The sequence below is a fragment of the Trachypithecus francoisi genome, unplaced genomic scaffold (assembly GCF_009764315.1).
Source record: "Trachypithecus francoisi isolate TF-2019V2 unplaced genomic scaffold, Tfra_2.0 Lachesis_group5, whole genome shotgun sequence".
In the NCBI taxonomy this organism is placed as follows: domain Eukaryota; kingdom Metazoa; phylum Chordata; class Mammalia; order Primates; family Cercopithecidae; genus Trachypithecus; species Trachypithecus francoisi.
Window position 1 is genome coordinate 106,556,556 of NW_022681470.1, and position 72,089 is coordinate 106,628,644.

Genomic DNA, 72,089 nt, shown 5'->3' on the forward strand with positions numbered 1-72,089 from the left:
GAGGAACTGGAGATCTCAAGGAGAAACAGCAAAAGCCAGCAGCAGGCCGCAGGAGTAGGCAGGGATGGCCCAGAGATGAAAGGGGCACCACTGGCCCTCTCTGCACCCTGGCCTACTTTAGCTCCTTTACCAGCTTTTTACTGTAGCCTGAGTTGGTCAGTTTTTCTCCCAGCCTCTTTCAGGGAGTGTAGTAGAAAGAAGTCTTGCTTAGAAGTCAAAAAGCCTGACACTGGCCACGTGTATTTGGCTGAGGCTTTTTCCTTCCTGAGCCCTTGTTCCTTAATCCATAAATAAGGTGGCTGGATTGATCACTTCTGTGATTCTGTGGCCATGTCATCTCACTAAGCATTATGAAACATATCCTCTTCTGAAGTTCTTCTTCACTCTGATTAGAAGGAAGAGGAAAAAAAATCTTTAAATGGAAGCTATCACTTCCTCCAGCAACTGGGACAATATTTCTGTGTTTCACTTGAAGAACGAGCAGATCCAGTGATTCCATCCTTGCTGGCAGATCTCTGCTGAGCCTGCTGGTGTTTTAAATAGCACATGCACTTTGTCCTGGCCTCCTGGAATGAAGCAAGGGAGAGGCCAGGGGTTTGTGCTAGCTGACTGTTGCTGTTGATGAGGCACTCAATGGCTGCAGGCTTCTAGATCTTCAGAAATAACAACAATTACTGTACACGCCACAATCTCTCCTCCAAGTCAGCAAATGCATCAGCTGCTGGTTATTTTGATACCCTGGTTGCAAAGCTCTTTCGAGAAAATCTAGTACAGAAAAACATTCTTATCCTCTGCTTGTCTGCACCATTCCTCTGGCCGCTGCCCTCTCAGCTGTTTTTCATTCCTGTGAATGTAGCTGGTCCAGGCCTAGAAGTCCTTCTCTCAATGACCCAAAAGAAGGACATTTCTGCTGGAACCTTCTTGAAAGTGGAAGAGGCAGGGGAAGAGGCACCTGGCTGTGGTCTCTGTGCCAAAGGCAGGCTGATCTGGAACCTGCTGGAAACCAATCCAGTGTTGGTGGGTTGTCTGACAGTCACAAATGACTCTGACTGTTGTTGGATTCAACAAGTATCAACTGAGCACCTACTACAGGCCAGGTCCTATGCTAGGACCTAGGGAAACTGTGATAAACATGGCCAGGGACTAATAATCAAGCCCCCACTAGAACATAAGCTCTCTGAGAGCAGGTACCACTGCCAGCACACAGTGCCTGGCATATGGTAGGCTCTCAGTCAATAATCTTTGGAGTTTTTTTGTGTTTGTTGTTTACACGTTCTTACTTACTCAAGATCCTTGAAGTCCAGTGACAGAAACAGAGGTAGTTAGGGGCAGAAAGGAGCTCTTATTAAACCAACGTGTGCAATAAGAATATCATCAACAATTTAGGGGATGAGGATGGAGCATATAAGCAAACTTATACTCTGCTTACATCACTTAAAAATTTCCCCCTTACATACCACATGAAAAAGAACCACAAGTGCCCCAAATCCTTTTGTCCTTCTGAATGATGCCACAAGAACACATACAAAAGCTCTGCATTCAACAATCAAATTCTCTGTTATTCTAAAAGTTTAATTTCATACCCAAATTCTCAGGCAGCTATTATGTAAGGCTTGGGGCTAGTGCTTTCCAAGCAAGTTTATACATGACATGATTGATGGATGAATTCATCCTGTTGTCTGGAAATTCTTTTGTTTAATTGACGATGATAAATTTCCTAATGGATCACCCTGACTATGATACTACTTTTGTAGAAAGGGCCATTCACGGTGTTTCCTGGCCTCTTGCCCTCACTTCCAAAGTGTGTTCATATACCAGTCTGTATCTGAACAAGTTAGAAGTGGACAAGCTGGGAAACAACGAGGTCACACCAAAGCTAAGGCCGACTTCCAATTCTAGGGCTTTTTGCCTTCTTCGTCCTTCTCAGAGCATGTGCAAATGGAATGAACTTTCTTATGGGAGCAAACGTGAAAATAGAAAGAAGTAAGACTTTAAGACTAATCTGAGCCAAGGGAGTTGGAAATGCCTAGTCAGGGCTTCATCTTGCTCAAGTGCCATCCATTGGGAGTAAAGGACCACCCCAGGACTTAGGACAGGAATCATCTGCTTCACTAAATCCCAGCTCCCCAGAGGGTGCCCTTCTGCTGAGTTGCACTGGCTAGTGTCACCAGCAATAGAGAGATTCTGTGCCTCACCTTCCCTTCCTGTTACTCTCCCCACACCCACTTATCCTCTGTGGCATCCACACGGGGTAGCAGTCCAACCCACCCTTGCTAAAGAAAGAAGTGAAGACACAGACAAGCTCAACACAGGAGGGAGTGGGGCTGTAAATTTCCAAAGAGCTATGAATCCCCTGGAATGCTACAATTAATGATGCACATTTGGTGACAAATTTGACTTCAGGGGTATTTCTCCCTTGTTAATTTTATGCTGGGGTGGGAACAGCCCTGGCAGAGGGGCAGGGGAAAGTCAGGCAAGCTCCCCTGTCAGGCTGAATTCAGGGAACTCAAGAAATCTTGAAGGGTCGGGAAGAATTTGTGTGGGGCCTGGAGTGTGGAGAGAGGGCCTAGGCAGAAGGTTTGCTGGCTATGTCAGTCTAGGGGTCACAGGCCCGTTGCAAAACTGATGAAAGCTGCAGACCTTCAGCCCAGAAAAGAATATTAGCATTGCACACAGTCGCGCAAATCAGCCTACCTTTTCAGAGGGGCCAGGGACTCCAGGAAGTTCCTGGAACCCAGGGCCTTAAGTTAAGGTCCCTGATCTAGTCTAGCTCCTGACTCCTGAAGTCCTCTGCCCCTTGTCCCTACGCTGGACTCACCAGTGCCTGGGGGCCTTCTAACTGGTTCTGCAGCCGTCTTCCCTTGTCAGAGAAGCTTGGGCACCTGCCCCTCGCAGAGCTCCCCCTGGGTGCTCACCTATCCTGGGGTAAGGAAAGGAGCCACGAAGAAAAGCTCCCTTAGACGGAGCGGGGAGCAGCCAATGCCTGGGGCACCGAGGGCGACGCCGGGCAGACCAGGGAAGCACTGGCGAAGGGCAACGCGCGGGGGCAGGGCGGAGAGGTGAGGGAAGCTGCGAGCAACTCCGCTAAGCCCCAACCAGTCGGCCCAACGACCCCCGCCGGTGCCCCAGAAAATGCCCCTCCCGGCTTTGCGCACGCGGCCCCTCAGACCCCAGTGGGTTTCCCTTTGACCTCTGGAAGTTTAAAGTCCTTCTCTGGCTGGGTCTGGCCAGCCCTCCAGGAGCGATCCGCCTCTAGTCCCCAGGACCCCCTCCAGCCGGGCACCACCGCCCAGCCACAGCAGGTGCGGGGCTGGTGGTGGGGAGGGGAGGGATGGGGGCCAGGATTTGGAGCGTGTGACTCAGGAGTACGGGAGGAGGGGCTAAGAATTCAAGAAGCCTGTGTGAGAGCAGCTCGGCGCTCCGGCACAGCAGAGAGCGCTGGGAGCCGGAGGGGAGCGCAGCGGTGAGTCAGGCTGCCCTGAGCCGATCCCGAGAGGGGCGCAGCGCGGGCGCGGGCCGGGGTGGCTGGGCTTCGCGGGAGAGTATGCAAGGATACTGGTCTGGCGAGCTCTCTGGTTACCCCCGAGGCTCCCGCGGGCCCAAGAGCAGCCCTGAGAAATGTCCCGAGTGGGTGTGGGGGCGCGGGACCCTCGCGGGAGGACGAGTCGGACCGCGGGAACAGCGTTCGTTCTCGTCGTGGAGTTCCTAGTCCCGGGATGGCCGGCGGTCCAGGGAGCAGCCTTGGCGCCTGCAGAAGCCCACGGCCATGCCAGGGTCTAGCTCGAGGGCTAGAAGTGGATAACGCGCAAGTGAGGGAGAGCGAATGGGCACGGAGAGGGATGCGCCGGCAGCTGGCGCGCCGGGGCGGGAGGAGTGGCGGCCAGCACGGGGGGGGAGCGCAGAGCGCGCTGGCTGAGGTGAGCGCGGAGTCAGGAAAGTGCTGCGCTGCTCCCAGGTAGGGGGACGAGCGGAACCGGCGCGCTAGACCTAGGGCAGTTCCCTCCGCGCGTCTCGGAAGGGCTGGGAGTCGTGACTGAGGGCCCCGGGGGTTAACCCAGGAAGTCTGCGAGCCAATGCTGGGGTCCGTCCGGCGTACCGGGGCCCTCCACGGAGCCGCGTTAGACAACCTCAGGTCGAGGTCGCCAAGGTTCAGCCGTGCCACTTGGGTCACACGCTTCATCTCCAGCTGTCTGCTGCCAGGTGTGGGAGAAGCGGGCGTGGAAGGTTGGGGCGGGCAGCGCCTTGGGTTCAGGCAAGGAGGATCTAGGAGAGGAAGAGAGGACTCAGGGGTCAGGGACCTGCAACTCTGAGCCAGCAGAAACAAGCAGCTTAGCTCCCTCTAATTACAGACCTCCTTCTAAAAAAAAAAAAAAAAAAAAAAAAACTCCGAGATTCTTAAGGAAGGTGTTTCGTGCTTGAACTTTTTCTTCTGTTGTGATTTGAGAGATTAAAAAGAGCCTGCTTGCTAGGCTGGTTTTTCCAAGTTGTTCCAGGTTGGAAGTTGTAACAGTTCGAAGGATAATTTATGAGTGTTTCATGCATTAAAGTATATTACAGCAAAGCCTTTTGGGTGCTGTGGGTATTAAGGAAAACTTAGTGCACGTTCCCAGCTGGAAACCAAAATAGTGCTCTCCTGGGTGCCTCTGCCCCATCTGTCATCCAAGGCCAATGGAAATCCTGTAGAAAAGGCACTTGATTAATTGTCCTGGCTCCATCCTCTGGGCACACCCACTACCAGTGCCAGTCCCCTCCTCCCCAACCCATGCACAGCCAGCTGCACTCTGCAAATGCAGAAATGACAGTGGAGGCCCCATCGGTAACTTCTCTCCAGGGTCTTCAAACTCTTGAAGCTGTCAGTTAAGGCTACTGGAGGGGAATCTTTCCCCTTCTCTAGGCAGTGCAGAAGGGCAGCAGCCATTGGCCCCTGCCAGCCCTTCTAACCCTGTGTTTACAGTTTCCTCCTGAATGTCTGAAACTTTCTCCCTCTGCAGAGTCACAGAAGAAAGGCTATATCAAACCTGATGGGTCTCTTTTGTTGAATAAGTCATATGTCAACCTGAGCAACCCAAGTGTTAATTCATGATGGGCAATGTTCCCAGAGGGTCAGAGGAGACGGGCGGGTCTGGGGGCTGAGACTGGCCTAGCTGTAATTGACTCACATAGAAAGTGAACATTCCTCTTGTTGAAGGGGGATAGGGTTAATGCCACATGTTGCTAAACTCCTACCCCACTCTTTCCCCAACATCTTCATGCAGGTAAAGGGAAAAAAGAAGCACCAAAAATGGGAAGCCAAGATCAATGGGGCATGAGAACACTAATTTGACAGAAGTATAGGAGCACCTCAGAGGATTTTAGAACCAGCTGCTGGCACCACTGCATTTCCAACAGCAGCCCAGGCCCATCAGAGAAATGAACTGGGCCCACTCAGGGCAGTCATCCCAGTGTTGGTGGCTCTTTCCCTGCTTTTAACCCTTGCCAAGGAATGGGGTTCTTGCCTTCTCCTATTGCCCACCCCACAACTCCCCTGCCCCAAGGGCCAGTGGGAGCAAGGGATGAGGCTTCACATTCTCATTCTCTTTCAGGGAGAAATCTGTGCCTTGGACAAGAAGGGGGCCCTGGCTGCCGACATCAGCAGGGAGAGTAGGGTAGGGCAGGGCAGGGCTGGAGCCCGAGGGAAGTTTCTCATCATTACTGAGATTAAACTGATGAAAAAAATCACACAACTTTACTTTTTAAAGAGTACTGAGCACTCCTGCTGCTCATTCATAGAGTGCTTTACTGCAGCACCCTGCATCAGAGCAGCAGGGAAACTACACAGAGATTCAGCCACTGTTCTTCTCTACCGGGCATGGAGCAGGGCCAAGGCCCAGATCCCCAAGCAGATGTCAGTGCCAGACCCGGGACCAGAGACCCAGCCATTTACCTTTTCCCAGTAAGAACTTTCACGGACTTCATAGTCTGGAGCAAGCCTTAGAGACCTTTGCTGGCAGCACATTCTCTGCTCTCAGGAAGCAATGGAAGGTTTGCTGAGGTCTTGCGTAAAATCTCTGGATATCTGTGTGCAAACAACCCATGCTCCCAGAAAACACCTTTCTGTGACACAGAAAGAGTTCCTGTGTGTTTCTTTGACTAGCAACTCTGATCTCACAAACCATCAGCTCTCAGGCTTAGCCAGTTCCGAGAATCAATTCTGTGGTGGACCATTTTGAGCAAACAGTGCCCGCTGGCATTGGGTAAATAAATGAGGATGAAAGACCCTTCCCCAATCCATTCCCATGAGACCTCGCTTGATGACAGTGGGGAAACAGTTAAGATCCTAACTCCAAATAGCAGTCAGACCAGGATGATCCTGAGGCTGATATGTGAATGGAAAAACTGAGGCTTTGGGGTCCTCGGTCTTTTATTAGGGTGTGCAGAAGCATGGAAATGTCACTATTTGAGCCAAGGAGAATAAAACTTCAGCCACAAAGTTTAGCAAAGAGCAGAAGAATGAAAGCATGCAATGGAGAAGACTTTCTGGTGGTTGGTGGTGTTTTCATTGCTCCTCTCTGGGCTACTTTACATGCTTTTGAAGCCTCAGACTATGACACAGTAGGAATCAGATTAAAATGTTAGGATGATCCCTTGATTTTCTTCTCCTATATTTCGGGTAAACTTCCTGTTATAGTTTCCTCACTTGGGAGAAGGGAAGGGAAGTAGCTTTGTGACCTTGAGCAAGTCGCTAAACTTCTCAGGTCTCACTTTCCCAACTCACTAGGCAAGTATATTGGATTAATATTGTTTCTGAATGGAGCTGTCAGCATTTTGGGACAATTCTTGGTTAAATGTGACCAATCTGCACAGTGCAGATAGTTTAGTATCCCTGCCTCACCTCCTAAATGTCAGAAGTCGTAGTGACAACCCCAAATGCCCCTCATAGAGGGCTAAGTGTATTCAAAGATAATGTTGCTCCCGGTTGAGAAGTCTTTTGGAAATTACCAACAAGGGCCCTATTGTTGGGGTTTCTGTGGTTAATCATCAAATTGGGGCTTCAGAAGTCAATCCTTGGGCTTCATTCTCCAGGAGCCAACAAATCAGACTCTAGGCCACCATCAGCAGGATCCTCAGTGCTGTAGTTCCAGCAGGTGTTACCCTTTGCCTTTTGTGAGTGAAGTGGACTACAAATGACCCATGGAAAAGAAAACCAGAAAGAGTAAGGTGAAGGGACAGGTGCTATTAGAGCATGGCAGCTTCCTTCTCTGCCGCATGTTATTAAAAACACAGGCAGACTGCCTGCCTGTGGAGTCTGTAGCACTGGGAGGAAATCCTTCCCTCCTTTGCTAAGTGGATCACACTCTGGCACCAGGAGGTTCCTTCCCTGAAGCAGAAGCCCCCAGCACTGACCGCACTTAATACAACATGAGTGCATGTTGACATCAAATTAATACAACTGTGCCCAAGCTGCGAAAATAAATGAGAATTGATAATGTGACATTTCATTGAAAAAAAGGCTAGCAACACTACACTTGATGGATGGTGCTTGTAGCACTGGGTTTATTCTCAAGTAGAATAGCTCGTTATTCTCACCTCTGCCTCAAGGTCTCATTGGGGGACAGAAAATAGAACTATTAGTTTATTTATAGTACATAGAGTTAAAACGAATAAAGTCTTCAGAGGACAGGAGGGTATTATAGGAACACATGCTTTCTACTCATGCCCAACTCATTACAAGTAGGAGTGAAAATGAACTGCAGAGCTTGGTGCTGATTTCAAATGAGCAAAATAAAAGAAAGAAACAAAAAAAGAAAGAGAGAGAGAGAGGGAGGGAGGGAGGAAGGAAGGAAGGAAGGTAGGAAGGAAGGAAGTAAGTGAGGGAAGGAGGGAGGGAAAGAGAGAAAGAGAGAGTCTTAAGGAGCTCCCTCCCCAAATGAGGTTGATCTGATGATGAAATCTGTCAGGTGGAACTGGCAACAATGCTTTTGAATTGCCTAAGACTGTAGCCAACGCATTCACGTGCGGGAAGTCTTTTTTTTTTTTTTTTTAATTAGTAGTACTATTAGTCAGAGTCAGACAGTCAGGATTTCCCTGAAAATCCACCACTAGGCTAAGCAGATTGAGATGTTTTAGCACTTTTGGCACCGCCTGTGGTGGCTTCTGCAGGTGGAGAGCCCTGCAAATGAAAGAAGCTGGCTATGAAGTCAGTGGGAATGAACCGCCCAAGTGTCACACAGAAGCCCTTCCACATTGGATAGTTTCAATCCACTACTACAGAAATAGTTTCCCAATAACCACGAAGTATTTGCTATCAGTACAGATGGGCTGATTTTCCCATCTCTTTTGGCTGTTCCTTCAGTAGTCAGAGTTGGTGGTACAGGTGACTTCCCCTCCGTGTGCAGTTGCTAAGTGAGCCCAGAGAGGATGGTCTGAAGAGCTCAGCCCTTGCCCACGTTAGGGGGTGGAGCAGACTGTCCTGTCTTCAGTTCTTCATCAGTACAGATGGATTACAACCCTCATTAGTAATAGAGTGACTTGCATGTCTCACTTACTCAGTCTAGTGAAATGCCAACCCATTTTTGGATCTGAGCAGACCTGGCTGAGAGGTCAACAGATTGAGGTACTGCCTCATCACTATGGGTAGCTGTGTATTGAACCCCCATTGTGTATGGGTGATGCCAAGCGGGACAGGCTCCCTTTGGATTATGGAGAACACTTTCAGAAAAAGAAGTTCGACCAATGAACATGAGCTTCCTCCCCTCACCTTCTCCCTTGGAAGGACTGATCTGAGGGGACCCCCCACTGCATGGTTGTTTTTTTTTTAATTTCAGGTAGGATAACATCTTTTTTGTATTTTTTTATGTATCTGTGCATATAAAGCTTTTCTGCATTGGGAGGAGAAATCTTTTTGTTTGCATTGAAGACTTGTCTAAGAATTCACTCACTGATATTTTAACCTTCTGTAATTAACATTCTCATTTTGATAGAATTTTAACCAAACATTTCATCTTGCGTATTATCTTCACCTCATAATGGCTGGGTAAGAGAAGACTCAACGGAGGTTCTCCTGTAATTTTCTTCCAGAGGCAAACTTCTCCTCAGACTTTTATTTCAGAAATGTTATGCAATGCTCTCTAAATAAGGCATTTCTTGAGAATGACCATTTTTGCTGGCAGCTTTAAGAGTGTTTTGCTTCCTTACTCCACATAACAACTCCTCTGTGTCTTTAGGATTTTAAGTGTCTTAGGAATTCTTCAAGTTTACAAGAAAAGAAAGAGAAAGTGAATTTTGCTTTGGCAGTGGGGCATTTGTGCTCTCCCAGACCAAGAGCCAAGGGTTAAGCAGCTATTGCTGAATTACATAGAACCTGTGGTTAAACGGGAAGATAGTCCTCGCCCCACAGGGGAGGGGGCCCACCATATATCAGGGTACTGGATAGATTTCCTTCTCTCAATTAACGTTCTTATTAATATGTTATCTGGGACACTGGGCACTGTGGGGACTCAAAATAAATATAAATCATGATCCTGCCCCAAGGAGCTTGCTCAGGAGTCATAACTAAAAGGCTTAGTGGCTCATCAGAGAATATAAATGAGCTGAGGCCAGAGATCGCTGTGGCTGTGAAACACCAGAGAGGCTATGCCTCATTGTTAAGGGACAGGCCAACCATTGCTCTAAAGGATTGTAGGTCCAATATTGCCAGATCTCTTCAAGAACTTTTCAAGAAAAGCCAAAACTTTGAGATTGAAAAGCCAAAACTTTGAAATTTCTTCACTTTCCACACATCAGTACAGACCAAACAAAACCTGTCTGTAGGCTTTTTTATCTTCTTGTCTAAATTAACACACGGAGCAATTGCAAGCAGCATCAAAACTGGAAGTAGGATTAGTACTAATTCCGTGACTATATGACCTCCAAGAGGGAAGGGGTCTGGATGTCAAGAAGGCTTTTTCAGGGAGGCTTCTCGGAGGGGAGTGAGGGGTTGTCCCACAGGCAGGTAGGATTTTACAGGAGTCCTGGCACATAGTCAGATAGAACTGGATTTAGGTCCAAGGTCACTTCTCATTAGCTCTGTGAGCACATAACTTAACCCCTATAATCCTCAGTTTCTTCATCTGTAAAAGGGAATCATGATGCCAACTGATTTTTGAGGGCAATTGTAAAGGGGAAAGGAAAGAGTACTGGAAAGTTCTTACTGCTGAGTCCGGAATGTAGCCAATATCCAGTAAGCTGAGGCCCCCTTCCCGATGGGGACCCCCTCACTGAGCATTGCAGACAATTGCTTTTCAAGGATTTCGAATTGCTTTTTCTGCCCCAGGAAAAGCACGGGAGGTCTGGGTTATTTTTCTCCTCTCCTGCCCTCTTCTTGCTTCTCCCTGAGGCCTGTGGCTGCTTGCCCAGTTGCCCTTTGTCAGAATCCCAACCTTTAAAACCCTGACCTGGCCCACAGCAGAAAAACACAACCCTACTCAGTAAGGAGGAGAAGTGCTCCAGGAGGCTGTATAGACACGCACGGCAAATATTTAAGGAATTCTTAGGAATAAAAAAAAAATTCGTAAATCTGGATTTTTGCATGAGGCCATCACAAGAACATGTTTTCTCAATTAGCGTGCACATTGCTTGGAGTGAAGTCACCACATCCACAGCCCATCAGGGCTGACTCGAGCTGAGCCACCTGATCAGACTTCACTTTCCGTGACCTAAATGTGATTCAGCCAACCCTGCCACTGCCCCTAGCTGCTGAAACAAAATCATTCCTGAAATCCTAAACCAGGGTGGAGATGTACATGCTCCTCTGAAAAGCAATCTAATTTCAGATCCTGGTTGTATTCACCCCAAATTGAGAAGGACAGCACTACTTTGGAGGGTGGATGGATAGAGTCCCCACAACACCTTGCATGTTTCTTTTCTTTTACCATTTATTGTTAGATGGCGACTGTGTGTAGCCTTTCAGAACAGATGAGTTCTTTAGGTTCTGAAATCAGAGAAAATAGTTTCTTTTGCTAAAGCATACATCAATTGCCTAAAATATTAGCAGTCAGTGCCTGAGATCAGTGATTATATATTCTGGATGGTTTCCTGGATTGACTCTTTTCCAAGCAAATGGCTTTGTCAGATATTTGTAATTTCTGAAATATTTTATTAATGATGTCCTCTTGCCAGAGGGATGGTCAAGAGTATACAATTAGCTGCTTGCCTCAGGAGCGAGAGGCTGCCCGGCATCCACCAACATCAAGCAGGAGTTCAAGGACACTTCTAATCAACTGCCATAGAGCAGAGAAAAGAAAATGTTTTCACAAGTTGAAGGCCGGGTGTGTGGCCCATGCCCAGCACTTGGGGGTCTGAGGCAGGAAGATCACTTGAGGCCAGGAGTTTAAGGTCATCCTGAGCAACATAGTGAGACCCCATGTCTACAAAAATAAAAATAAAAAAATTAGCCAGGCGTGGTGACATACACTTGTAGTCCTAGCTACAAGATGGGTTCAGGTGGGAGGATCACTTGAGCCCAGAAGGTTGAGACTGCAGTGAGCCATGATTATACAAGTGCACTGTAGCCTGGGCAACATAAGTGAGACCCTGTGTCAAGAAAGAAAGAAAGAGAGAAAGAGAGAGAGAGAGAGAGGGATGGAGGGGAAGGGAGGGGAGGGGAGGGGGGAGGAAGGAAGGAAGGAAGGAAGGAGGAAAAAAGAAAGAAAGGTAAAGAAGGAAGGAAGAAGGAAAGAAAGAAAAGAAGGAGGGAGGGAGGGAAGGAAGGAAAGAAGGAAGGAAGGAAGAAGGAAGGAAGGAAGAAGGAAGGAAGGAAGGAAGGAAGGAAAGAAAGAAAACAAAATACAGGTTGAGACCCATCATCAGGTTACGCAATCAACTTAGTGTGCAACTCTCATTAGGGAAAAAAAATGAGAGAGAATAGAGTAACATTTTCAAAAATTAATATGCATTGCATATAGCAAGGGAAAATGTTTATGACACTTTTGTTTTAGTTATACTGTATGTATGTACATATACATATATATGCAAGCTGGCTCATAATAGAAAATGTGTTTTTTTACTATAAGTCATAGTCAAAAAAAGTGTGAAAGCCACTGGCATAGACAATAGCATTATTCCAAACAGTGGATGCTTCTGAAGCCAGGCAAGCTTGGGGTTAAGTCCCAAGTCTGTGATTTGCAGTTGTGTGATCTTGGGTAACTTTCTTTCTCTAAGCATCAGTGTCCTCATCTGTAAGGTGTCCTCAGCTGTACAGCTGTTGTGTACATTAAGTGACAAAGATGTATGAAGTACCAGGTTCTGTGACTGCCACCAAGGACACCCTCAGTAAGTCAGAACTGCTGTCATTATCTGCCTTCCCTTTGCCTGTTCTTCCTCTTTCTCTTCTTCCTCTCCTTCTCTTCCTCTTCCTCCTCCTCTTCTTTTCCCTTCCCATCTTCCTCTTTCTACTTCCTTCTCCTCTTCTTTTCCTTTTCTATCTCTTCCTCCTCCCTCTTTCTTATCTTCTTAGTAACTACTCAACCTCATCAGAACTATTGACAATGTTTTTATACCTAAGGTTTGCTTTTTCTCTAGCAAACACAGCAAAGAAGCAACAATCATCATATCTTGTCTTTGGCCCCACATTCTGCACTGTCTTTCTCCCATTTCATGCTTGCAAAGCCATCTTTCTGTGATTCTTTTCCCCAAGCATGACCATAATAGTAATTGTCCAAGGGGCACAGGACATCCCCCTCCCTGTCACTGGACACTGACAGGGAGTAGCATGGCCTTTCCTGGCCTTGCCACTGGAATAAACGCTTTGGTCCTAGTGTGGGTTCAGTGACTTTGGAAGGAGCTTCTGTTCCCACAAAATCATATCCTTCCCCTTCAGTATATTTTTATAAGAACAACAGGGCTAAGATGCCATTAAAATGTTGATATTGTCAAAATTCTAAAGAAGTTTCTGCCCAGAGCAGAGAGTCTAACATTTTCTCCTGAGCGAGGCTCCAGGCTGCCACAATGCGGAAAGTTTACATTTCTCCCCTGATATAAACAGTTTAAAGGCTCTTAATGTGAATGTTGGAGCTGACACGTTCAGGTAAACCCTGATCCTAACTCCAGCCTCAACCCAGTGAGCAATCTATCACTGACCTCGGACCTTTGGTTCCCAGTGGAGGGCACGTGAAAGAGTGACCCACACCAAGATTCTACTTAGGGCCACAAAGGTGACAGTCCCAATTTTCTTGAGAGCCTGGCTGATGTCGCCTCTGAGAACAGATCAGTGATGACAAGCTGCCTACCTCTTAGTTCTCACGTAGGCTTAGCCTGCCCCCATTCTGTATTCCCCCTTGTTCCCCCAGGGCTCATTCCAACTCTCTCCTAGTAAAATGCCCTCCCACTGGGCCCCATTTTCACCACTAGTACTCATAGAGGATTATTAGCGACATCTCCTCTCAAATGCTGAATTCCTGTCCAGACTAAAGATTTAATGCTCCTTTTTAGGCGGCTAAGATATCTCTAGTTGAGGTTTGCAAGATAGGGGGACAGAAGGCAAGAAAAGAGACCTGCTTCTAGAGATAATTTTCATCTCTTTAAGTGTATCCTCTTCTCTCCACCGCTCATTCCACTATTGCCTGTAAAATTAATGTCACCAAGCCAGTTGCACCTTTTAAATAACATTTATAGCAGAAGAGAGACATTTGTCACATCATGCCCTGCCCCCACCTCCCAGGCAGGTGGATGATACTGAACCAAGCACCAGGGAGCTGGAGTGGACTGCAAACAAGCCAGCAGAGAGATGTTTAAATTCATTGCTGTTGCACCTGTTTTTAAAGGAAAAAGCAAATGCTGACTTACTTTTATTGTGCTCAAAAGGCGGAGGCGGGGAGTGTATTTCCACCCTTTCTGAAACTTGAAATGACAAATGGAATCAATTGCCCCTGAAATGACACGCCACTAAGAATGTTTCTTACTCATGAAATGAATTACCTTTCTTTTCACCTGGGTTCAAGAGTGTTGTGTTTGTGTTTTCACAGGGAAAGTGTGAACACCAGACATGCTTTCATGTTCTATTTTGAAGAGGTCAGACTCCAAAGCCTGACTTCAGATTTCATGCCCATGTGTCAGCATCTCTGTGTCTTGGAAATGAAAGAAAATATTTTGGGGGTGGGGTTTTCAAGTGCTGTTGTTTTTGAACTTTTCCAAAAAAGAGCAGGAGATGTCAGAAAGCAGAGAGCTTAATAAAGCAACACAAATATGTTTCAAAGGTTTTTTTTAAAGCATCTTTATGATGAAGCCAAAAAATAATAATTTTAAGTTGACACAGTGCACAAAATGTTCATCTTCCAGTCATTTTGACTTCTTAAATGACTATGAACCTATTACAGAATTCTGACCGGCAATACTGGTGTCTAGAAAAATCTGTTTGTATCTTCTTTCTTTTGTGGTTTGGGAAAGTTATTATGTAAGAAATAAAAACAAATGGCTATGTCAGGGGTAGATTATTTCAATTCACTAATACCTAGATTTAAGAGATGAAGAATTTATTTCTGATTCAGAATCTTACTAGTGGTATAATTTGGGCAAATTACAAAACCTCTCTGAGCCTCTGTTTCTTAATCTGGAAAATGAGAATAATGCTACTTCCCCTGCATATCTGTTAGAGCTGTTGCATTGGATATGGTTGATGGATGGGGAAACAACTTGGTTGTAGACACAGAAGGTAAGATGGGAAAACCTGGACCAGGAGTGTGAAACTCCAGGTGCTAGTGCTGGCTCTGGTCTTAGTTGCATGAGGGATCTTGACAGTCACTTGCTCTGGTATTGAGCAGTTCTGGCTCCTGCTGGTCCATTCCAAATGCAGTAGCAAATGTAGATGCACTCACATAAACCTGGGCAGAGTTGAGGTATTCCTGCCATGGTCAGAATGGAGGCCTGTGCCAGGCATTGAGCAGAACCTTGTGAGGCAGAGGCCAAGAGCACCATAGAAAAAGCATGAATGTGGAAACAGGCTTTCCAGGGTTCCAGTCCCAGGAGTCGTGCTTAAAATGCATGTGATGGAAAGCAAGTTGCTATAGTGCTCTGATTTTCAGTTTGTTCAGCTGTAAAGTGGGATCAGTAGCACTTATTTCCTAAAGATTAACCAAGGTAGCTTTTGCTCAATCATTTGGTTGTCTAAAACTTGGATATAGTACCATTGCCGCCACCATTGAACACAAACGAGTGGCTGGGGAGCTCCCCAACTACTCAGTCTAAGGCAGAAGTAACAACAGTGCCAGGACGACTCGGGGATACACATGTCCCTGTCTCTTCTCCTAATGTCCCTTCTCCCTCATTAGTCCTCCTCCCTGGCCTCTTTGCTGGCTTGTCCTTATTCTCTGGACCTCTAAATATGGAGTGCCCTGGAGCTTAGCTTTCCTTTCTAGATCGCCCTCTTCCTGGATGATCTCATCCTCCCCAGGCATGAGCTACGGTCTACGACTTCCGGATGTTCATTTCAAGTCTGGACCTCTCCCCTGGGCCCCAGACTCTTATTGGCATGTCCACTTGGATGTCTAAAGGACATCTCAAATTTAGAATTGCTTTTTATCCCCAAACTACTTTTCTCCTAGTCGTCTTTGCTTTAGATAATGACATAATTATTCCCACAGAATAATCCAGAAGCCATCCTTGATTCTGCCTTCCCTCTCACCTTTTATATCCAATTCACCAGCAAGTTTGTTGGCTTCACCTTCAAAATGTAGTCAGAATCCAACCACTTCTTACAGTCCCACTGCTGCCTCCTTAATCTGGGCCAGGGTCGCCTCTCACCTAGACCTCTTACTGCATCTCCTGCCTCTGTTGTCGTTTTTCTTTTAGGCCAATAGCCGCCAGAGTGCCCTTTAAAAATGTAAATTGCAATGGTATTTCCCAGCTCTGAGCCTCCCATGGATTTCCATTATATGTAGAATAAAATTATCTTGCCATGGCTTTTGTTCAGTGGTTCTTAAATAGGGGTGATTTTTCTCCTAGGGGATATTTGGCAATATCTGTGACCACCTCATTTCTGGTGGTCATTAAGAGGATGGTGGAGGCTTGAGGGGTGTTACTGGCAGCCAATGGGTAGAGGCCAGGGGTGCAGCAAAACAACATGCACAGGACAAGCACCTGCAACAAAAAAAATCATCTGACTCAAAATGTTGATAGTTCTGGGGTGGAGGAAACCTGCCTTATGCGATCTGGACCCTGACCATCTCCAGCATCTTAATCACTCCTCCCCTTGTGGTTGTGTGGCGACCATACTGACCTTTTGCAATGTCTTCAACATGCCAACCTTGTTACTGTCTTGGGGCCTTTGTACTCACTGTTTGCTCTATTTGGGACACTCTTACCCCCAGATCTTCACATGGTTAGCTTCTGATCAACATTTAGGTCTGCTATCACCTCTTGATCATCCTAATCTAAAATATCTATCCTACCCCCACCAAGCCCTGCCATTCTATTCTCCCACCCTGCCTTACTTATTTTTTAATACTTAATTTTATGATTTGTTTTCTTATGCTACTATCTGTCTCCTCCACAAGAACATAAGAATGAGGGCAGGAACTTTGCTATGTTCATCAAGGGATCCATTCATCACATAGTAGGAGCTCTATAAGTCTTTGTCAAATGAGTAATTCAGCAAATAACTGACAAGGATAGCACAGGCACGGCCTATGACAGAAGGTTAGGAGAAGAGATCAGCAGGATCTAGTAATTCAGGGAATGCTTTCCGGAGGAGACCTGCCATGGGCTGCCCTGTGAGTTTCCGGAGTACACCATCCCTCCAGATGAGCTGGCCCTAAAATGGAGAAGGGCTTCCTCTCAAGCATATATGCACCCAGCATAGCCTTCTTGTCGGTTAGAGACAGCTGTGGATTTTAACCTGTGATAGGACAGAGACCAAGCTGTAGGGCTCAGGGGTCCAGGCTCTGATGGAAGAGAGGAACCAGGAAAGAAAGTGAGTATGAGAGAAGCAGGTCCAGGAAAGAGAAGCTGAAGCTCAGGTTGGCTCAGGTCAGGAATGGAACCCAGTATAGAGGGAAGGGAGGGGCCGGGGAAGGACAAGCAGACAGCTCCAGAGGAAAATCTCTGGGTTGGCTCATCCTGGGGTGGGGAGTCAATTGAGGAAGCTATGAAATGGAAAGCAGATAAGGGACAAAATCAAACCTTTCATGTAGCCTGGCAGAGACAGAGTCCTGTTTAGACATAGTGAGCCATATAGAGCTGGTACCACACGAGAAACATGACATTATGACAAACACAGTTAATTCCAGGACAGTCTTGATTCCAAATGCCCTGACCCATCATCAAACATTGATCTTGTTCTTCAGTTTTAGAAAGTCATGACAGTAACACCACATGTAACAGTGCTTAGCAATGCCAGGTGATGGGTGGGTGTTCACTTCCATCCAGGTAAGCCTCTTGTGCCATCTCAAAGTAATGATATTGATGTCCAGTTCTTAAGGGAGATGAAGTGAGCACAACAGGTCATAGATCATATTTCCAAGGTCCCAGGATTCCAGGTTATACAAATTCTGGGGTTTGCAGATCACAGTCTCCCACGGGAGAGGGATGCCTGGTGGCATGTACACAGCTCTGGCCATCCTGATATTGTCTCCAAGAGAAAGGGTATGGTCAGGGTCTGTGCCCTCAGAGCCACCTCAGGACACTTACTCATAACTCTGGTTCATTTTGCTGCCTGGATCCTTCTAAGGAGATGACTACATGTGATTAGCTGGCCAACACCTCATTTTATTAGTCTGTTAATGTAGTTTTAAAGTAACACACCTAAGATGCAGACAGCTTACTCCAACCTAACAAAAATGTCATTATGAAAATTTACAAGGTCTACAGAGTGATATAATGGTGATGAAATTCAGATGTGTCAAATTACCCTCATGTTTAATTTAGCCTGACTCAGTCCATAGAAATATGGATTTTCCCACAGACGTAGTCTCAGCTGCCTGGGCACTGTGTGCTTTGCAGGGCTGAGGCTATGATAAGGTTGCCTGTCCCACAGCCTCAGAAGTCATAAAACAGCCTGTGCTGACCATCCCCTCCTGCTTCCTCAGATTGCTGCTGACAGGCCACTTTGTCTTTTCATTCACAAAACCCATCTGCCAACTGGTCTTTGGGATCCCCTTCCATCGTTAGGTCCTCTTCTTGGTAGACACAGATTTGATACTCTCAAACTTCTGCTCCATTGAAACATGATTTCTGGATCTTCATTCCTACTAAGAAATATAGGGCTGATGAAGGCTTAGACCCATACTCATCCCAGGGGCAGATTCTAAGCAGCTGTCAAGTTCTCTCAGTTAGAACATTAATAAACCCCACTCAGCAACAATGGACCAAGCAAAAGCCTGACCCTGGTCCTTCCTTCCTGCTAACAATGTGACTTGCAATAGCTTGTATAAAATCCCTCTGATTCTCAGCTTCCTGAACTGTAAAACCAGAATAATCATAATACTCCCTTATAAAGTAGTGATTGTTAGAAGAGAACACATGTAACACTTAGCACTGTGCTTGGCACATAAAAGCTGTTCAACAAATGGCAGCTACTCTCATATTATTAAAATCTTGGAAAGTAAGATTTCAGACATTAGTCAATGACTCATTGAAATGTTTTGGAGCTTGAGGTCTATGTAAAGTGAGAGGGCAGGAGAGTGGAGTCTAAAACATGGGGAGGAAATCCCCATGCAAGGAATGCAGAAGGTAATTGCCATGGCATCATGGTGACTGACCACTCATTTGTGGGCTAAACCCCATTAAGCCAGCTGCAAAATGGGGGTAATAATAATGTTGCTATAATTATTAAATATAGCAATGCTTATAAAATGGTTAACATAGCTCCAGGCACACGAGCCTCAAAAAATTTAGAGCTGTTGTTATCACAACCAGTCTTCCCTTGCTAGCTCCTCTGTCACCTCTTTACGCTGGTCAAGCCACTATTTAGACAGGTCCAACCTGGGTTCCTAAGGCACTATTTCACAGTTTGGGGGGGGACAGTGCAGCCCCCACCCCAAAGGTCTCTTAGTGTCACAGGGCATTTATAGCCTCCAGAAATCACTCCCACAGATTTCTAGGGCCCACTCCTTGTAGCCTCCAGGTGGCTTTGTCACACGTAAAGGCAATGTCATGCTATGCACGGAAAGGGAATAGCCCCTTTCCTTTCTTACCATGGGCCTGGAGTTGGTCCCACCTGGCTGTCACCCTTCATTCCTGGGATAGTCATGAAAGCAAGGGATCTGTACCCCCGAAAGGAATTTATTCAGCACCAGCAAAGGGCAAGGCGCCCAGACTTAGCTTTTGCCATGAGCCCTGCCAGAAAGGGCTGGGCAGGGACAGAAAAGAAATTCCAGAGACAAGGTTTCTCTAGTGTCCTTGGACTTGGGGAGAAGTAAATTGTAGGGTTGTCTCATTTATGATCAAAGGTACCAAAACTTTATAAAATGCCGTGAGGATATTTTGTCTGTGTTCCTAAGCAAACAGAAAAATGGAGAAACATTTTGGGTCCACCAAAATTGGTAGTTAGGATGAACTCTTACTGCAAGGGCCATGTCTATCTTAAGCTAATTATGCAGCAAGTATGGCTGCGTCCTCACTGTGTGCATGCACTGCTCTGGGCTTTTGGGGGCTGTAAGAACATTTAAGATTTACACCTGCCCATAAGGGGCTTGCCATCTGTTTGGTGCTTCTTATTTCAGTTTTAATTACAAGGAAGACGTTAGCCTTTTGGGAAAAGAGTCACTGGGATGAATCTAATACTACTGGGCTGGCTTTCATGCAGATTCTTTTATGGCCCTTTGGCCTTGGACATGAAAAGGTAATGAAAACATTTCATTATAAGGTTCCTTCTCCCCTCCTGCATGCTCTACCATCTGCCCTTGGCTATAACACACACACACACACCTCACACACACATCATGCAAAAGTGGAGCCATTTCTGAGGCAACTGCAAACATTAAAGAACTGCAGTCCTTTCGGACTCAAAAATCCATAAAATCCTAGTGTTGAAAGAATAATGAAAAATAATTCAGTCCTTTCGTTTATAACAAATGCAAAAAAGAAGAGAAGAAAAACCCAAAAAGCTGGTGGATGAAGTTCCTTCCTTGATTACAAATCACAGTGGTAGTAACAGCCCACCCAGCCCAGGGCTCAGTTCATTTTTTCCTTCCATTCTTTCATCAACTATTTATGAAGCACCAACATTGTACCAGGAGCTGTGCTCCTGGTGATACAATGTACCACTGGTGATACAATGGTGGAAAAAACCATACATAATTCTCTCCCTCCTGACGGGTCTTACAGACTAGCCAGGAAGATAATCAGTCGGCATGCAAAGAAATGACCATTTCCACCTGCTAAGTGTCATGAAGGAGAGTTCCACGTGCTGGTCCATGCTGCATCTTGGTGGGCAGAGCAGGCTTCTTAGAAGAAGGCATGAATCATCTGAGGTCTGAAAAGTGGGCAGGAAAAGGAGAAGAAGGATATTCTAAAGATAAAGAGAAGTCCTCCAGGAAAATATCTCACACACTGGCAGGCTGAAGCCAGCTCACACAGGCTCACCCCTGCTCCACCATAAGCTTCTCTTCCCAACTGCACTCCCAGTGAGGCCACACTGCTAACCTGGAATTGGCCAAACTGGGGATAATCGCATGGCAGAAAGCAGCAGATGCTCCAAGTGAGGGCTTCCAGCCACCTCTGCTTTGTAGAGCCATTTTTTACCAACATTTCATGGGCTTCGTATACAGTGGTGCCCGCTTAGCTGTGGTTTCGCTTTCCAAGGTTTCAGTTACCTGGGATCATTTGTGGTCCGAAAATATTAAATGGTAAATTCCAGAAATAAACAGTTTATGTTTTAAATTGTGCATCATTCTGAACAGTGTAATGATATATTGCGCCATCCCACTTCTTTTCTGCCCGGAACGTGAATCATCCCTTTGTCTGCTCTCTAGGCTACCTGCCCCTTAGTCACTTAGTAGCCTGTTTGGTTGTCAGATTGGCTGTCACTCGTTACCCACTTAGTCGCTGGTTTGGTGGTCAGATGGACTGTTTCAGTATGGCAGTGCTGGTATTCAAGTAGACCTTATTTTACTTGATAATGGCCCCAAAGCAGAAAAGTAGGGATGCTGGCATTTTCTTATAATTGTTCTATTTTATTGTCACTGTTGTTTATCTCTTACTGTGCCTAAGGTATAAATTTTATCACAGGTTATGTAGGTTTGGGGAAAAAACAGTGTTTATAGGATTTGGCACTATTTATACAGGGGGTCTTGGAACATATCCCCTGCAGATAAAGAGGGACTATTGTATTCCACCTGTTTTCAGACTGAGGGTGACACAAACACTGCCCTTTAAGCCACCAAAGGCCTGGTCCTACTCCTGCAAAAACTCTACCAAATGCCTATTCCCAGAAAGGCACTGTCAATAAGTGACTTGGGCCTTGGGGCTGTTTATTTCAGACCCTGGGCCATCTGGCTTCTCCCAGGCTCCAGAACATCCCAACAAGTTAATACCAGACAGCTAAGAAAGAGCCTGTTCTTGTGGTCTTCGCCACCCCCTTGCCATCTAATGATATTTATCAACCACCCACGCCTGCCCAGTGCTGTATAAGACACTTGGCCAGGCAGATCGCAAGTCAGGCTTTGACCCCTCAGGAATTCCGGGCCTGGCTGAGGCTGCTAGGCTGACATTGTTCTTCCTTAATATAAGGAAGAACTCAGGCTGTTGGGGCACAAGAACCAGGGCTGAGTGCCCAGCTGAGGATGTGGTTTAAGAGATGGTACTGCTGCCCTTTTTTGTTTGTTTCTAGGCACCAGAAATGCCAGGTGAGTAAGGGTTAGAGTTCATACTATATATGATTTGGTCAAGTTTTAAAAACAACTGACGCTACCACCTGTGTACCCCCACTACGATTTCACTTCTCCAAAGAAATTTGCCAAAAGAAAAGGTGAGTTTTGAGTTCTTACTAAGTCTGTTAGGAAGCAAGGATGAGTGGCAATCCCAGAGGTGGGGGTTTTGCAGTAGCAGTGTCTTTGTTTCCAAACTGTGTGTGTACAGATGTGTACATGAGTATGTGTCTGTGAGTACATGTACACGTGTGTGTGCTTGTGTGTGTGTAAGCATGTGTTTGTGGGTGTGTGTCTGCAGTGCCGGCAGAATGAGGAGAGCAACAGTGTCTGCAGTGGTGCAGGGTGCAAAGGAAGCACCCAGACAGGGCTATGAGGTGGAGAATCTTGAAGAAGGCTAGTCACCGGGTCTGGTTAAGAAAAGAAACCAGGCATCCTGGATGGACAGAATTCCCTTCCCTCTGGTTATCTCTCAGCTCCAGAAGGGAGTGAGTGACCCTCATTCTTGGCCCATGCTGGAGAAGACACCCCCTGCACTGTGGAACTCAAACCATCTACTATCTTGACCTTTAGTCAGACTTAAATGCTGGATATGACCTGTGTGTCTCCCTGCCAGGACTCTAGTGAGAGCCAGGCAGGAATGTGCAGTGTATGAATCTGGGGAGTCCCATGAAGCCATTCAATAGCATCTGGCCATAGCCCTGCTGTAAGTGACACTTGGGCCGACTGTGTGTCTCCAGGAGGCTTCCACCCAAAAGCAAGAATGAGAAGTGATCCAGGTGGCATTGCCAGCTATTGATGGCTAGTGTTGAATCCATTCTGCTTGTCAGCTGCATCTTTGGGAGTGGGGAGCAGGTAGGAGTGGGCTGAGGGGAAGGGCTCTCAGAAGGGTGTACAGTTGGGATAGTAGGGACCAGCAGGTGGGCTGCCAGGGAGGTAGGGATGTAGTGATGCAGAAAGTTGCTATTTGAAGGCTCTAACAACAAAGAAGAGAGGATGGTTGGAGATCACAGAGTATATAGGGGTGGAGGCTGGTGCAGGGTGAGCAGACAGACTGTTGGAAGGTGAGTGGACATGAAGATGGCCCTTGGCTGCTTTGCAGAGAAGCTTTGCCCCCTCCCAGGTCTTGCTTCCTCCTTTGCCCTATGCTGTGGCCTGTCGGCACAGCTCACATGCTACTCCTTTTCCTGACACTGCCTTGGAGCCTGGGATTATCCACTGACCCTGTCCCCACCACTGGCAAAGTATAATTTGTGGGTCCCGGCCCAGACAGTGAGAGTCAGTGAGAAAGCCTGGAGGGGAAGACCTGTCCAGTTCTCGGTAGAGGGACTGTTGGCAGAGTCACCATTAAAGCTGTGCAGGTTGTGTCCTGTCTAGGGCATCTAGCTAAAGGGATGAGTAGGGGCTCAGCTCACCAAACCATGCCCCTGGCAAGGAGCGGCCTCTACCTGAGAAAGGGACATTTCTTCTAATTCATACAAAGCTTACTCAGGGCCTAGCTGCAGCCCCCATTCTGAGAGCCCCTGCAGGCCATGGAATGGAGGCCCCAAGAGAGAATAGAAATGCCAGAAAAGGAGAGAGAGCATATATGGTAGGGTCCCAGTGGAGGGGGCAGCCTTCAGAACAGGGAAAGGTGAAGACCAATATTAGCCACTTTACAAGTCACCGAGAGCCAGCCCGGGGCTATCATTTTACTACACTGAAATGCTTGTGGTCTGAAGATGAAGGGATGTTTTCCTTATTAACATTGAAATAACTAACTTGTTTATGTTATTATGCTCATTGTCTAAACATTGTTCAATAAAACATCTTATTGCTGATAATTTTCCAAATGTTACAGTAAACACGGGACTCCTGCCAGTGGCAGGAATGCATTTCGAGTTACACAGTAAGCGCAGTGTTTGCTTTGCCGCCAGAGTCACTTGACTAAGGTCTCCTGACTGTAGCTTGGCTGCAACTTCTTATCAATCCCAGGTGAAGAGCACTCTGATAAAGAGCAAATTATTCTCTGTGGTCAGATCCCCAAATATGTGGGTGACAAACACAGTGGCATTGTTTCCTTGACTGAGTCTTGTTTTCCATGTGTGGGAGGAATTCCAGACTTGAGAATTCTGCATCCAGACTTCATAGATTTCTTTTTCCTAATTGAGACAACACAACTAATGATAAAGAACAATACCAGCCTGGCTTTCAAGCTCCAAAAGGCTCCGGGTCAAAACCTGACCTCCATAGGGATTGGAGAGGGTCCAACAGCAACTACTCTCTTCTGTTGTCAAGCTAGACCATGGGCTCCTTGAGACTAACTTTCCGTTGGCTTCTGGAGCATGGAAACGGAGCAGATGTGCCTGCCTGCTAATGCACTGTAGGATGGAACTGCTCGCCCAGCTTATTGAAATCAGATGCACAACACTCGAGCTGCCCTGCAAACAGATGGTGGCTCCACGCAAGTGCCATCACATTGGAAAATTACAAGGGCCATGATGCCATCCCCTCTCCACCATGCAAAACTGCATTTTTTTTTTTTTTTTTAACCAACTGGATAAGAGAAAGTCCTTCTCTTCTCCATACATCCACTCTAAGGGGCCAGGCCCTTGTGAAATATAGCACTCCTAGATTGCTAAAGTAGTATGAAAATTTGAATACAATGGACAATTCTGGAAGGATGTACCCTAAATATTAACATTCATTATCTCTGAGTAGGAGGGAATGGAAATTAAAAAGCAGCATGGCATATCTGGACTTGTACATACTTTTTTGAGAAAATTACACCCAATTCCCAAATAGTATTCAACTTTTCAGAAACAAATTCTGAGATTGTTTAGAAATTGTTTTTAATATGCAATATCCTTTAAGAAAATTTTACCTTAAAATTCTAGATAATCAACTATTTCAATTGGTCTGAATTTTAACTTTAATCTAAATTATATTGAATTTCTTTGAGAATTTCTAGGTTAAAACTATGTAATATGAGTAAAACATTAAGTTAGAGTGAGTTTGTTGGTTGATTTTGGATATTTACATAAGCAAACATACATATATAGCTTCAGTTTCCTCCTCTGTGCAAAAATTAAATAGCTCTATTCATAGGACTATTATGAGCATTAAGTGAGATCATCCATTTAAAATATATACCACAATACCTGACTATACAAGATATATAAGAAATTGTAGCTATCATTAGCTATATAATTTTCATTTTTCTTTTAAAGATGACACCAATTTCTGCAAAAAAAACAAGTGGACAATCAACAAGGAGATATCAATTGGCTTATTTTCTGAATAGATGTGAGTGAGGAACAAATATCCAGGGCCCCCACTCAAGTCCTCCAGCCTGCATTGGCTCTTAGATCTCTTCTCAGCCAGACCTAGAGGTAATGAATGCTTAATTTGGTGTGGCAGGAGTTTAGGACTAGAAGAGAACTTAGAGATAACCAGTCTGGGTCATTTTACAGATAGTGAGATTGAGCCCAGATGGGTGATGACTTCCCCATGGCACAGAGCAGCAAAGACAAGACTCTAGGGCCTTGACCGCTCCTCTTTTCACTTTGACAGATGGTCTCTCTGGTTGATATATAATGATATATAATGACATTGACTCCTGCTAGTGCCTTTTACTACATTGTGATATCGCACAGTGCATAGCATAGCCCTGGATGCATAGGAGGTACATGATAAATGGTTTGCTTAATCTGCTGATGTGCCAGGTGTATACTTGACAATCTAAGAGACAGGAAGTCAACTAAGACAGAATCCCTTCAGGAAGGTTCAAGAGACTGACAAGGAAAGTTACAGCAGGGGAAGAGGGGGTCTTAGAAAGGGGAAATTTGTTTAACTTCCTCGACAGGAGAATGAGAGTCAGAAGCCAAATCACGTAATGAACCTCAGCGAGTTCATTCTCCAGACTCCCTATGCCAGACAAGTCCCAATGCTACATATTTACCAAACATACATTTATAGCTCTTGACTTCTCCCCTGACTCTACATGTCTATATCAACTGCCTATTCCAATTTTCCATGCGTATGTCCAGTAAAAGGTATCTCAAATATAGCTATCTCAGTATATAGGTATCTCAAATTTGACACTTTCAAACCTAAACTCTTGACTCTGCCTTCAATCCTGCTCCTCCTTCAGTGTTCTCCATCTCAGTAAATCTCACGTCCTTTCAGCTGGGTGCCAAAAAGCTTGGCGTCATCCTCTATCCCCCTGTTCCCTCACTCCTGCACATCACAGTCCATCAGGAAGTCCTTTTGACCCTATTCCTCCAATGTATCCCACTTACATTGTCTTCTCTCCTCCCTTACATTGCCATGAGGCCCCAGACCATCACCTCCCACCTGGATAATTGCAGGAACTGCCTTAACTGATCTTCCAGTTTCTTTTCTTGGTCCCCATTGTGTGTGCTCTGCCAGAGTGCTCCTCTTAAAATATATCCAGTCATATTGTTTTCTGCTAAAAATCTTCTAATCACTTCCCATCTCCTTAGAAATAAAGTTCAAACTCCCCAGGGTCCATAAAGCCCTACAAAAGCTAGTTCCAGTTGCCCCTCAACTGTCATCTCCTAACACTGCCCCAGCCACAGGGGCAGGTTTGCTGTTTTCAGCCAAGCAGGTTCTTGCCTCAGGACCTCACACTGGCCATACACTGCCTCAAATGTCCTTCCCACATTTCTGCATAGCTTTCTCCCACACTTCATTCAGGTCTCTTTGTAAACATTGCCTCATCAGAAAGACCTTTCCTGACCAAACTAGCGCTTCAACTTATAATTCCAAAACACTTACTGTGCTTTATTTCTTCCAGCACGTATCACCAACGGACATTTCCTGGTAATTTGTTCTTTGTCTTCTGTCCACCTTTATGAGAATTTAAGCTCCCTGAGAGCAATAATTTTTCTGTTCTGTTCACGACTATATCCCCAGTATCTAGAATAGTGTTTTGGTGCATAGTAGTTGCTCAATATCTAGTTGCCAAGCAAGTGAGTCAACAATAAACTTTCATTCTCTATTTTAGCTTAGTTGTTTGTGTGCTTATCTATTCCCCCTATTAGACTGGTCTTCTTCACCTGTAATTCCTGCAGTTCCAGGCATGGTGCACCTGCACAGAACAGGTGCTCATTACGTGTGTGTTGAATTAAGTTGAGCAATTACCAAGCACTAGCCACAGATTTTGTGACTTAAATCCAGTTCATATCATCTACAAGAAGCACGCCCAAAGGGTTTGTTAATTTTTCTGAGAGATAGTCCCAATGTTTCATTACAACTTAGGCAGCAGCTCTGGGAAGAAGGAGCCGCACAAATAGAGCTTTGTGTGATGGGGAAAACAGGGAGGTGCAGTCCCAGTCAGAGCTGTTAGCAGCAACCCTTTGCCAGGCCTCAACATGCAAAGCCAAGCTCTGGGGAGAGCAACAAAAGGGTCGATTGGATCCAAGCCACGAGGTCACAGAGTCCGTCTTGGAGGGGAAGGGTATGCCATGTGTTGGCCACAGAACCATGTAGACAAACTACAGCGAGTCAGACACACCAAGATTTTTGCTCCTGTTTGTTTCTGCTACACTTCTACAGAATCAAACCACTTTATTCCTTGACTTTGGAATCATGTCCATTTGTTTAAGGTAATGGACTGGGGTCTTCCACCATGCCACCCCCAGGACCCGCACCCTGAAGTCCTGGTATAGGCTGTGCTATAATGTGGTCTTTTTAATAACTAGCTTCTTTGGAAGGAGTTCAGGTGCAGCCAAGTTGTACAAATTTCAGGGTTATAAGTGGGGCTAGAACGCATGACACAATGTACTAGGAACTATTTTACAAATTTATCTTAAAATCAAAGCTACTTGCAAAAATGGATTTAGCTCTGCCCTCAACTGTTTCCTCAGGCTCAAATGTTTAAATAGAAATAATTCACAAAATATGTCACTGTCTGCTTATATTTTATCCTCATGGCAATAGAATGTTATTCAACTCCCCAGGTCACTATCAATTATTTTTAAACTGCTTTGCCTTTTACTAAAAACTCTTTAGTATCCAGAAGATTTGTTTCAAAAGCTGATCAGGAAACAAACAAACAAACAATTATGCATTTCAAAGATTTATTAAAGTAAAAAGGAAAAAGCTTTTAATAAAGAAACTTAATATGATGAGTATTTCGCTTTTACCTTTTTAGTGGGTTGTTGCCCCTAAGTGATCCTTGTCATTGTAAACTATGCCAGGAAACCCTCCAAAATTAAAGCAAGTGCGGATTTACAAAAAAACAAACAGCAGCTGTCCCAGTTCATCTAAGAGTCTGGGCCAGCAGCCTGCTGAGAATTCATCAAGCCCAATTGAGCAGTTCAAGGCAAAAGACATTTAAAAAATAAAGTACAAACCCCTTGGGAATATTAAGAAACGACTCATCCAAAGTTTTCCAAAGACGTGCATCCAAGGCTCAAACCATTACAACAGACCAAAGCAGTACTCTCTAAACCAGAGCTGCAAAACAGCCACTTATGAAAGCTCCTACGTGAGACATCAGAAGTATTCAGGTCTTTCCTTCACACAAGACTGGCTTAGAGGGACAGAACTTTCTTTTTCCTCTCTCTAGAAAATTCCCAAACCACAGTTTTATGGGCTCTATTATACCGATTTTCAAAACATTGGTCAACTTAAAATGCCATTTCCTTTGGATGGTTTAGATTATTCTCAATAAATTTTTGGTATATTGATTCAAATAAATGTTACCAAATCCTCAGTAAAAAAATGTTTCCATGGGGAAATAAGTATGACCTCAAATGAAATCTTAGAGATTCCCAATGCATATGGAGAGCTCTGAGTAAAGAAAGCTGTTTCTAATCCAACAGTTCCTAAATATGTTTGACCATGGAACCTTCTTTTTACTAATGCCTTTTGACATTCCAGGGTTGAGAAACACTGGTTTAAACATTTCTATGACTTCAAGGTCAAGGTTAAGATCTATTTCCTATTGGGATCATTCATTCACCTATTAAGTAGACATTTTGTTAGTTGGCTTGTACAGGCCAGGCTCTCTTCCTAGACCCCAAGGCAAATAAAAAGAAAGTGCTAAGATCCAGCAACTCTGGTATCTGTCAAGGTTAAGCAAAAGACAAAAATGTACATAAATATCAGCATTTTCATGTGATACAGGCTTCTGTGAACCCCTTCATTGCTGACCGTATGTACAGCACAATTTATATCCCAAGTTGTTCACTAAATATTTCCTGTGCCTTTGTCGTGTCTCTTCCGCTATATTGTTTATTACTTAAAAGCAAAGCTCATGCCTTATACTTGTCTAGTATCCTCTGTGGTACCTGGCATGGGATTGGACACATAGTAGGTCATCCAGTGAATACTGGCTGATTGACTGATTGAGGACAAAACTAGATAATCACTTGAGTCCTTTTCAATTTTGCAGTTCTAAGAGTCATTTTCAAATACTGGTACAATCTTGTGCCTACAAAACTACGGTGAACCACAAAAGCATTGAATAATTCATTAGCTCTAGTTTACCAAGAGATGTCTTAATGCCACAAAAGTCACAAAAGTAATGCATGCTGCCCCACCAAATAGACAAGCAACAGCAAACTAAAGCAATTTACTTGCTACTTATGGACACAACTTAAGTGTTAACTTAAAATTTAGTGATTTGACCTTGTAATCAGAGAACAGTCAAGTTCTGATTTTACATGTGGGAATCCTGGAAATCAAGTGAACATTTAGCTATTCATTGTAGAATTTAATACAGATTAGGGTTAGCCACAATTGGTAACACTTGGGGAGTTGTTAATTTCTTGCTGGCAATTTCACTGTAACTTCCCTTCATAAATTTCAGATTTAAACTTGGCGTTGTCATCCAGATCTTATGCACGTTTATTTGATTTTCATATGATGAGTGGCTCCTAATAGTATACTCAGTAAACAAACATCACCTCTGATGCTTTATGTATTTGAGAATTCTTCAGAGCCACAGAAATTTAATTTCGTAAGTGAACAAGGAAGTGAATTTAGTGAGAATAAATTACATTAGGCTTTATTATGATACGGCAGGATTTCCCAACCTCTGTACTGCTGGCATATTGGGCCAGACGATTCTGTGCTGTGGGAGGCAGACCTGTGCATTATGGCAAGTGTGCATCATCCTTAGCCTCTACCCACTGGATGCCAGTGTCACCCCTCCTACCCCCTTACCAAAGATGGCTCTAGACATTGCCAAATGTCCCTTGTGGGAGGAGTGGGAGTGGGAGAAGTCTCTCCTGGTTGAGAGCCACTGATGATAAAAGAACCCCTGGTGACTAAAGTCAGTTTTAAGACTAATGGTAAGTGAATTTTCAATTTAGTGGAGTATCGATTAGTATGTTCCCAGAGAATGAAAATCAATGCTTATTGTGCTTTGGAACTAGATAAATCTGTCTTCTTTCTAGCCTGTCTGGCTTGGGACAAGTTATCTAGCCTCTCAGAGTCTCAATTCCCTTGTTTGCTCAAAATAGAGTACCTACTTTGCATGTGGTCTCAAGCATAAGTGAGCTATACACTGAAAAGCTTCTAGTGTAATGCCTGGCAAGTACCAGGCATGTATGAAATATTTGTGTTCCCCTTCCTCCTCCCCCCACCCCGCCTGTTACTCCTCCCATGACCCCTTCCCCACACCCCACACCCCTTGCCCCAGTGCCTGGGATAAACACAACCAACATATATGCTTGGTGGATTCTTTCCTATTTTTCTTTCCATGGCACAAATAATCAAAAGTGTCATATATACAAACCTTATACGAGCTTTGGAGAATAGAACAGCCTAAGTCAACAATAAATAAAGGAGAATCTGAGTTCTCAACCCTTAGCATTTCATGCCCAAGAACTTCCAATTACAGGGAATATGTCCACACACATTGGACTAATTTATCAACTTCTTATTCTCTGTCCAACATGGTAAGACTGTAACTTGACCAAACACAGGGACTGCTCACAGGTTGACCATGTTTCTTACCGACACCCCCAAGCCATCCAATAGACCAGGTTTCTTTCTCAGCAACACTGACTGGAGCCATTGCCCCTGAAAAAGCCCAGGCTCGGCACCATGGTGGGAACAGTAACATGGAAATGTATCTGGTGTAGTCCTAAACCTGAAGGATTTACAGAAAGGACACATGGAAGGACTTATGGACCTTATGTTCATTATAAAGGCATTATAACAACATTACCAGCCATTTGGAAAGTGGGAAAGAGAAGAAGGAGATCACCCAAAGTTGTAGCACTCAATACAACTGTTTTCATTTTACATATTTACTTCCAGGCCTGATTCCCACACACATGTGATTTCCCTTGGCTGCAACAATTTCACACATATTCTTCTCAACCTGTTTTGCCCCCATACTGCACTAGATCCCAGCATTGTCCCTGATTCTTACTGTCTTCATAGTTTTCACATTTGATGACTGCATAGAAATTCTTGCAGAAGATTTTCCATAAAGCAACTAATTAATTATCCCTTTTTTGAGGAACACTTGGTTTCTGACTTTGCAATTATAAATAATTTAGTAGCAGGAAAAAAGTCATAAATATAGCTTTTTCCCTCTCAGGACGTTTTCTTAGGATAAAACCTCAAAAGTAAGATTAGTAGGTTAAAAACTGTGGGCATTTCTACAGTTTTAAGTATAATATTGTCAAATATTTTAAAATACATGATTCTGTTTACAAAAGCTATTCATAGTTTGCCTAGAATGATGGTTTCCAGCTTTATCCATGTCCCTGCAAAGGAACATGAACACATCCTTTTTTATGGGTGCATAGTATTCCATGGTGTATATGTGCCACATTTTCTTTATTTAGTCTATCACTGATGTTCTCACTCATAAGTGGGAGTTGAACAAGAAGGACACATGGACACAGGTAGGGCAACATCACACACTGGGGCCTTTTGGGGAGTCCGGGGCTAGGGGAGGGCTAGCATTAGGAGAAATACTTAATGTAGGTGACAGATTGATGGGTGCAGCAAACCACCATGGCATGTATACCTAGGTAACAAAACTGCCATTCTGCATATGTATCCCAGAATTTAAAGTACAATAATTATTTAAAAAGCTATTCATAGTTTATTTCAAAATATTTACAAAATATAGAACAGTATAAAGAATAAAACAAAAATCACCCATAATCTCGTAATTCAACTACTGCCAACACATATTATATTTCCTTCTAGTCTTTATTCCCCTGTGTCTGTCTTTAATATATGCATCTATCTAAAATAGTTTTATTATAATATTATCAAGTCCTGGCTTCCTAAATGAGCAGGTATGACTGCTCTAAGGCATAACAAAGGGGTCTTACTAGAGTGCAAAGGATGGCTCAAAGGCTACCTGATTGCTTCAGGTATCCCAGTAGCCTTCTCCACTCATTCTGCTAAAGATCACTTATCTTCCCTCCTTGCCAATAGGACTGTCTAGCATTCCTGTTAAATGGAGCCTAACTGATCACATACAGGGACTGCATTCTAAAATCAATGTCTGAAAGGCCTTTGAACTGTAACTGACTTTACCTTTGAAAATCCCTGAGGAAGGACCCGTGTTGGAGAACCATTAGTGTCTCTCAAGAAGTTCAACCAGCTAGTTATTCCTCCAGTGAGAACTAGTTGCTCTTTCTTGGGTTGAGCACAAGACAAAGTAGTTGGCTTACAAGGGGCTATATTGTTTTAAAAACACCAATCTTTAACACCAATACCATGCAGAATGAAAGTTGAATGGGAAGCAACTCTGACTGAAGAATGGTATATTCAAATCTCAGCCTCACATAGTCATTTGTGGAATGACACTAAGAATCACCCTTACTATTTAAGTGGTTCATCATTTTCACTCTTTCTTTCTCTCACTTTCTATCTTCTTTCCTCCCTTCCTTCCTTTCTTCTTTACCTCTTTCATTGCTTCCTTTTTCTCTCCTTCTTTTTATTTTTTTCTGATTACATATAACTGAATCTACACAAGTTTAATGCTCTTATAACAAAAGGCCATGACAGTCATTCATACTGAATTGGACACTGCTCATAACAGGGAATTCCACCACGACTGGCAGCCCATTTCTTTAGTTGAATATCTTTAGAAACCTCATGTTGAAGTAGCGCTTGCCTCTCTTCCAGTTCTGCCCATTGTGTTTCCTGGAATGATGGAGAGCAGCTCTTCTCAGACTCCCTGTGAAAGCCTTCCTGAAGTTCTAACATCCCTACTTCATCCAACCCATTTTTGTTATGGTGTGGTTTTTCAGGTGCCTCACCTTCCTGGTTTGCCTTTAACACCTTGCCACTCTGGGAAGAGAATGACTGTGGGTCTTGGGCAAAGCCTATAGCCTTCATCAACCTGTTCACTGACCAACTGCACAGCAGTGACAGGGGCATGGCAGTGGCACAGAGGAATGGTGGAAGCACATCCCTGAGACAGCCACTCTGCGGCCCCAGCTCCAGCAGCCTGCATCCCAGATTTATGGATGGCACCTGGTAAAGCAATGATGCAAACTCAATGTGAAATCCAAGTACATCATCATCTATCTCTGTATTTGGTTTGGGGTTTTATTAATGACAGAGGATGTGATTAAACAGTTTACACTGTAACTAACTCCAGCTGGATCCAAGCATCAATGGGAAACCCCAATTCCCCTGATGTTGTCCTTGTGTCCTTTCTACTCATAATTTCTTTTCCAAGGCATTTTCTCTGAATCTGATAATGATGAGGTCATACAATCTCATTTATTTTAAGAGACAGTCTGGCATGCCCAGCCCAGTGGCCCTGCAGTGAAGGACTTTTGTGTTGAAGATGCTGTGAGCCCTTGGATATGGCCTTATCCTAACCTATGAGATGAAATCACTGTTCCATTCTGCCAAGGCAATGTTATCATTGGGTTTGGGCTTATATTTGAAATTTTTCCAGCAGAAATCATATTCTAATAGACTCTAAACTGATATATCATCATGCATAATCTTGTAAGATTACCAGAAGCCGGTTCAATGAAATTTGGGTTCTTTCGGGAGAGTTGTTGGGTATTATAAAATGGCTGTGATTACCTATTCCTTGGACTTTTTCTCTAGGGAAATTCAGGAATCACATCTCACCAGCACAAGCTGAGTACTATAAGTCTGCTTGTGATTTGTGCAGTGATTTCTTCCTCCTCACCAGAGCTGAGGTTGAGATTATCTTCAAAGTATTTCCTCAGTCTCTGTCTCTCTGATCTTTCTCTCAGCTTCTCTCTCTCTTGCTGGCATTGCTCCTTTGCCCTTTGGATCTCCCTCCACACCCTCCTTTGCTTTCTCCACTCCCCTCTATTGCTTTCCTGCTTCCCCCTCTTCTCATTTACTCTTCGCTCTCATTCTCTTACTCCCCTCCTCTCTCAACTGCATCCCACTATAGCTCCAATGTTCTCTTTCTACTATTTCAGTTTTCCTCTACAATAACATCAGGTTTCCTAAGGGTAAGACAAATCCCAGCTCACTTAGTTTGTTCCAGTGCCTATAGGTGTTGGGGTGATCTCATTCCATCTGTTCAGGATTCATCCATTCATACCACCACATTCAACAAGCTCCAAGCTGATGGGAAATGAGACAGCCATTTCTCCCTCTGTCCCTGACCTGGGCTTAGCCCCAGGATGGCTCCTAACTGGAATCAGCAGATCCAGCATCAGGGCCAGGGCCATCAATCATCAGTACCAACATTGTCAGATATCCCATAGTGCCCAGTGGTGACAGGACCAAACTGCATAATTAATGGCCATGTTGTGCTCTTCTGATGTGCCTGCCAAAATGTCACTGTTACCCTGTAGGTGACAGCCATTGTTCACTGATGAAGAGCATTGCTCTAATTTGCACCATCATACTCACTATTCTTGAGAAGCTAAAAGAAGATGGTGGCTTTATCTCTTTTAAAGAGAGTTTCTAGAGGCAATGGGCTGGTGGGCTAGAGCAACTTCCAGAGTTTCACCCAGTGCTTGCAATGAAAACCACCAATTTGCTGTGTATATAGCAACGTAATTCCTAATATTAAGCTATCGACCCAACTCACTATGGCAAATCAGAAGATGGTTCTTTCTCTTCTGGCTATGTTTTTCGTAGTGTGAGATTTTTATTATTCTAGAAAAAGGCCATTTCACCTGCTAACAATGAAAGCAAATGTCTTGCCTAAAACAAACAAACAAACAACATACCACTGATGGTAACTCAACCTCCTCTTTTTTTGCCTTATGATTTACTTCTGTTATATGAAGCACTCACTGCTGAGAGCATGTAGCCTGGACAATTGAATCCTGATTGAGCAACTCACATGAATTCTGGGAAATAAAGTCAACAATTCACAAATTGAATCCACTTCTGAATGTTCATCCACCAAGGACTCTTGACATTTGATCTCTTTGCATTTCTGCTCAATGTTTATTGCTTTCCACTCGTCCCTCAAACCAGTCTTTGCTCAGTAATTTCTTGTTTTAGAAAGTGACAAACAGACCAAGCAGAGAAAACACTGTATGTTTTGGACTAAAAATGAAATCATTAGGGTAAGTTTCTATTCTTGTCGACTGGAATTTTACTCTGGTTTTGATTAAGCTCAACAAAGATATTATATTTGATGCTTTCCTGTAAATGTATGAGATGGTTTGCTATTGCATGTCCATGAATGGAAATATTAACAGTCTCCACTTGGCTCCATCAGCCTCTGGCTTGGTCTTCACACCCAAAAAGCCAACTAAGAGAATCACATCCTCAGCCCAGAGTGAGTAATTTCTGTCTTGCCTGCAGTTTTTCTTCACAGTCTCAGAATTAAGAGTAAGTCTTATCCAAAATACGTAAAATTAAATGGAATAGCCACACTCTATTTCTATAAATTTCTCAGTAAGGAACAACTTCACCTGTCTAAACATCTATCTTTCAGTGCTACATTTCTATCAGATTAGTGGGTCCTTCCAAAATCTGTTCCTTGTTGGTTAGATTACTTCAGTGAGGAGAGAGTATGATGTATGGGCTCCCTCAAGTGTATAAACAAAGAGAATGTCATGACAGATAAGTAGAGAAGCCAAGGTATTTTACAAACTCAAAAGTGTGTGCTAATTTTTTAAAAGCAATTAGGTATATTCAAGCATAGAAGATGCACAGAATCCCACCTATACATTATCCATATCATGGAAGCGGAAATTGACACTCAGAACAAAACCCAGAGGACAGAACTCTTGCTCCCTTGAATTGATCAGTGTTGTGAGCAGTGCAGAGTAGGGTTGAAAAGGAGTGAACCACAGAGCAAGGGACCTGGGCTGTTGTCCATCATGCCACCCACTCAACAGTGTGACCTTCTACTTCCCCACTGTACTACTGAGGTGAAGTTTCCTCATCTGTCAAATGAAGTTTGACAGAAGTTTCCTTATCTGTCAAATACTAACCTCAAAAGATTTTTAATGAGTATTTTAAAAGGAAACAAATATATATAAAGTGCTTAGTATAGTGTCTGGTACATAATACATAATACATGTTATTGATTTTTAGTGGTAGTAGTTGTATTCATTTCTAACCCACAGTTTATGCTAATGGAGTAATTAACATATTTTAACAAATAATATTATATTACATTTAATTTCACACATAAAATATAGGTCATTCTATCCTTATTAATACTTCTAATACGGCCTAAGCTGTAGGCCAAAGAGGACTCTTGGGGATTTCTATCCTATCCCTGCCTTTTCTTCCTACAAACCCAAACTCAAACTCACAATTTTGGCATACTCACCCTAGTGACCCAGCAGTCACTAGGAGCTCCCCATTCAGTCTGAACCAGTGACTGAGGAAAAAAGAAGCTGTCTAGGCATCCTCCTCAGACAGCTGTCCTGCCACTTCTCCCGCTGGGGTGGAAGGGCCAGGAGACAGCCATGCTCAGGGCCTGGCCTTTAACTCCCAGAATGCCTCTCTTAGAAGTGGGAGTCGTTGCTATCATGGAATTGGACTAGCCAGAGGAGTGCCTCCTTCTGGAGGCTGAGAAGAGAGGTCAGAGAGGGTGCTCCCTTCTTTTAGAGGCCTAAGCACAAAGTCCACTTGTCTTCAGATGTGAAGAAATGGAAAAACTCAACATGGTCTGCAAAAATTGTGTACCTACCTTTAAAAGATTGCATCAGGCAAATGGAAGAGCCTTTCTCATTTTGGAGGACCAAGATACATAATCCCTTACCTGCTTTTAAAAATATGGCCAGGTGCAGTGGCTCATGTCTGTAACCCCAGCACTTTGGGAGGCTGAGGTGGGCAGATCACCTGAGGTTAGCAGTTCAAGACCAGCCTGGCCAACATGGTGAAACCTCATCTCTACTGAAAGTACAAAAAAAGAAAAAGAAAAAATCAGCCAAGCATGGTGGTGTACTCCTGTAATCCCAGCTACTTGGGAGGCTGAGGCAGGAGAATTGCTTGAACCTAGGAGGCGGAGGTTGCAGTGAACTGAGATCATGCCACTGCAGTCCAGCCTGGACGACACAGCAAAACTACATCTCGAAGAAGTAAAAAATACTTGTGTGTGTATGTGCACATACCTATATATAAATGTTCTTGTGACCATTACAGGTATTGCTCTTTTGGGATAATTCTAAGATTTATCAAGGTCTAAACTGAAAAATGTTATAACCAACATTATTGGAAATACAAAGCTGACAAAAGAAAAGAAAAATCTCAGGAGAAAGAAAGGAAAAAACAGCCCCAGAATCAGTGCTAGAAAATAGTATAATGAAATATATGGAGAATCAGGAATATTGATTTCTAGACCTAACTCTATTTACCAGTCAGTTGGAGGTTATATGGACCTACACAATTCATTTAATTACTCTGGAAGAGACTAAATGACCTCAAGGCTCAGCTATCTTCTGCCTCTGGTGATTCTACTTATGGCCTATGAGGAAGTCTTGGAGAACACTGGTCAAGCTTCCATGACTCCAAAGTTCTTTAACCCTTTACAGGTGATGGGGATGGTGACGATGGTAGTAATGTTAATGGCAGTGTTGATGGTGGCAGTGGTAATCATGGCAAAATGTTGGAAGTGGTAATGCTGGTGGTGGCGATAGGATGTTGGTGGTGAGGAAGTGTTGGGGAAGATGGTGGTGGTGATAATGATGGAGGAGGTAATAGTGGTGATGGTGATGGAGAAAGTAGTAGTGATGATGGTGTTGGAGGAGGTGATGGTAGTGATGGTAATGGAAGAAGTGGAGGCAGTGATGGTGTTAGGGGTAGTGGTGGTTGTTGAAGATAATGCTGCCATGCTTTATGGATCTAAATTCTATACTTGACCTATCTAAATGCTGTGATAGATTTCAGAAGTGGGCAGAGAGGGAAAGCACTTAGGTCCTGGGACTTAATGAATATAGGTGCACAAAGAGCATCAGTACCTGTCTCTGCCCATAACCATCACATGTGCCTTTTGAAGTTTTTCCTCTGTTTGGGACAATGCAGGCAAAACATATATGCTCAGGCAGATACACAGTGTTCTACTGGTTGTGAAATTTTTGGTGTTTGTTTGTTGAGGTTTTTTGTTTTACTTCTTAAATTTTAATTTATTTTTGCTTTTTATTCCTCCAAAGTTTGAATTCTTATTTTGAGAATACAGGAATCAGGTCTGTGGAAAGAAGGAAAAGTTGAAATAGCCAAAAAGAAAGCAGGGCTGAAAGTACTGGACACAGATGAGGGGACACAATACAGGGAGATGACAAAGGGGAAAAGCATCCTCACACGCATGAGACCAAACTGTGGTTTTGGCAGAGCTTAAAAGTAACTGTCAGTGTGCAGTCACACAGGATAGGTACATGGCCCTGGGACAAAAGGTGAGAGCTGGAGCCAGTCCTGGTGGCTGCAGCACAGAGGGAGCTGGGGCAGTCAGTCTAGGGCCCACCTTCCTGGGGACAAAAGGCAACACTCTCTAGAGCAGACAAGGCAGAAAGAGTCCCTGGAGGGCCTTTGAGGTGCAGCTTCCTTTACAGACAGAGGCCTGGTGCCAGAAACTCGGCTGATTCACAAAGAGAGAAGTGAAATGCTAACAAATGGTTTTCATTATCATCGTGCAGTCTCCACCCTCATTCTGTATGTGTACTGTGTTTTTTTCTTTCTTTTTTTCATCTTTTCGTGGGTTGTAACTAAACAATGAGGTGATTGCCATCCCAGTGGATTGCACAACATAACCAGCGGCTGGGTTGGAGCATAGCCTTCTCCAAGGAAATTCTAGACAAGAAAAATGAACAAGCTGGAAGTAAGGAGGGTGTTTGTTTTGCACAACACCTGTGTACACTTTTAGTGCTCATAAAGAAGGTGGAACGAGGGTCTCAGATTCTTAGGTCCTCTGAGGCCCACCTGTCAGGCCACCAATGTGGCACTCTCCTTCTTAAATAAAACACTAAATAGCCAAAGTGAAAGGGAGGCTCGCCCAGTTATCCAAGAAGGCGAATTGGGACCACTTGTTATTTCCCAGTATAACATGAAATAATGATTTACTTGGGTTGAATAAACTGGCGCAGCTGTGGGAAGAGTCTTCAATTCCGTTCAATAAACATTCATTAAGTGCCTACATTGGGACAGCCCCACAGATAGAAATACACTTAAGACCTCAAGAAGTTAATCCAGCAGATGCCTAAACTTGTCCCAAATCCCTGGATAACCAAGTATAAATTTGATCAAGAGGATATCTTCCATGTTGTATTCTCCTTGTGATTCACTTTTCCTGCAAGGCAGCAATTACTTAAGAAAAGATGCTATTAACTTTACAGTGCCTGGCAAGTTTTAGTGACAGCTAAACATCGCAGCGCTCAGACGAACACAGCCATAGCTGGAGCAGCTTCCTCCCTCTGACTGCGACATGGCTGAAGAAAATGGATCATTTCAAAAACAAATGTTTCAGTTTGTTACTCAGCATCTTTGTTGGCAAATGATTGCAGATAATCGCCCCACAGCTGCAGGCTGAGCAGTCTACAATTGCTCGGTTCCACTGAGCATGTGCCTGGCCAACCATTCCAATCACAACTGGGACACAAAGTGGCGATTTCTTCCTGCCAGAGAGGGCCAGATGGGGGCATGGGATGAACAGGAGGCATCACTTTCTCTTCTGCACCCAGATCTGCCACTAACTAGCTGCCTGATTCTGGCCAAATGTCTTTAATGATATTAATAAGAGTAGCTGATACTTATGTAGCACCAACTAGCCCAGGCACTGGGCTAAATGCTTATTCAAATTAACCCTCTCAATAACCCAATATGGAGGGTGTAATTGTTCTGATTTTTGGGAGAAGATGTTGAGGGGCAGAGAGGTTAAGTCTCTTGCTGAAGATTGAGAAGTGTGGTGATTGAGAAGGAAAACTGTCTGCCCTCATCTCTGGAATTTCTAATTACCCACAATGTTCTGGGTCTCTAGAGACAGATACTCTCTGTGGGTCTCTCGTTAGCTCCGGAGTAAATTTCCCCAATGCAGAGTTTTTATTTTGTTCATGTTGTCATTATCAAATGAACCTTAAAAGAAGAAACACTAGAAGACTGGGAATATTCTGAAATATAATTATATGAGAAGCAAGTGACTTTAGAAAGGACAGCAGGTTTTCATCTCTCCTGACCTTTCCTCCCGAGATAATGAAAGAGCTAGATGAAACTCCTTAACCTAAGCTCAAAAATCCCTGTCAAATAGCCCTTCATTAGAGTTAACCACCCTGATGGTAGTCCAGCATTCCTCATAAGTCATATGTGTTACTGTATAATAGGAGCCCATATGGGACTAAGATAGTTAAAGCCATGCACAGGAAGTAGCTAAAACAGCACAAAGCCCCCTGACAAACACACACATGGAAGTAAATTCTTCATTTCCAGTTCTTATCTTCGCCTCAGGTTACCTAGGATTTGCATGTGCTGCATGCCTGGGCAAAGCTGGGCTGAGTTATCTCTTTCATGCCTTGAGTCAGATTTTCTGGATGTGAAGTCAACAGACAAGCCAGGAAATGTCAGTGCAAAAGAGCAAGGGAGCTCAAGACACGATGGCAGCTGTCACTCCAGAGTGGTGTGGAGTGGGACGGTATCTGATGTGTCCTCGGACTCAGTTTCCCTTGGGAGGTGTTTGTTGCTGACTGCTTGTGATCCATGTTTTCTTGGATGCAGGTTGGTTGAGGTGCAGTGATTTTTGCAGTGAAACTGAAGTCCAGCTGCTCAAACAGAAATGGCCTCATCTAATGGACACTTTAATGAGTAAGGGTGGCATTTTACTTGAATCCTTACATTCAAGTCCCATGACTCATCCCTTATCCCTCCTTAATTGAAGGATGAACTGCCTGCCTTTTTTAAAGCACCAGAATCCCATGTGTCAGTTAAGCCAGTATAGTTCTTGGTCTTTTTCAGGGCTATGAATCTTTACCTTGTCTTAATTTCTGAAGTTACATCTGAATCGCATTATAGACTTATGTGTTGTAACATTTCTTGACCTATTGCTTAGAAAACATACCACACACTGAGAGGAAAAGGCTAGCTCAAGAAGAGCCGAGGACATTTAATCCTATAAAGCAAGTAGAATAAAGGGCTTGGATCTGGTTAACATTCACTGGCACCGTTTTGTTTTCCTTTGTGTGTTCAATCCTAGGTGGTCATTCAAGGTCTGCAGTAGCCTGGAGACTCCATAGGTGCTGTTATAATTATATGCGAACCTTGACTGCAACCAACCTGAGAGTCGTTGCTCCCACTACCACTGTCTGCTGTTAGTCCCAAGTGTGGGAACAACGGACCAGGGAAAGGCCAAAAGCATCACTGAAATAGAGTTTTTTGTGTGTGGTTTGAGGATTAGCCAGTTGGAACCAAGGAGATGTTTTCTTAGGATCTCAGAAAAGTTTGAAAAATTATTGGATTGTTTTTGGCACTCAGATATAGATTATAGATATATTACTAGTATTACTAAGCTGATGGGCTATACTACAAGGACTATTATTTAGCCATACATTCTTGCAAAAATATTCTGCCCTCAACTCTGTAACGGAAGGCTGCTATGTGTTTAGATGTCTTATCTTCTACCACATTAATGTTGTTGTAATTACTCACACTTTGAAAACCTCCCTGGGGTGTGGGCCGTCAGATAGCTCATGAATTCCTCCAGTCAGGTAAACATGTGGATTGTGTTTCGCCACACACAGTAGAAAGCCACTCTCATTCATAGCAAGTGCCCTTTGATTCTGAAGCTGAGGTCAGTCAACCACAACTTCTTCCTACCTACAGCTGTTTGACTCTCTGGGGAAGTGCTAGAAAGGGTTTTGTAATTTACCCACAAATTTCCCAAAGAGCCATAGGACCATTTTTCTTTCAGGAAAATGTGCCAGGGCACTTTAGAATTGTCAGCACTGAAACTTTTCATCAAAAATAACAGCAATTTCACTGAATCTTAATGTCTTCCTAAGTCCTTGGTATTAATTTCCTATTGGATGTGCCAAAACCACTGGATAGTTAAAACACATCAAATCATCTTAAAATGGCCAAAGTTGATTTTTCCCTCAAAAAAGAGCTCCTTGTCAGCAAACCTCATATTATATTTCATACTAGAAGAGATTTCAAATTCCTTTTCCCATTGTGGACAGACTCAGGGTAAGGACTAATAGAGGGAGGGGAGAATTGAGGGTAATGGCTACAGCCAGGAAGATCACAGCAGTCACATCAACAATTATTCTTATTTCCTCAACAACATGTCCTTAATGTAAGACATTCCTAGTGAGTTTCCCTACTCACAGAGCTCTCCTTGGTGGAAACTAGGAGAAAGGGGGCTGAAGCTGCCCTGGCATCTTTGATGTAGTGATCAATTTGGCTATTACCAAATAGTGGGTTGGACTATTATTAAGTCCAAGGACCATGTGCTGAAATTTTGAATACTAAAGATTTGGGGACACTTGGCCAAAAGGACTTCTGGGACCACTCCTCCTATGTGCTCCAAAGCAATGGCTAGTCCCAAGAGCAGCTTGCACTACATCAAAGATGTCAGGGCGACTGCAGTCCCCTTTCTCCTAATTTCTGCCCAGGAAAGCTCGGTGAGTAGGGAAACTCACTAGGAATGTCTTAGATGAAGCACATGTTGTTGAGGGCATAAGAATGATTGTTGGTGCGATTGCTATAGGCTGTAACTATTCCCCTTAATCCTCCCCTCTCTCTGTTAGTCCTTACTTGGAGTCTGTCCACAATGGGAAAAGGAATCTGAAATCTTTTCTAGTATGGAATACAACCATGAAGTTTGCTGACTAAGAGCTCTTTTGGGGGGAAAAAATCAACTTTGGCCATTTTGAGATGATTTGATGCGCTTGGTAATGGCCTTAATAATGGTCAATAATAGGCATCACCAGAGAAATTGACCAAAATATTATCGATTAACTTCAGGGGTCTTAAGAAGAGCCCTCTCTCCCCTAGCTCTACCAGGCTCAGGGTTGGTTGGACATTGGGTTCTGAGATAAGTCCTAGGAGTATGGTCCAGAAGAGGGAAGAAGCCCACAACATACCTTTGACTGTTGTATGGAAAGTTACATTCAAGCGGGTGGTCTACAGCAGCGGACTGGCTCTGGGTTGGTGCTTCGTCTTTGCACTGGATCCTTCACCCCATGAGGAGGAACAAGGTGGAAGCCCTAAAGCAATGGTTCTTAAACTTATGTAACTATCAGAATCACCTGCAGGGTTGGTTAAACCACAGATTGCTGTGTTTCATTCCCAGAGTTTCTGATTCAGTAGGTTTGTGGTAAAACCCAAGAATTTGCATTTCTAACGTGTTCTAAGAGATTACTACAATACTACTGTGGAATCACACTTTGAGAACCACTGCTTCATAGCATAAAACCCAGGACAGGACAAGTTCTAGAAGAGGTACACCAGACTTTATTAGGATTCCTTTGTGCCCTGTAAGAAGGAACAGAATATGATCTTGAAATGAGGTGGGATTTATTTCCATGCATTTATCAAAAGTGTGAGAGCTGATTTCTGTTTAAGTGATTACTCTATGAAAACAGACAGGATTTTAAAAATAGATATGCATTTGGGTTGTTTGTCCCAATGCCTTGCATTAGCAATTTGTAATATTTAAATTGGATTTAATTTTAGAGCCTCAACCTTCATTAGCATGAGACTAAAAACAATGACAACAATATCTACAAAAATCTTTTAGAGTTTCATTATTGTGGACAGAGAATTTCTCTCTGCAGTAGTAAACTGCTTATATCAACACAGAATAAGACAAGGCCAAAGGCATAGGAAATGCTGGACACAATTTCAAATATAGCAATCAGATATCCAGATGAGATTGGCAGGAGACCCTGGCCCTGGCATGCACCAAGGTGACTTGGTCCAGAAATTGCAGATACAGGGCCAGGGAATCTATTGTGGTTGGCTTACAGTAGACACCCTAAGAATGCAGATCTTCCTAGGAATTGTGGAATTTTTTATTTAAACCAAACTTCCCTCTTCTTCTAGTCATCCAGATTGGAGGCCATCCTAGCTTGTAGTGGAATATCCAGAATATTTCCAGAGAAAGTCACTATTCCTTCTCTGGTTGCTCCACTGATTAAAAGCGGAGGCTTTTTGTGTCCTATAGGAAGAAGTTCAGTGGGCAGGCCCCAGAAGGGTACTGCAAGTCTATTAGCACCTCCTGATGTGTAAGGCCCATTCTATACTCCTCTCCTCTCCCCTACTCCTCTTGCAATGCCATGGTGGACCTCCACCCAGTTCTTGAACTCTGGGACTTTTCCTTCCCTTCTTCCTAATGAGCTCTTATTCATCTTTAAGAACCCTGCTCAGATGTTACCTCCTCTATGAATATGTCTCTAACCAGTCTGGCCAGATAAAACCAATTTCTCCTTCCACTGTGTTTCCATATCATGTCACATATACATCATACTTATCGCACTGTACTTTAAATGTTTGTTTATATGCATGCCTTTTCCTATCTCTAGATTACTTGCTCTAGGAAGTTAAGTATTATGTCTTATTCTTCTTTGTATCCCTAGCACCTGACACCTAACACAGTGGCCAGCACAGGACCTGTAAGTTTAAGTGTTTAATCAATGAAATAAATGAATCCCAATTTTGGGGTGAGAGAAAGCACTACTTAAGGATCTAGTAACAATGCAGCCTGGAAAACATTCAAAGTCATGGAATCTCAGATGATCAGAGCCAAAGGGGACCTTAGCTCTCGTCTGTGCCAGCTTCTCATCCTATAGAGGAGAAAGCTCAGAGATGAACTGTATCTCCTTCTATAGAGGAGAAAGCTCAGAGTGAACTGAATCAGAATGCAGGTGTGTGGGTTCCAGCCTGCAACCTTTCAGGTTTAGCCAAACACCCAGATGAAGGGTTTATGGACTAGATGAAACCGTCTTCCCATGACTAATGGGACCAGATAATGTCCACCTCTTACCCTGGGGACATGCCATTCTCCCTCTCCCATGCTAAGTCCAACCCTGGGAGAGCATGAAAATGTTCTTCATCACAGAAAGTAACCTTTTAAAGAGTGTCTGAGTACGCATTTTCATCACTAGCCTTCAATCCCAATTGAGTATTGAAAGGTTTTTCTGGTTCTTTCTGGGGCAAGAAGACTATTTTGAGCAGGATGGGAAAGGAAGAAGAATGGAGACATCCCAGGGCTTAATTTCATGATTTCTAGTGGCTTGAAGACCACTTCAGAGGCCCTTGCTACCTCCCCTGTTCTCCAGCTACTCTTCATGGTTGGAGTTGGGGGAGCCGTAGTGGCTTCTCTGACATTTGCTTTCATAGCACAAGCTGAGAGGGAGTTGGATGAAGATATGTGGTGGGGATCCACGCTGGACAAAGATATCCCAGGGAGAGGAATTTTTTGGAGTTGAAAAGAGAATATGGACAGGAAGGTTAAGATGTCATTCTAGAACTTTATTGGGAGGGTTTCTCCACCCTACAACAAATTCTGTCATAGACATAATCATTCATTCATTTATCCATAAATATCACCCTCCTGTTCAAAGCCCTCCACTCCCTTCCTAATGTCCTGAGGATAAAACCATAACTCCTTGCTGTGTCTCTGTAGACCTGGCTCTTTCTGGCTCTCCAGCTCATTTTCTAGATCTCATTCCTTCATGCTCAGAACCTTTGTCTTGTTTCTATCTCAGGGCCTTTGCACTTGTTCCTGCTGCCTGGAATGTTCTCTCCCTCATTCCTTCTCAACCTCCAGGTCTCAGCTTGAAGGCCATCTCCTCAGAGAACTCCTCGCTGAATGTCCCATCTACAGTAGCCCCTCGATACCTCCTGCAGTTGCCCTCTATCATCAGACCCTGTAATTGCCTTCATGGCATATAACGAATCTGGAGATATCTTGCTTATTTACACAAGACTGTAAGACCCCTGAGAGCAGAGGCCTTGTTTGTCTTATTTACTCCTGCTCAACACCAGAAACGGTGCTTGGCACATAGTCGGTGCCCAGAAAATATTGTGAATGAATGAATCGCCTACATAGATTAGGTTATAGAGGTGAGAGGAGAATAGAAAACTTACTTTGTTTCTAGAAACTACAGCCTAAAATTGATTTTTTTAAATTGTATCAGCTCCATAGCTTCCAATCTTAAAACCTGCCTTTCATTGTGGTACTCTGAGATTTCTGTCTGATTCTGTGAGAGCTCCACACTGTCTCTCAAATGATCAGTCTGTCTTATTTGTCACCATTACTCATCTGCATTTTTATCAAAGCACCAACTTGCTCTGGATTGTCAGGGATTTTGCATCTGTATAATGTGTTTTAGGCTGGTTCGGAGTTGGATCTACTATGTCTGCACGTGTAAGGTACTGAACAATTTCCATTTTGATGCCAGATTAGGGATCTGCTAGGGCAAGACTTTGGCATGTGTCTAGAAACACCTGCACTAGGTGCAAGATCAGCCATGGACGGTGTCCAGGCTGAAACCAAAAGGTATGGCGCAAGAGTGAGAGGCAGGTGCCACTACAGGACCATGAGAGGCCAGGCCCCGGTAAATTTTGGTAGCCAAATTCTAGCTCCTTCCTGGGCCTTGATGCTGGTAAAATCCCAGAACTCAAGGAAATGGAATTTGTCCTATTGGCACATGCCTCCCCACTGTGTAGGGCACAGGGAATGTGGTGAGGTACCAGTCTAATGCCAGCTCTCCCCCTCCACAGAGTTTTGGTCAGTGGTCGTGCAGTCCAAGGGGCTGGATGGCATGCTGGACCCAAGCTCAGCTCAGCGTCCGGACCCAATAACAGTTTTACCAAGGGAGCAGCTTTCTATCCTGGCCACACTGAGGTAAGTGCCTAAGGGGCCTTGGCCTTGCCAAGGTCCTGCCTCTGCAGCTGCCAGAAGCAGGGGTCCCAAGTGACAGAACCTGAGAGGGCAAGTCAGATTGAACTGCTGAGCAGCAAGGGCCTGGAGAAGCTCTCAGTGATGCAGCAAATGCAGCCTGCCTAGCCCAGGCGAGGAAATCTTTTGTGCCCTCAGGTTGGCCCCATGGCCCCCAGGGACATATCAGGAGTCTGAGCTGCATCAAGGGTCTAAAGTCACCAAACACAGGACCTCGAATAGATAGTGTCAATCAGACCCTCCACACAACTCTCTGGTCCGACTGAGCAGGGAACTTGTGAAATGGAAGGTTCATAGCCACTCTTTGTGCCCTTGGCTAGTGGAGTGGAGGGGTGTGGAAGAGTTCCAGATCTGCACACAGGAGGTCTGGCTCTGAGTTCCATTTCTGTTTGGTGTGTACCTGTGATGCAATTACTTAATCTTACTACATCTCTGGCTTCTCATTGTTAACACAGGAATGATATGGCCAACCTCCCAGGTTTGTGTAATGGTTAATTAGAAAATTATACCCAATAAATAATTATTATTATCTCAGCTCGTTCATGTCAAAGTATGTCTCTAAGAATTCAGATCAGTTGGTTTGGTTCCCATTCATGTATCCAGTACACCTGCCCTCCAAGAGCCCAATGACCCCACAGGTGCCGGTACCTGCTAGTGCTTTCTGGTTGCATGTTTCTATCATGGGCATTTTAAGTGCTTTTGGATCAAGTCTACATGATGCCCAGAAACCCAACAAAGCAGATATGAAACAATTCAATATCTAAATATTCCCTAATATCTGGATTTGTGGCATCAGGAAGGTAAAACATAATCTGTTGAATGGAATTTTCATTTCGATGTTGGGGGATGAGTAAACTCATCCCAGCACCTATCAGTTACAGTGTGCATATGGCTTCAGGCCTCTCTCCTCTAAAAGATAGCAAGGCTGAGCTCAAGTCAGGTGTCCATAGACTGGCCCTGCCACTCACTGGCTGCAAAAGCCCAAGTCTCCAAGGCTCATTTTCGTCTTCTACAAAGTTAAAGAATTAGGCTAGACTTGTGGCTCTCAAAATGTGGTCCCCAGACCAACTGCATCAGCATCATCTGGAAACTTATGAGAAATGTAGATTCTTAGTGTCCTCCTACCAGAGCTACAGAATCGAGCGTTCTGGAGATGGGGCACAGCAGTCTGTAGTGTAACAAACTCTCCAGGTGATTCTGATGCCCTGAAGTTTGAGAGCCTCTGGACTTGAATCTCTGATGTACCTTCCAAGCCATGCCTCCTCCCAATAAATCCTGTCTGGGAGATACTAACAGAGGCTCTGGATTTTACTCTGTCAATGCCTCTCTCTGTTCAGCTCAGCCCAGGACACCTCTGAAGTACCTTGCTGGGGAAATGAGGAGCTACAGAATTCCTCTCACTCCAACCCCCAAGAGCATTCGAGCCTTTACAACTGAAGACAGCAGCCAGTTAACATTTAGAGTGAAGGTCAAGCGTAAAACAAGAAACGACCCTTGACCCACTCTCAGAATGTGGCGAATGAGATGGAGGAGGAGGAGGCTGGATTTCCTTGGCCACAAGAGTTTCGTCTCTCGCCAACTGTTAGTGACCCGGGTTCACGTATCCCATCTCTAGCCCGAGAATTGCTCGCAGCTCTTGGCATGGCTCTCTCCAAGGCAGGAATTCTCTCACTCCCTTCTACAACACATCTCCCCAGGCACGGTTGCCAAGCCTCCCAGTGCTGTCAGCCCTCCTAATCACAAATATTTGGGCCAGTTGCTTAGCTCTGTCCAGCAGCTCCATCACCTATTCAGGTGAGGCCAGAATCTTTGAAGATAATTCTCCTAGTGCAAGAAATGTATCCTATTATTGGAGTGTGTGAACCACTGGAAATCCACAGAATGTACCACTGGTTCAGAAGAGGGCAAGAGAGTGGGGCAGCCCATCAGTGGCTGGTTGTAAAGGCATCCCGATGGGCCACCCCACTCTTAGTCATGGATCTTCCATTCTAAGTAGGAGGAGGACAATTAAAGAGCATTCTCACATTAAATAGAACATGTTCGTTCATGTGAGCCCCTAATTGCATCCTCCCCATCTGATCATTCAGCTTGCAGAGCTCTGCTTAGTAAAGCCACACAGAAGGCTGTCATCTGTTCAGGAGAAAGGCTTCAAAGGGTGTTTTAAAAAAATAAATAAATAAAACGTCTCCTCTGGTTCACATCAAAAATAAAAAGAATGTTCTTTTCTAAACGGTGCATTATATCACTAGAATAGAGAATGCACTCAATTTTTCTTTTATCTACTGATCATTTTTTAAAAGAGAGTTTTTGTTTAAAAACTTAAAAGTTTATAGGAACACACTCTCATGAGTGAATTAAATATATATTTTTTTAAATGTATATTTAAACCTAAAATCTAAATAAGAGATATATTTGAGACATAGTCAAGTCTTAATGAAACAATCTGCCTGTGATACAAATCTCCATTGTGATTAAATGTGATACCATTTGGTATCTTGACTATGAGTGGAAAAGCAGTGTTAGAGTTTAGGAACTTTGTGAAGTCAGTTCAGTCAAACCAGCAGATGCAAGGCAGAGTAGAAAACTTCGTAAGTGCCTAAAATGAAAGAATATAATAGTTGGAAGATACCTTAAACATCCTCACACAGATGGAGAATTAAGGAACACTGGAGGCAGGAGACTTGTCTACGTACTCACAGGTTCTTAGAGGTGGAGTTACCTGGGAGTTCTAGGTCACCTGGAGGCAACAAAGATGAGTAGGACACTTTGCTGCCTACAGGGAGTTTGTCCTCTAGAAGGGAGGATAAGAATACAACTGCCCTAAGAGAATATAAAGGGAAGGCTTTAAGAGATAAAGAAGGTGCCGGGCATCGTGGCTCACACCAGTAATCCCAACACTTTGGGAGGCCGAGGGGGGCGGATCACGAGGTCAGAGATCAAGACCATCCTGGCCAACATGGTGAGACCCCACCTCTACAAAAAATACAAAAATTAGCCAGGTGTGGCGGTGTGTGCCTGTAGTCCCAGCTACTCAGGAGGCTGAGGCAGGAGACTTGTTTGAATCCGGGAGGCGGAGGCTGCAACGAGCTGAGATCGAGCCAGTGCACTTCAGCCTGGGCGACAGAGTGAGACTCCGTCTCAAAAACAAAACAAAAAGAGACAGAGAGAGAGAGAGATAGAGAAGGTAGTTTGTCTCGGAATTAGAAAAAGTTCCCCAGGGGAGGCAGCATTGAAGTTGTTGAAGGACAACAGGAGGATTCCACCAGCAGAGGTGGAGAGCAGAAAAGGCCCTGGGAGGGTAGGGGAGCATACCTGGAAGGGAAGAGTCTGAAAAAGGGCAGTGGTGGGGAAGCCCAAGCAGGAACTGCCCCCAGGAGTTTTGTGCGCCCGGAATGCAAACTATGTGAGGGGAGTAGAAGGAGGCAGGATCCCATTGCCAGGCAGAGCAGTCCCTACTGGCTTATAGACAAGGGACTTGGCACCAGTTCCTTTGAGCAGGGTGATATAAATCAGAGCAGGTTTTAAGACGCTAAATGGGGCGACCAGGGATAGAAGGCATTGGAAGAAGAGAGATGAGGGTCCAGGACATCAGGTGGGAGACTGTTCCCATGACCTGAACTAGGGGCCCAGAGATGAGAATGGAAGGGAAAATACAGTTTCAAGAGAATGCTACCAAAACAGCACCAAAAAGGCTGGTTGGAGGTCAGGGATGAAAAAGCAGAGGGATAAGCAGAGGTATAGAGCTAATGGATGAATGAATGATGGTTCCAGTAACAGAAAAAGGAAACTGTGAAGCAGCATGTTTAGGGAGATGAGGAGAGAGGATCAAAAGAGATGGTAGCTGTGAAACTAATAATCAAATGATCCAAAATGGGTCTGTTGCTGTTGTATGCAGAGAAGGAAGATGGGGAGAAGATGGTCCTAATTAGGATTATGAGTATGGAGATTTTCGTTTTGGATGTCTTGCATTTAAAATGCCAGTATCTATGGAGAATTGCCCTCAAGAAGCTGGAAGGCAGAACTAGCTTCAAAAGACTAGTTGATTAGAGATTCAGGTATGGGAGTCGATTGCACAGAAATTTCAATGGGCTCCTTAGAAGAGGATGAGCCCACCAAAGGGGAGACCATGAATGAAGTGGGAACTTCGGGTAATGGGGAATAGGGAGAATTATGTCCCTTATGTCCATCGAAACCTTTTTATTTAGTTATTTTCATTTTCCCCTCAAAATTCTAACAAGTGTTACGAATTTGGATATAAGGGGATGAATTTCAGTTTTCTTTCTTCTCCTTTAATCTATCTGATAAGAGATATTATATACCGAGAAGAACAAAGAAATGAAACATGAAAAGGAGCAAAAGTAAAGGGTTTAGATTTGCTGCCAACTGAATATTCAGTCCTCTAACAGTTGTCCAGACATTTATCTGCAAGACCATTAGCCAACAGATCTGGTAATGGTCAAAACCCCAGATATGCCATTGCCTCCTTTGCATGGTCAGCTGGAGAACTGGAGCAAACAGAAGCATTCTTCAAAGAAACCAAAGAGAAAAAAATTTGGTGATTTCCTTCTTGGTGTCTCACCAAAGAGCTGTCTATTTCCAGCCGAATAAAAGCACAGTATGGAGGAGAAGAATGTGTTGCCTTAAAACAGATTAGAAAAGCAGTGTGTAGCCATATGCACAAAGGCCAAAAGAAACCACGCACTGTGATGGAAAGAAGGCAGATGGCGAGCTTCTGTTGCCACTCCCATTCATTCTTTCATTCATTCTCCTTAAATTTTTTGAGTACCTACTACATGCCAGACCACACACACACACACACACATGCACATACACATATGCACATACTATTATGCTATTCTGAAGTGCAGAATGGAAAGATATCATTTTTGATCAGAGTGGTCTGAAAAGGCTTCAAGGACTAGGTGGTATCTGTGTGGAAAGGAAGTAGAATGACCCATGAGAGTGGGAAGGAGAGATGGGAGAAAGGAGAGAATTGGAAGTTTGCAGAACACTCTTACAGGTGATATTTCTAATCCAACCAAGAAGATCTATGGAAGTTTACAGAGGAGCTGATGTTTGCTACACATCTACAAGTATGCACAGGAGAGCCACAGAGGCCAGTGAGAGGCCCTTTAGGAGCAGAACTAATTCTACAACTACTTGACCAAGTGGGGGGATTATTTGTGGGGTAACTGCAGTGCAGTATGGAGTCCTCTTGGGGACAGATAGATCCATACCATTTGATCTATAGTCACATAAGAACAAATAATAAAAAGAAAAGACATGTTTAAGAGTGAAAGAGAAAGGGAGGGAGAAAAGAAGGAAGGGTGGATGGAAGGACAGACTAGCTTAGTAATGGGTCAACTTTGGATTCTATTTCTGGTTCAGTTTTCGTTTGTGACTTCAATGCTTTAGTGTTAGTTCATTTTCTGTGAATCAGTTTCCTTATATGTGAAATAAATATGATAAATCCTAATCGAACTCACAGACTCATGAAAAGATAGAAGTGAACACATTTTAAAAACATCACACAAAGAGGAACTATTATGTGGTCCACAGTTATATATGTGGGGTGGTGTCTGAAGAGGTGCCTGGACTAAGTTGGTCCCAGAGCCACAAGGTTTTTGCCAAACATGATGCTTTGTGAATTCATAACAAGTGCTCCGAGTCACCAGATCTTAGAGCTGACCCAGTGCACTGTCTGAAAGGGGGTACCCAGTGCTGAGGCTTCAAGACATGTCCCCAGCAGATCTCCCCAGTGCCTTCCCAGAGGATTCAGAACTGCTGAGCAGGACAGCACCATCACATCAAGGCACAAGTGCCAGGGAGAAGTGTCAAACTCTCCCCACCGGCCTCCCTGGTACCCACATGGACACTTACCACCTCCCTCAGCCTCCTTAAGCGTCAGAGAACTCAAAGGATTCTGTTTGATATTTCCAAGCTCATACTGAACTACTGGGCAAAATTCCAGGGGCTCTGTCCCTTCCTGGAGAAGCCTGGATGGGGAGATCACACATCCATACTGCCTGAGTCAGCCCGGCATATGCCTGTTGTCCCGGTGTAACCATTGCTAGCACACCCTTTCCCTCTCAGAAGTGCCCCAGTTTGAATGAAATCTCTTTGTGATCCCCGTGGGAGGTCAACTCTGAGGGACCCAGAAACTGCCTTTTGACTGCATTTAGTACTCCATGGAGTCACCCTCATTTCTTTTTCATTCCAGGTGCATAGCGTAATGTCCATGTTGTTCTACACTCTGATCACAGCTTTTCTGATCGGCATACAGGCAGAACCACACTCAGAGAGCAATGTCCCTGCAGGACACACCATCCCCCAAGCCCACTGGACTAAACTTCAGCATTCCCTTGACACGGCCCTTCGCAGAGTCCGCAGCGCCCCGGCAGTGGCGATAGCTGCACGAGTGGCAGGGCAGACCCGCAACATTACTGTGGACCCCAAGCTGTTTAAAAAGCGACGACTCCGTTCACCCCGTGTGCTGTTTAGCACCCAGCCCCCACCTGAAGCTGCAGACACTCAGGATCTGGACTTTGAGGTCGGTGGTGCTGCCCCCTTCAACAGGACTCACAGGAGCAAGCGGTCGTCGTCCCACCCCATCTTCCACAGGGGCGAGTTCTCGGTGTGTGACAGCGTCAGCGTGTGGGTTGGGGATAAGACCACCGCCACAGACATCAAGGGCAAGGAGGTGATGGTGTTGGGAGAAGTGAACATTAACAACAGTGTATTCAAACAGTACTTTTTTGAGACCAAGTGCCGGGACCCAAATCCCGTTGACAGCGGGTGCCGGGGCATTGACTCAAAGCATTGGAACTCATATTGTACCACGACTCACACCTTTGTCAAGGCGCTGACCATGGATGGCAAGCAGGCTGCCTGGCGATTTATCCGGATCGACACGGCCTGTGTGTGTGTGCTCAGCAGGAAGGCTGTGAGAAGAGCCTGACCTGCTGACACACTCCCTCCCCTGCCCCTTCCACAGTCTCCTGGGCCCCTCCCTACCTCAACCTGTAAATTATTTTAAATTATAAGGACTGCATGGTTAATTTATAGTTTATACAGTTTTAAAGAATCATTATTTATTAAATTTTTGGAAGCATCCTGTGTGCTGACACTGGTTATTTTTCTCAGTAAAATCATCTGCAAGTCTCAGGAAGACGCAGGGGGCATTGTCCGAATTGTCCAAAGTACTCCCTGGCTCCTTCTAAGGCCCACCTGTAACCCTTACCCTACCCCCAGCCAGTGCTGCAACTTCAGGAAAGGCTAACTGGTTTCAGATACTAGCCTAAGTCAGGCATGATTAGCAAAGGAAGCCTGCTGGATTGCAATTTTGTTCTACATTCCAGAGCCAAAGCTACCTAATCATTGGATTACCTGCCCACTGCCTGGAAGCATGGGCTCTGGTCACTCCCTTGGGGGAGTTAGTGGAGCTTTATCAGGAGGCAGATCACCACTGGGCACGGGGCTGCCCTGGCCTCAGAGGCACAGTCTCTGTCCTGGGGGCACTCGATAGATAGGACAAGGCTTGCACCAAAGATCTGCGCGCTGCTCATTTGTAGGGGAAGATGTGCTGTCTAGAAGAGTTGTAACAGAGTAATCTCACGAGGCCTGTCAAAGTAGATCTGGTTTCATGTTCAGCCGGCCTTAGTACTCATGGCCACTCCTCGGTGTATCCCTCAGCAGCCTCCTGCAGAAAGACTTCATTACCCCAAGAAAACATTAGTGCCTTCGACACTCTTACAACCTACTAACAGCCACAGTAGCAACTTCCAGGGGCCCCAACATCGGCCCACAGCCAAGGAAGCCAGAGATGGGAAAGAACTTCTGAAAACTTTTTTACTCTTAATTGGATGATTTCCATAAGTGACCAAAGGTGACTGGGGCCGTGAGACCTGCAGAGAAGAGGGTGGGGCAGAAGGACTAAGTCAATGGAGTGAGAACCAACTGAACCGGGAGATGTGGAGGACAAGCGGGCCGGCAGGGAACCACGGCTTTCTGCTTCTCCCCAACAGGGGAAATGAAACAAGGAGGAAAAAGGGAAGGCCAGAGGAGGGTGTGACGAAGGGGAGGGGAGGACAAGCAGCAGGAGGAGGAAGGTGTGATCTCTCATCTTTACCAGCACGCTCCAGCCTCCAGGAAACTTAGCAACCTGGGTGGTTCTCGTGGAGCTTTGTGACTGTGTTCATCAACACTGATTCCATCCAGAGCATCTTAGACAGGAGTGAAGGTGACAGAGGGACTCCAGGGTTCAGCCTGGAGCAGGGCTCCACCTAGCCTCACACAGCCCCCTTCCCCTGCAACTTTCATTTCGTATTTTCCCTGAAGCCACAATTTCCCCCCAGACAGAGCACTTACAGTAAGACAGACATTTTCCCCTCCTATCCGTCCTGTCTCCCCCCGAGGAAGAAATGCCTACACTGGTTTTCAAGAGAACAGGCCCAAATTGTCCATCCGAGAAAAGAGCAAATGGTCTTATTCATTCCCTCTGTAACTCTCGCTGTCCGGCCCCACCCCCAACCCCATCCAAATAGGGCAAATTAGAACTGTAGGGAGCTTTGGCATGAGAACCATTTGATTAGGGTAGAAGCATGATGAAATGTGCCCTGTTTTTTTCTGTCAAAGCCACTGCAGTTGGAATAAAGATTTATGTTCAAGAAACACCAGCTAGAACATTCTGTGCTGAGATTCTCGGTGAGATAAAGGGCTCGGGAGGGAGCCCTCCCAGTGATCTATGTCTGTGACTTTTTACTGGGGTCCAATGCCAGTGGCCTCACCTATCCAAGGTGCCCCTACAAACAGTTTCTGGGTGCCTTTCTTTCTCTTAGAACTGGACTTTGGACCTGGGATGTGGGGAGAGAGGAGTGGAGAGGGAGGCCTTCAGGAAGCTCCCCATCAGGAAGGCTGGCTTGTGAGCAGCTACACCAACAAAGAGGGTCCTGGAGTGCTGCCCGCAGCACTGTAAGACATTGGGACATCTAAAAAATGTCTTTGGCTCCCCTGGGCCGCCAAAAGGGAGGACCCTCTGAGGGAGCCCGGAGGCTGAGGCCCTCACTTCCATATAGGTTGCTCTCCTGGGTGTCCGGTAAGAGGAGGGCCCCTTCCCCAGGAACACCACCACCTACCCAAAGGCAAAATCTGCTCTAGGCGGAAAGGCTGGAGTCCCAGCCTGGAAGCCAATGTTTTCACACAATATAAGGGATATCAGTTTGGCTGATCGGTGTCGGAGCCTTCCAAAAACAACCCAGCGCCCGGTGGTTTCCGCAGCTTGGGCTCTGCTCCCACACACGCGGGGGAGCTCTGGCTTTCAGACCCACCCGGGCTGTCCCAGAGAGGCTGACCCGGGTCGCCAGGGCCCCAGCCACTTGAACACTTCTAGAAAACAGCTTCAAACCGCCCACTATCCTCTGCTGATGAGCGGCAGCAGCACATTTTGCAAAAGTTTCCTTCCTGTGCCTCACTGAGATTTTTCTGCCTTGGATTCCCCAAAAGCCCAAAAGGTGAGAGCAGATCCGTCTCCCCTCGGCAGCTTCCTTTGGTGAAAGGCATCCTCCACCATGCCCAAGAAAACTAGCGCCCGCCCTGGCTGTCCGCCCTGCTAGCAAGGCTCAGGCCCCGGCCTGGGAGACCGCGGGGTGCCTGACTCTGGGGTACGCTCAGTTGTCCCTCTGACGCCCTCCCCCAACCAGAGCGCCAGCCTCCCCAGCCTGACCCCCTTCCCTGCTAATAGAAAGCCCACCACGGGGACAGAGTTTCAGCAACAACCCAGCAGCTATTTTCATTTCCGTGAAACAGCAGTGTTCCTCCTAAAAGCCTTACCACTTTCTCCTCAGCATCATCCACATCATGGGAGGAGGATCCGCCCAGAGCTGGAGCAGAGGACAAAAGGGCACCCGGGTCTCGTGTCTGCTCCTTGGAGGAGAGTCAGCTGGGCAAGAGAAGCGGAACCGAGTGTGGGCTATGGAGAACCCAGGGGCCTGGGAGTCTTTCTTACACAGGCCTGAACGGAACAGTGGGAGGCAACGGGTGCTCAGAGTCGAGGTCACCAGCCAAACCCAGTGCCGAGGGAGCAGCCCAGTGTCATGGTACAAACTCTGGGCTTGGTGTCAGCAGAGCTTGGTTCTGGTCCCCCTCCCCCATTTCTATCTGTGAAACTTTGGCAAGCAACAGTTCCTCTTTGAGTTCAGTTCTTGCAGCTGTGAAATGAAAATAATCATTCCTATATCCCAGAGTTGTGAGCAAGAAGCAAAACCAAGTATTTGAAAGCAAACAGTCAAGTCCTATACAAGTGTTAGGCAAAGTAATTTATTCCAAACTTAACAATTCCTGTGTTGATTATAGGAGAGAAGCAGCCATATTGGTGCTTACTGAATATTTGTTTATTGGCACATGTATGGACTGGAGAAGGGAAACCCTCTGGTCAGTGGACATCATGGAATATAGATGTGGCATAGCCGGGCCATGATAGATAGATAGATAGATAGATAGATAGATAGATAGATAAGGCATAGCCTGCTTTTACCAGGAGGGTAAAAGCAAGAACAAGCAGCTATTCAGCTTCAGATGCCTGAATCCGAGTTCAGGTAGGCCACCTGGATTCTAGTGATTCCAGCATAGTTGGTGGGCTTTGGAGTCAAACAAGTATTTCTGCTAAGGCTGTGTAACCTTAAGCAAGTTGCTTAACATCTCTGACAATTGACATATGGAAACTCTGGTGATTTCTTCACCTCTGAAATATGGATGATAATAGCGCTTTTCTCAGAGGGCTGAGAGATAATTTAACGAAATAATATATATAAATATACAAAACTAGCTAGTACTTAAGAAGTGTATAATAAATTTTTGTTTTGAAAAGTTAGAATAGAGTGGAACAACTTTCCACAAGGCAAGGAAGCTTATGGACAGTTTTATAGATGTATCCTAAGTTTATTCTGTGACAAGCAATACTAATAGTGACCTTAGCATTTATTAAGAGCTTGGTATGTGCCAGGCACCACACTAAGCACTTTATGTGGATTAGCTTTGAGCAAGCCTCTGGGTTCTAAGACTGAAGACTATCTTAAGGCAAGCGGCGGGGAAGGCTGTGCTTTCTGCTTATGTGTATCAATGCCAGAGAAGTGCTCCACTGTTCTCTGGGATGTGTTTACTCCCCCAGCCCTTGGCAAGTTTATAAACCATTGGCTTTGAAAGTTTCCACGTGTCAAGCACGTGGGATCTGTTTTGCTCTAATTCACTTGGGTTTGCAACTGAAAAGCTCTGACCTTCCCAAAGTTCACCTGGGTGTGTGAAGATGGCTCAGGGGGCCCAGGGCCAACAGTAAGTTGTGCAAATCTTCCCTCCACCACAGCAGCCTGCAGAGAATCCCTCCAACCCAGGGCTGCTCCTTCAAGTCAAGGATGCAGCACATCTGTGTTTCTTCAGCACCTGGACCCAATCTTGCATGTGGCAGGCAATCAATGTCTTAAGGAAGGGAAGACAGAACTTAGTTTCCATCTTTTTCTCTATCCCCGGCATCCCCACCCTGTCTCCTTCTATCCCCTGCACCTACCTTGTGTCAGCCATACATGCGTTAATGGTCTCAGTTGAAAACAGGGTCCTCCCTGAGGCATGTGAGGCATCTGGGTAGTTTTCAGAGGCTGGTGTCAAGAGCAAGATCAGACCATCAGGGATAAAGCTTGGCCTCACCCATGGCTTGGCTGAGTGACACTGGACAAATTACTTCTCTCTCTGCACTGCGGTTTTCTTATATGTAAAATGTAGGTGATAATAAGAGAACCCACTTCATTGTATTGTAAGGCATTTGATTCAATGTTTGGTACATAATAAATCACTGTATATGAAACATTTGTAAATACACAGTACACACAGCTATATACACATACATGCACAGATATAGACACAATATACAAACGTACACACACAAAGATAGTGTGTATGCATATGCGTGTGTGTATGTGTGAATAATCCCTGGAAGCTAAGAAGCAGCCAGGAAGTGCTCATTCTACACTCACATGCACCCACACACTGACTTAAAAACACAGTGTAACATACAAATCCATCCAATAAGCATTCTAAATGATGACTACTGTAATAAGAAGTAGCCCAATGGAAAGAGTAAGCCAGGAAAGACTTCCTGGAGGAAACAACTTCAAACTGCGCATGGAAAATAAGTTGAGTGAAATTATTGTCCTATGCTGAGACTTACTCCAGAATTAAGAACAGGGTAAAATCCAACCAAGAGGCTGCCCAGCCTCAATGGGAGAGAGATCGCTAAGAGAAGTGAGAGTCTCTGTGTATTCTCTCACTTCATTCTGAGCTACAACTGGCAGAGGAGTTAGCTTCTCTTGCAATTCCAGACCTTAGAAAAATTCAGAGAATAATCCTGTGAAATCCTGTAGGAAAACGCAGTTAACGTCGCCATATGGTTTTCACAAAATCTTGTCTCTGTTAAGACCAAACACCAAAGAGCTGGTCAAATATCTTCCTGAAGATGGGGCCTCCTCCAGCCATATCAGCTGGGTTTCCTCGATCCCCAAAGCAAGAAGAAAAAAAAGGCTCTCAGAGTAGGTACCGTGCACCCCTGGCTCCAGTGGGAGACTTGGGTTGGAGAGGCCAGCCAGGCGCCTTGGCTAACGTTTGGTGCCACAGCTAAGTGCAGTCTCCAGCTTAGCAGCCTCTCCCCCTTTATCTCGCCCCCACCGTTCCTTTCACTTTGACATAATGAAAGTGCAACTTGCACACTGTCTCGAGATTGCATATGATAATTGGAAACATGTGTCTTAGCTGGCATACCTTCAAAGGGCTTTGGAACTCTGACTTGGGCCGTCTTCTGATTGCAATAGCAATCCCCCAAGCTGGCTTTCCAGTCTTCACATTCCTTCAGCTGCACCTTAGTATTAACCCTTGCCAGGAGAAGGCTGTTGCAAGCAGAGCTCATTCCTGAGGGTCTGCAGAGGCTGGCAATAACGGTTTCCTGAGTGCACAGCAAGGTTCTGGGCTTGGCATCTGGGCACTGACTTTTCAGAAAATAACAGCAAGAAACAGCAGGTCCATTTTCCTTTTTGCAGAAATGGCACATTGATGAGTTGTCACCGAAGCAGAGGCCTGGGTCTTTTAGAGTATTGCTTGGACTCTCAAGGGTTGTGATGCTGGACCCTATCTAATCCAGCAATGTGCTTTTTTCCTGAAGAAAATATCAAAATGTCATTATGTCACCAGGAGACTCCTGCGAGAAGTATAGAATCAATGGTGACTCCACTATAATCACCCCAAGCTGTGTGATGGACAGGTGAGGCCAAAGGGACCTTATTCAGTTCAGCAGACACTGACTGCACATCTGTGATGTGCAAGGTGCCATGCTAAGCCCAGAGTAGACAGAGGAGTAAGATGGGGCCCCTGTCCTCCGGGCCCTTACATCCCAGTTGGAGACTGAATAGAGGATTGGGGGTTAACTTTCAACTTTCAGTCTGGATATACCCATAGACCACATATCCACAGCACATAGAGGTAGCCCCCAACTCCCTCTGGTGTAGGCAGCAATCACCCGGCCCACCCACACACACACCTTGGCCTCCACCTACTTATTGATGACTTGCTCCCACTCCTGTCTCAAACCTACTGAGTTCCAAACTCTCAGCTGGCCATGCACCCCTAACCCTAATCCTGCCTTGAGTTCTCTATGGAAGTGTTTCTCAAACTTTCAGGTTCACGTGAATCAGGTCTGATTCAGTAGGTGATGGATGGGGGACTAAGATCCTGCATGTCTAACAAACCCCCAGGTGACATACACAGTGCTGCTCTGGGGACTGCACTTTGAACAGCGAGGTCCTACACCACACATGGCTCCCCAGTGGTCTCAACCTGTTCTTGCTTAGGAAATCTGACAAGTCTCATTTCTTTGGTTCTCAGGCAAACTGGCCTTGGACAGAGCAGTCCTGGCTTGAGCTCTACCAATGGGAATCCAACCTCTGCCTTTGGTAAGAAGAAGTCAGAAAGAGGACCATCTGACTAACATCATACTGGGGAAAACGTGGTGTGGATGACAACTAAGTCCCAAGAAGGTAGGAACCTATCCCAAAAGGAAGCTGGAGGTGGAGACATGGGTAGGAAGGAGAGGGTGTGTGTCAGGCCTTGAAGGTATATTTGACAGAGAGGCAGAAAGAGCAAGGCACCTGCCACATAGCACCAGCCTTGGTCCCATTCGTAGAAAAAAAGACATGGTGGCAAGCAAAGCACCACAATGGAGACCTGAGGTGGAGTTTTTCCTTCTTGAAATAAATCTGAGCAAGCATCCTCTTTTCTCTTATCCTCAGTTTCTTTTTCTTCTTGATAGCAAAAGATAGAGTCCTCCTCCTCGGTGTCAGACATCTTGGACTGTCCTAAGGCTTCCCAGAGGGGCTGTTTTTACTGCACCCAGGACAGTTTACATAACACTTACATCAGCAATGGTTGTAAAAATGAAAAATGTCACAGTTCAATGTGTAAAACAAGTAGCTCCCATCAGTTTCAGAGTTTGTCTTCCTTCATCTTTAAGTAGATGAATTCCGTAGTCAAACCATGTCAGGAGTCATTTGAAGCATTTGAAAACCCCAAACCAGGCCTCCTGATGGCCATGTGTGGAGTTTCCACCTCAGGCTCTTACGCTCAAAGGGCAATATACAGTTTATTTACAGTTTGTCATATTTGAAGAATGTCCTTTAAAAATAACAACCAGTTCTATTCTTTCTTTCTTAAGTTGGCTCCTTTCTCAGCCCATAACAGTTGTTGCTGTAATCACAATCTCTCTTTTATCCATTAAATAAAAATATCACTATTTTGGGCAAAAGATCATGAACACAATAAAAATGAGGCTTATGATTGTCATAAGGGAAGTTTAGCTAGAAAAAAATATTGCAAAGAATTCAAACCACCAGAAGTTTATCAGAACAGATGGCCAGCAAGTTCTCTTAATTAATAGTTGCTCTAAGCAATAAAATCAAAGTAAATGTTGCCTGTGTATACCAGAAATCACATATTCAGATCATGTAGTGAAGTTCTTTGGTTTACATTTAGGTATCTCGTGCCACAGATATGCAGCCTTTGGTGGTAAATATAAATTTATCTCTGGAAAATATGTTGTTTTGGAGACTGTTGGAAGTTTTCTTTTTTTTTTCTTTTCTTTTTTTTTTACTTTTATTTTACAACATGATTCTACACAGAGCAAGAGCCAGAAGACCAAAATCTGGGTAAAACTCCCCTAAATCAGTCTTGCTCAGTTTTTCCAGCAGCCTCTGGATTCAGCACAGGCAGGGATTCCAGCTGGGAAAGCTATCAGTTTGCTGCTGATTTTCTTCTTCTGTGCTTACCTTTCACTTGGGTCATTTTCCTGATTTTTCTACACATGTTCCAGGAAGCCTTCCCTCAGCCTCCTGTCAGACAAGACTTCTTCCCATTGAGCAATCGCACAGGATAAGATTCATGGCTGGGGAAAGTGATGATAGGACTGAGGTCTATGAACAAGAGGGCCCAACATACATCAAGGGGCTTGGATGACTCGTAGTAACAAAAAGCAAAACTCTATTCATTGAGAGATTTATTCTACATAGACTTTAATCATGGCTTTATTCAATTGTGGTTTGTGTGTATTTGGCGAGTCACAGATGTTTTTAAGAGGAAGAGGCTTTTCAATATTTTTCTTCATTATAAAAGCTTTATCTTATGTAAAGCAATAAAAACACAATTAAAATGGAATATCCAGATTCCAGTGGAATGAGGGGAGAGTATCAGAAAAAGAAGGTGAGGAAGACAGGCTCAACCCATTGACATATACAGACCATCTGGAGCATGAGGTAAATCTCAGTGCTATTTTCTTTTAACAGAGATACTGCAGAGTTCAGGTGGCAAATAGTGGCAGGCTGAGGAGAACAGTGAGCACTACTGCCCTCAACACACCCATACAAGCTATGTGTTTATATCTGCCCCTTATTGGCTGGGGGTAAAAAAATAAAAATAAAAAATCCTGCTCCATCTACTCCATTAGCCCATATTGGCCCAAACTACAAATTCACCTGTTTGTTGTTTTTTGGATTTTTATGAATTTATATTTAGTGAGGGAGAGGCAAGTATGGCAGAGAGGTTAGGAGAATAAAGTACAAGAGCAGAATTCCTCCGTTCAAATCCTACCTCCCTTGCTTAATAACTATGTGATCCAGAGCAAGTTACCTAAGCTGTGCTTCTTTATCTGTGAAATGGAGATGATCCTTTGCCTCAGGGTTTAATATCATCTCTGTAAAGTGCCCAGAATATTGTTAGTTGACAACGTTACCTTTCTCTCACACAGGAATGAGCTCTATGGCTTCATTCCATTAGGGAAACCAAGAAGGACTAGAGAAAGGAAAGGTAACCTACACGTCATCAGTTCCAACCCTGAGAAGGAGAGGTAGAAAAGGAGACCAGAAAGCAAAGTGCTAAGAGAAGAGATCATCTGGCTCACTGTTGGACAGCCTGGATGCTATGGTGAGTTTTTCCTCATGCTGAACTAGACATCTTTCCTCAACATTTCCACCTTTCACCCAAAGTGCTGTTTCTGGAACAATACATGGAGTTGGCCCATGCCCTTTTCTATGTGACAAATCTTTGAAAATATCTATTATGTCCCCACCTAAGTCTTTTATTTCCCAGGCTAAGCATTCCCGAGTCCTTCAATTATCCCTGGATGACGGAGTTTCCAGGTCCCTTCCCATCATAGCCAGCCTTCTCTGGACACACTTTAATTTTTCCATGTTCCTCTTAAAATGTGGTGCCCAGAAGGAAACACAATACTCTAGATGTGGACTGACCAAACACTAATTACAATGGGACTATTAACTCCTTTGATCCACATAGTATATTTCTATTAATGGAGCCTAAAATTACACAAACGTTTTCAGTGGCCACATCACACTACGTTTTTATTTTGAGTTTATGGTAAATTACAGCCCCTTGGTTTTTTGTTTTGTTGCATTGTGTTTATTTTTTACTACTGTATTATTTAACCAGGACTCTTCTATCTTGCATTTTGCCAGTAATTATTTAGGTTAAACACAGAAGTCTGACTGACTAAATGGTGAGAGTTAAGGTCTTTTTGGGCAGGAACTATGTCTAGCTCATCATGGCATTCCCGAGTCTAGCACATTGCCTGGTTTATCCATGTGGTAGCTGTATCTTCTACCTCTTGCCTCCCATCATGATGACAGCTTAAGGAATAAAGGCACAAAGAATGTACCAGGCAGAAGCTCAATCTTTACTCCTAATTCTAGCATTAACCCCAAATCCCTATGACATCTCCCACCCTGGCAACCCAGAGTAGAGCACCTTTGCAGGACTTTTATGCCCTTACTTGAATCAACCTATATGATGGCAAACTCAACAGGGAAGGAAGAGGAAAGGAAAAAAACAAATCGAAAACAGGGGGTGAATAAAAAAGTGTTTGCTCAGTCCAGCTCCATGTCTGTTTGCCTGTCCTTCCCACCAAGAACTCTACCACTTCAATTTGGGGCATCCTGTGAGAGGAGGGGGGATCCTTGAGCTCCCCCTAGAGGTTAGAGTATGGGACTAATAAGAGACGTTCAATACTTAAATGATCACTGATGGTGTATTCTTTCTGAGTCTTACATCCAGTATTCCAACATATTGATCAGTCCTCTCAACTATCAGATAATTGTGAGTTTAAGAAGGATTGGGCCAACCTGGGGCTTCTAAATGAAATACTATTGCATGTGACCTTGGTCCAAGGAAGTCAGTGCAAACTCATTTTGCCTGAACATGAACTTCCTTACCTTGTTTGCTTGCTCCTGTCAGCTTTGGACCCCAGGCAGCCTCCCACACACTTCCAGGCTTTGTATTTGCTTAACTTGGACTTCAGATTTATTACTCATTCACTTGGTCATCCAAGTCAAGGGCTGCATAGGCGCTGGGAATACACTAGAGAGATAAATCAGGCATGGGAATTATAATCTAGTGAAAGAGGAAAGTAACCCACAAATAAGTGAAGCTGGAGCCAAAAGAATCACATAGGGTCCTGAGCACAACGATAAGGGGCTCTGACCTTATTGAGGAGGAGAAAGTGATGTGTGAGATGAGAAATGAACACAGTCAGCTAGTTAAGGATGGGACTGAAGTGAAGGAATTTCCAAGTAGAGGAAATGGCCTTCTGCCAAAAAAACCTGGTACATAAGGGAGCCCAGCAAGTACCAGAAGCTGAAAAGAGGCCAGCATGGCTAGAACAGAATGCAGAGAGGAAGCTCACAGGAAGGTAAGGCTACAGAAGAGAACTGCTTGGCTTGTCACCAAGACCTGCCTCCAGATTAACTGTGACCATGACCCATGCCTTTTGAGCAAGACTGTCACATCATTCTTTTTTTTTTCTTTGAGACAAAGTCTTGCTCTGTCACTGAGGCTGGAGTGCAGTGGCGTGATCTCAGCTCACTGCAAACTCCGCCTTCTGGGTTCAATAGATTTTCCTATCTTAGCCTCCTGAGTAGCTGGGATTACAGGCATGCACCACCATGCCTGGCTAATTTTTGTATTTTTAGTAGAGGTGGGGTTTCACCACGTTGGCCAGGCTAGTCTTGAACTCCTGATCTCAAGTGATAGCCTGCCTTGGCCTCCAAAATTGCTGAGATTACAGGCATGCACCACCATGCCCAGCCAACTATCACATAATTCTTAATCTTCCTTTTCCACTCTGTCTGCCAGAATTTCATGAAATACACTGTCAAATACTTTAAGGCAATCAAAATACACTATGTGCATATCATGACCCTGATAGAGCTGTGATTCCATTACAGACCATAGCCATAGTGTCTCAAGGATGATTGAAGATTGTTTGTTTGCTCTTCTTATTTAACAGGGAATGTTTGGACATGCTTAAAAACATGGGAAGAAGTCAAACAGGGAGAAACAATGGGTGCTAGAGAAGATGGTAAATAGAGGAAAAACAGATTCCTTCATGAGGAGACACTAGGTGCCTCCCTAATATTTTTCTATGAATAGTTTCACTTATGTCTTTAAAATCATATCATTTGGCAATACTTTTTATTTGTTCAATGTTTTTTCTTGTAGGTAAGAAATATCAACTGGTGACCAAGCAAACTGAAGCCTATTTTTCTCCATTCCAGCATTATTGAATACCAGCTACACATCTGGAACCAAGCAGTAGCACCCTCTACTTTTATTGTTCATTCGTCTAATCACCCATTCTTTCAGCAAATATGTATTAAGTTCTGTCTATGTGCTAGATATTGGAGCTAAAAATATTAATAAAACAGAGTATTTGCCCTCAGAAGGCTCACCAACAAGTGGGAAAACTATACAGGACACAATTAATGAGTGATGAGTAGATGCAAATGTAAACAAATTTTAACACGAGTTGAGAGAAAGCTCTTAAGTCTGTGTTTGGAGGAAAGGAAGGCCTTTCGTGGAGGGGTATTTGAGCTAAGACTTGGAGGATGAGTGGGAGCATACTACCAGTGCAAGAGGAAGTCCAAGGTAGAGGAGACAACATTTGCAAAGTCCTGGAGACAAAGAAAAATGTGGAGTAGTCAGTAGCTGAAAAAAGGTAGCTTGGATAGAGTCTGAGGTGGCCTTAGGAGTCCAGAGAAGATGAGGCTGGAAGAGCAGGTAGGATTCACTCATGATAGGCAATGAACTCTGTTTTCTACAATTTAGATTTTATTGGTTAGGCAAATGGTGAAGCTCCAGTTTGCATTTTAGAAAGACTGCTCAGGCAACCATGTAAAAGATAAGTTCAATCATAACGACCTGAAGAGAATTTTAACTGAACTTGACATCAATAACTGGTTGGTTCATCTACATTTGGCAGTGTACCCACAGTGCTACCTTGATTTGTTTGGAAGAATATCTAAACCTTAATTAGAATCCAGAATCTCTGAAAAAGATGGCTGGGGTTAGCTCAGTTTTTTCTTAATTGTGTTCTGCAGAATGCTAGTTCTATGGGGTGTTAGTAGGTGCTAAGGGGTATGGGGGTAGAGGAATGTCTACCAGTTATATTTTAGGAAATTATACTTAAGGTTATTACCCTTAGGGAATAGAGTGGCATTATGGGTAACCCAGAAAAATAAAGCAGAGAAAGTGCTTCTATGTTTCTTCAGAAAGCATCAAAGAAGACATATTGCAGGAAGTTATAGACACAAACATAACCTCTTGCTTCTTTCTCTGTGCTTACTTTCCTTGGACTAGTGTTAAAATGGGCTGATATTGATATTCTCTGAGCACACAAGTACTCGTTGCAGTTTTAACTTCATCTGGGTGGCAGGGAGAAAATTAATTTATGATTTGAGAATTTGTTGTGCAGCTGACTAAACCTCCCCTAGAGAAAGGGCCAGGGTATGTAGATGGTATCAGCCAGGCTGATCAAGGTGAGGAGAAGGTTCAAGGGGTCAGGATAAGTCAGAAAGAGGAGGGACCAGAGAAGAGATGAGAGAAGAGATCCAGGACTTGAGTGTTAAGCAGTGACCATGGGAGAATGTTTGAGTATCAAGATAGAGATGTTGAATCTGACATTAGACCTGGGCCTGAAAAAATCAGTAGGATATTAGGTCCCAATTAATGTAGAGACATAATAGGAAGCTGGGAACAATATGTGAATGAAACAAGAAGGTCTAGGCCTTTCTCCGTGAATGGAGATGGGTAGCTCGCAGCATCTTTTCATGAGGCGCTGTCTGTGTGATATGGAAGTGCGGGGGGTTGGGGGGTCACTGTGCATTAAGGGCACAGCACCTGGATAGGCAAGGTCATACCCCTGAACTATAAGTTACTGGGCAGGAATCATTTGATTAATTTTAGTTCCTGTAGCATCCAATACAGAACTTGACACAACAGTAGGTGCTCAGTTAAGATTTATTGAACAGACGGCTAAATAAATTCTATAATTTAAGCTTTCCTCCACATCACCAACCTATCCCTACCTCTGTGTTCCAAAGGAGATTCTACTTTGACATGGTGTTTCTTTGTAGAATGACCCTCTGAGTCTTTATCCCAACAGAAAGATACGAAAACCTTCATTAAGATATAGGCTTTCTATTTCAATAGAAAAATGACACCAGTTGGCAGACCTATTTCTGGTGGAACACCAAAAGTGCACAGGGTCTGAATGTTTGTGTCCCCTCAAAATGTATATGTTGAAATCTAAACTCCCAAGGTGATGCTATTAGGAGGTAGGGCCTCTAGAAGATGATCAGGTAATAAGGACAGAGCCCTCATGAGTGGAACTAATGCCCTTATTTAAAAAGCCAGAAAGAGTTGCCTTGCCCCTTCCACCCTGTGAGGGAACTGCAGGAAGGTACCATCTGGAAGGAAGCAGGCCCTCACCAGACACTGAATTTGCCAGAACCTTGTTGTTGGGCTTCTCAGCCTCCTGAACTGTGAGAAATAAATTTCTATTGCTTATTGGACATGTGGGTTAAGGTATTTTGTTATAGCAGGCCAGACTAAGAGCCTTGCTAACCACTCCTCTCCCTCTTTTTACTTCATTCCAACACTAGGCTGGACTTCTGGGAAGCTAAGCAAGCAGGAAACATGGGCCCAGAAGACAGCTTACTGAAGAGGGATCATGGGAAAAGTTTAGCAGTGCTACCAACTTAGGCTTATTGATCAATAATTTTGTTAGCCAAGTCAAAACCATAGAAATGGTAATATTGTGTTATTTTGTTAATTTTTGCTTTTTCCTAGCTTCTATAATCATGGAAGAATTTCAGCATGGTTGTCTTTTCACAGAAAGGGAGGAAAGGAGGTGTAGGTCTTGAATGGTGTGTGGTTCACACTGTGGCCAATCGCTATACCAAGTGCCCAGGAGTAGAGTCATATAACTCACAGGCAAAATGCCAGTGGGTCGAGAGCATAAGAAATCTGATAATGCCCGCTTCCTACAGAGCAGCAAATGGCATTTCAGAGCAATGTTCATGGTGTCATCTTTTCTAAGCTTTATGTACTCAGGGAAGATGGAGGGAAGTGCTAGATATATTTGCAGGAATATGAAAAAGACAGAAACAAGGGTGGCTGGCACTCAACGCAAAAACAAGTTGATTCTGTTGCGTAACATTGTAAAACTACTTAATGTGAATGCACTTAATGCCCTAAAATGTACACTTAACAATGATTAAACAAGTGATTAAAATGGTAAATTTTATCTCATATGTATTTTACCACAATAGTTTATTTAATGAGCAAATAGAATGAGGGGAGCAACTTGATTCTTTATAACCTGTATAGAGGGACGGGATCTATGGTGCAGTTGGTTCAAAAACATCTTTATTTGGTTTTGGATGGCAACATAGGAGTCTGTGTATATGGCTGGTAATGTTCCTATATGTTCACCTTTCTCTTGGGCACACGCTATCTGATAACAAGAGAAGAAAGTGCTGCAGTGCACTGAGTATCATGAAAGCAGGAGCAAAAGCTACTCCTGGCCATGTGTGATCTGCAGAGTGATGGGCAGTAACTGTACCACCACTGGGCAAAAAGGCCCAGCTATTTATGCACTGCCCACACAGCTGATACTCAGCTGAGCCAATGTCCATTTTCCTCCCCTGGTCCATAGCGTGTGTGTGGGGTCCAGCTAGGGCTGTCCTGGAACACAGTAACAGGCAGAGACTTCCGCATGCTCACACCCAAGGTCTTGTCCTCAGAAGCTCTGTCAGTCTCTGCCTCGGAAAGGCTGGCCAAGGAATGTTCAATTCAGAGGCACTCCCTGTCCTGCTCAAAGACAAAACAGTGACAAAAGTGACAACACTTTATGTCTGCAGGGTAATTTATAGGAATAGCCTTGCAAAATTATCCAGCTTCAGTTGGTGTTTGTCACTTGCTGCCTAATGTCTTCAGTCCAACATTAGTGATAGAATAATATCAGGTCTGGCCAGGAAAGGGGCTTTTTAGCCTCTCCCTTCTTCTTAAAGGGGGCCTCCCTTCCAACTTAAGAAACATTAGTCAAGCATGGACTGTGTATTCTATGCTAGATCCTGGGACCACACAGAGAAATTAGATAAGACCCTGAGGTCGGGGCATTGCCCTCCCTCAAACCCCAAGCCTCATGCTTCCTAGTTGTAACCTTCCCTAGAGATCTGGAGCCCAAAAGATGATTGGTTCCCAGTCAGTCCCTTGGCAAGTATTCACCCTTTGTCTCCTCAGGAAATCTCATTCCATTGCACTGTCTCCCTCTGGCCTTAGCAGAAACTCACACTTCTTGAGGACACTGCTCCCCTGCCTCAGTCAGTTTGGGCTGCTGTAACAAAAATACCATAAACTAGGTAATTTATAAACAACAGAAATGTATTGCTCCGTTCGGGAGCCTGGGAAATCCAAGCTCAAGGTGCCAGCAGATTCACTTTCTGGTGAGGGCTTGCTCTCTGCTTCATAGATGACACTTTCTCTTGGTGTTTTCACATGACAAAGGGGCAAACAAGCACCCTCAGGCCTCTTTTTAAAGGGCGCAGTCCCATTTATGAGGGCACCACCCTCATGACTGAATCACCTCCTAATTACCTCAGCTTTTAATATCAGCACATTGGGGATTAGGTTTCAACATGTGAATTTTGAGGAGATACAAACATTTACCATAGCATCCCCCTACCACTCTCTCTATGGTTTCTCATTCTTCCATTCCTCATTTACCTCAAGCTGAGGTGGGGGTAGAGAGGCAGTAGCACTGGGTACCCATTGCTGCTCCTCCTGCCTCCTGTGAGAGTCTCTTCTCCTTTATGACTTTACCATGGTGCCTCACTCCTCCTCATGCCACCAACTGTGAACCTCCAAGGTACTGAAGAGAACTTAAGTAACATTAAAAAAAAAAATTCACTATCATCAAGTCCTGGGAATTTAAGTTCTTAATTTTCTGAGATCTGATCCCTCTCTCTCTGCAACCACTGCCCTGTTCAGGCCTTCATCATCTCTTGCCTGGAACACTGCTCTAGCTTCCTTACTACTGTATCTGTAGCCAGTCTTGTTGCCCTCATATCTACCTCCTCTTCCTTTCTAAAACAGAAATATACCTGTCGTACTTCCCAACTGATTGTGACCTCTTGGTGATACTAACATGTATTGAGGGCTGACGTCGTGTGAGACACTGGGCTAAGTGTTTGATATGTTACTATTATTGACCCATTTTACAGAAGAAGAAAAAACAGATGAGAAATAGTCAAGATCACATAGCAATAAACATCTCAGATGAAATTCGCAGACATAACTCTCCAACTCTAGAGCCTAAACACTCAAATATCATGTGTCATTAATGTCTATGCTCCCACCAAGCACAAGGGAGGATTTAAGGAAGTCACTGCCTGGCCTCCGTAATGTTAGAAGCAGCTATGTTAGCTGCTTTGGTCAATGAGAAGTGAGTGGAAGTGATATGGCTCATGTCCCGGTGGAAGCATTTCAGCCTGTGTGTAATTCTCCATGCTCTCCTTCTCTGCTGTGGTGAACCCCAAAACTTTGTGTTGAGATGATGGAATCATACAGTGATAGAGCCCTTTTCTGCCTGGGTCCTGAGAGACCAGTATAAGTTGAATTTTCCATCAAGCCACAGGATTAAAGCATAAACTACAAATAAGCTTTTGTTTGGTAAACCTTTTGGCAATTGAGATTTGGTTATGCTAAAGAGAAAAAAATATATACTCTCAGTGTAACTTAGCCTATCTAAATGATTACAAATATACCACCTCACCTCAGTTCTAATAACCAGGCTCTTGTCTTCTTGCAAACTCCTTCTCACACTTCAGTTTTTAAGTAATTGCACTTACTAGCTCTGCAAATTCAAGTAAGTCATTTACTTCTCACGATCTTATTTTCTTCCACTATGAGGAAGTAGAAGGTTGAATTAAATTTTAGGTAACAAACACTAACAGAGAGTTGGTAGATACCAGGCACCGTGCTGGATGCTAGTTGATACCAAACCCCCGCTCCTATATCTGGTAGATAGCATGAATCTGTCCTGACCCGCTGCCTAGGAC

The 72,089-nt window shown here is 44.4% G+C and overlaps 1 protein-coding gene across 3 annotated transcripts; it reads left to right on the top strand.

Moving 5' to 3' along the window:
- Positions 1-3,392: 3,392 nt before the first annotated feature.
- NGF (nerve growth factor) lies at positions 3,393-54,211 on the top strand. 3 transcript variants are annotated; one of them, XM_033197773.1, is made up of 3 exons: positions 3,393-3,463; positions 46,923-47,046; positions 53,321-54,211. In XM_033197773.1, the coding sequence occupies exon 3, from the start codon at positions 53,333-53,335 to the stop codon at positions 54,056-54,058; it is 726 nt and encodes a 241-aa protein (XP_033053664.1). In that variant the 5' UTR covers positions 3,393-3,463; positions 46,923-47,046; positions 53,321-53,332; the 3' UTR covers positions 54,059-54,211. The 3 variants fall into 3 exon arrangements, with proteins under 3 accessions (XP_033053664.1, XP_033053663.1, XP_033053662.1); XM_033197771.1 differs by lacking the exon at positions 3,393-3,463 and adding an exon at positions 32,980-33,281; XM_033197772.1 differs by lacking the exon at positions 46,923-47,046 and having other exon boundaries at positions 3,415-3,463.
- The last annotated feature ends 17,878 nt before the right edge of the window (positions 54,212-72,089 follow it).

Excerpts from the sequence above, each read along its gene's own strand:
- NGF (XM_033197773.1), top strand. The coding sequence starts at position 53,333 with ATGTCCATGTTGTTCTACACTCTGATCACAGCTTTTCTGATCGGCATA.